We start from the raw sequence: 71,377 nt of genomic DNA, 5'->3' as shown, positions 1-71,377 counted from the left end.
CTTGTGATGCTGTATGTCCAACCTCAGAACAGGTTGAATGCTCATTTTACAGCATTCTGCCCAGCAAAGTAGTATCTATAGGTATTAATGCAGTCTCTAAGGCAAGTGATTTTAGATTATAGACTGTTTTAAACAAAAAGTCCCTCGTGTCTGAGAATAACGTGTCTATTTTGAAGTTACACAAGAGATTGTGAAGCACCCTTCTACCACCACTCCTGTAAGTCTGTTTTACTACTGTGGAGCAAAGAAACTTTAAATCTGTACAGTACACCTGAAAAACAACCCAGAATCTGCTCCTAACTGACAGGTTCTGTGAAAAAAGTCTAACAAAACAAGGATTTCATGTGTTTCTCTTGAAGAACTGACTTTTGACCTTGACAGTCCCCACACCACCTCTAATGCCCACTGGTTTATCCTACACTCACTGTAGACTGTACTTCTGTCAGGATGTGTCAGAAGCCTCAGAGGATGCAGGACAAGACACTAAACACTGCTTATTTTTATGATTCACCTTTTACAGCAGCCTATTTCAGCTCGTTGTTGATCCAGCCTCAGAGGATGTGCCAAAATGTGTACTGAGCCTCTCCGTGGTGTTAGAATGAGGGAGTGTTATTTTCATCCAAGATATTTTTATTTTTACAGGCTTTCACAGAAAGCCACAGTGGCACTTTGGAGAGCCTGGGATGACTGATGGAATAAAAAGCCCCTACATTGCTCTATTTTAGATATCACAGGAATAAAGATAGCTCTTTCTGGGAGCTTACATTTGTTTGTCCCTTGACCAAGGCACAGGAAATATCTGAGGCTGCAGGTCAGCTTCCCAATGGAAGAAAGGAGTGAAGAGGGTCACTTACCTCATTTATAAATAAACATGCCATTTGGGGAACAAAATGGTCACAAAAGCTCAAGGCACATAATCCATTCATGCAGACAAATGAACTCCTACACCACCATCAATTTTGCAGGAAGATCCTCCGATCCCAGAACAGCTTCACGTTCATGGGATAATCCAAGGACCAGAGAGTCTTCCAAAGGGTTTCTGATACAACTCTGTAGAGCACCAAAGAGAAGAAACATGTTTACAAGCAAAAGAAAAGGGATTTTTAAACCTGTAACTCAAAAGATCTATGTCAGAACTGGAGCCAGGAGTTGGACTTGATGATCCTTATTGTTCCCTTCTGATATTCCACGATTCTGTCATTCTAGAACTGCCTTAGCAGGTGCTTTCCCAATTCCACCAAAGTACCAGATTTATCAAGATGCAAATTCAGCTGCAATTTTCTGTTCTCCCACAAGTGACTGATGCAACCAAACAAAAGGAACTTCCACCCCAATCTGGGGAAGAACTTCTTCTCGGTGAGGGTGAGGGAACCCTGGGACAGGCTGCCCAGGGGGTGTGGAGTCTCCTTCTCTGGAGAGATTCCAGCCCCATCTGGACCTGTGTGACGTGTCCTAGGGACCCTGCTTTGGCAGGGGCTTGGACCCCATGGGCTCTGGAGGGCCCTTCCAAGCCCTTCTGTGATTCTGTGAAAACTTCTGCCATGGCAGGCTTCTCTTACAACTACCTGCAGATAACCTCAGTCACCACTCAGACTTCAGTAACTACAGAAAAATGTCAGACCAAGTAAATTTAGATGCCCTCCTTTCCTAAATCACTCGGGGACAACTTTTATTCCAGCTTTCAGAGAATGGACAGGTAATTAACAAGGACTGTTAGTTTAAAATATTAATAAAGAGCAAGTAATAAAAAATATATTTACTATGCCCTTTGAAAACAAGAAGCCAGGTTAACCCTTTGCCTAATTTGCTAAAGTGCTGTGGAAAAAAGGAAGAGTTACTAGATGGCTTTGTGAAGCTTGATGTCACGTGAGAAAGGCTGTTCCAAAACCACTATTTCCAGGATAAGATCTCTCTTCCATTAAAGTCCCAACTTTAACGTTGGAGCACAGGAAGTTCCATCCCAATGTGGGGAAGAACTTCTTCCCAGTGAGGGTGAGGGAGCCCTGGGACAGGCTGCCCAGGGGGTGTGGAGTCTCCTTCTCTGGAGAGATTCCAGCCCCGTCTGGACACTGACCTGTGTGACCTGTCCTAGGGACCCTGCTTTGGCAGGGGGCTGGACCCCATGGGCTCTGGAGGGCCCTTCCAACACCTACAATTCTGTGATTCTGTATTTACAGCCACTTTATACACACTTTTTCCTAACAACCCCACATTTTCATTCAAAACTGGATAGATCCTCCTCTAACTTGCACTGGTAGATCTTGGAGTTCCTCTTCAACACCATGAGAATTGCTTGTGGAGAGAGACTGGAGCTTTCAGATGTGTGTATGTACCTTACTGCAGGGGAGGAGTAATTTCTTTGACAGTCCCTTGCCCATGAGCAAATCAGGCAACTTGAAGCTCTTCCAATATTAATTACTCACATCATATAAAGCTACATTTAAGAGACAACTAAAAAGCTTGTCAGTGCCTGTGGCAGCCCTGTTAACAACAACTTCAATCATTGGTCTCCCTTGAAGTTACAGTCTGGGAAGGGCATTTCACTTCAAACATAAAAACGATGATGATCTCCATCTCCAAATAGAATAACTGTATTACACACAATCATGGAATCATAGAATGTGTTGGGTTGGAAGGGACCTTTAAAGGTCATCTAGTCCAACCCCCTGCAGTGAGCAGGGACATCTTCACTAGATCAGGTCTCTCAGAGCCCCAGCAAGCCTGACCTTGAATGTCTCCAGGGATGGGGTCTCCACCAGCTTTCTAGGCAACCTGGGCCAGTGTCCCACCACCCTCATACTGAAGAATTTTTTTTCCTGAAATACAACCTAAATCTCCCCTTTGGGAGTTTAAAACTGTTACCCCCCTCATACTGCTCATGCCATCATGAACAGTTCTTCCCCAGCTTCCTACAGGCACCTTTCAGGGACTGGAAGGGGTTATAAGGTCCCCCTGGAGCCTTCTCCTCTCCAGGCTGAACCAGCCCAACTCTCCCAGCCTGGCTTCACAGCAGAGCTGCTCCAGCCCTTGGATTATTTCGGTGGCCAAGTTAAACACCAGGTTAAAACAAGCAGGACAGCAGTGTCCAGAGAGGTGAAATTGCAGTAGAGACAAGCTGCTTCATTTACTTGTGTGGCTTCAAAGATAACAGAACACAGTTTGTGCTGTCTGTGATCAGAAGTTACCCAGTGCTTTTCAAACAGCTAGATGTGCTGGGCTCTAGGCCCGTGTTACCACAGTACCATGCAGCTTCTCAGTTTCCCAGTTAGTTTCCCAGAATAGTCCAGCTATCAGCCTACAACCATCACTCCATGCACTTGCACATTGCAAAACCTATTCCAGGGAATTCCAGGGAATGTGTCTCAGCTTTCACTACTTTATGCAGACTGGTACTTATAATCACACTGTCCATCTGTACATCAGCATACACTACTTGAAGCATGTAAAAATGACACTTTACCTTGTGTCATAAGAATCATAGAATTGCCTTGGTTGGAAGGCACCCTTTGGATCATCAAGCCCAACCATGAGCCTGACCTGCCAACCACCATTAAACCACGTGGCTAAGCACCACATCTAACTGCCTTTTAAATACCTCCAGGGATGGAGGTAAGAAGCCACTCCTGGCTTTGTATGGTTTCATCATTTTGTCCAACTGACTTCTCCAAGTAAGTTTTTTTTGATCGGCAAAATGAACATTTAACCAAAAGTTCTGGAAGAAGCCACAGACAAACATCCCATGGCAAGACTACAGCGAAGCTGATGGCTTCGTTATGCTCTTCATTAACATTTTTCATACATAAATGCTGCCTAAAAGAACAGCTTCTTGTCTCAACACCCAACTGCCACTATCAAATGGAAAACGTAGGCATCTGCAAATGAACCAGAGGCCCAGCCACAGAGTCTGGAGCTGTACCTCCCAGGCAGGAGAAGTTACCTCAGCTTGATGTAATCAACCTCTGAAGTTCAAGCCAGCCCCATGGGTTGGTTAGACTGGATGGGGTTTGGGCACTACCTTACCTGATGTGCATTTATCCCAACAGCATTTGTAGCTAACACATGGATTTATTTCACTGCTAATGGCTAACATGCCTGGAAGTAAGGCTTGGGTATGAACGACAGCAGCTTCCATACTCAATTTAATCCTCTCCTCTATTCCCCTGCCTCCTTCTCCTCCATCATGTGATCCTTTCTTCCTCAAAACCCCAGATAGCTTTTTTACATTGTCAGCAGTCAGAAACCAAGTGCAGGACTCCAAAATTTGTAGAGCCTCTGACAGAGGCCAGTCCTGAGTGTTATTACACAGTCACTGTCACCGCACGAGCCACCCTCCTCTCTCAAAACATCCAGTGAAAGCGTCTGGAGAACAGTCCCTTCCCACAAACTCCTCTTGCTGGTGTTCCCTCACTCAGAGCATAAATCTTCCCTCTCAGCAGATGAGCTTTCTCTCCCCATCATTTCCTCTTGGCCCCTCTGAAGAGATAAACCACAAACCCTGCAATGAATGTGTTTCCGCTGCCCGGCGCCAATCACAAAGGCATGGGGATATCCTCCTGTCAGGCTGTCAGCAGGACAAAACGCTGACTGGCACAGCTGAACAAAGAGAGGACAGCTTCTGCAAAATCTGTGTCCTGGGAAGTGGCCAACAGAGCTTGGAAACCTCTCTCAGCTGGGTCTAAAATGTTGGATCTTCCAGTCGATGCTACAGGAGGTAAATGAAGGTAAAGGAGTGAGATCTGTAAGGAAAACAGTGAACATCCTAGTCAGTTACTTCTAAAAAAGGCCTTCAAAAAGCCTTCAAAGCTTTTGACACTGGTTCTCAGAGTGTTCTGCTTGAGAAACTGGCTGCCACTGGCCTGGACAGGCACAGCCTCTGCTGGGTAAAAAACTGGCTGGATGGACGGGCCCAAAGAGTGGTGGTGAATGGAGCCAAATCCAGCTGGGGGCCGGGCACAAGTGGCGTCCCCCAGGGCTGTCCTGGGCTCACTCCTGTTTAATGTCTCCATCAGTGACCTGGATGAAGGGATTGAATGTTCCCTCAGTAAATTTGTGGTTGACACTAAGATGGGAGGAAGTGTTGATCTGCCTGAGGGTAGGGAGGCTCTTCAGAGGGATCTGAACAGACTGGACCGATGGGCTGAGACCAATTGGATGGGGTTCAACAAAGCCAAGTGCAGAGTCCTGCACATGGGACATAACAACCCCATGCAGCACTACAGGTTTGGGGGACACTGGCTGGACAGTTGCCTGGAGGAGAAGGACCTGGGGGTGTTGGTTGAATACAGGATGGGTATGAGCCAGCAGTGTGCCCAAGTGGCCAAGAAGGCCAGTGGCATCCTGGCTTGTATCAGAAACAGCATGGCCAGCAGGTCCAGGGAAGTGGTTGTGCCTCTGGACACGTCACCAGTGAGGCTGCACCTCAAGTGCTGGGTCCAGTTCTGGGCTCCTCACCATGAGAAGGACATGGAGGTCCTGGAGCGTGTCCAGAGAAGGGCAACCAGGCTGGGGAAGGGGCTGGAGGGCAAATCCTCTGAGGAGCAGCTGAGGGAGCTGGGGGTGTTCAGCCTGGAGAAGAGGAGGCTGAGGGGAGACTTTCTCACCACCTCCACCTACAATTGCCTGAAAGGAGGTTGTAAAGATGGGGGTTGATCTCTTCACCCAAGCAACAGGTGATAGGACAAGGGGGAATGGCCTCAAGATGTGTCAGGGCTTGTTTAGATTCGACATTAGGAAAAAATTCTTCATCAAAAGGGTTGTCAGGCATTGGAACAGGCTGCCCAGGGAGGTGGTTGATTCACCAAACCTGGATGTCTTTGACAGGGAGATGAGGTGCTCAGGGATATGGGTTAGAAGAGAACAGGAATGGTTGGACTTGATGATCTCAAAGGTCTTTTCCAACTTTGTGATTCTGTAAATGGAAGTAATGGACTCATGGAAGAAATGGACCCATGCAGACAACACTTCTGCTGCTCCTTCTTCACAACACCTAATGAGAGATCATTCAAGAAGACTTTTCTTCCCCACTTGAAGGAAAGCTTCCAACCACTTTTTTAGGAGAAGGGGACTGCCCTACTTCGCTCTTCTTGTCAAAGCCACAGAGGTAAGAGGTAAATGCTTGTAGAAACAATGACTGTAGTAATCCCATTGTCCAGCATCTTCAAGAGGGGCCAATCATATGGCCATCCAAAGCCTTAATTATCCCTCATCAGAAGGAAGTCTTTGATCTAGCCTGGTTTTATGGCTCATGACACAATATTGAGTTACTACCAGAATGACTCACTTGAAGTCAAAGATAAGGACTGCAGGAGAAAATGTGCTGGACTTCAGCCTCTGTGATACAGACTCACAAATTACAGATGCTTATCTTCTAACCACCCACACCTGGGAAACAAAGCTGGTTCTCAAACAGACCTATTTGAGGATAAAACTCCCAATAAAGTGGGTCTTCAGTCCAGATTCTACCAGAACAACTAGTGCAATGGAAAACAAATTAACAAAATATAAACAAATTTAAACAAATCCCAGGACTAAAGCACAGACCATTCTGAGCTCATAGCACAACTCATGCTAAGAACCAAATCTGTGGTAGACTGGTAGTACTGAATTAATTTAGAGGACTTTTATGAATTACACGACCTGAAACAAGAAGTATTAATTGTAGGGAAAAAAATCAATATAATTTTAAATTACAGGATTTATCTTTTCCTCTGCAACAGTCTAAAGACAGAGGGGAGACAAGACAAAACAACTCAGTATGTTGGCTTACATATCTCCTGATACCTTGAGAAAGGAATCATACCTCTCTGACAACTTTCCAGTAGTAAAATTGCATCTAAATTCAAGTGAGATTGCTTTGTCAGCAGGACTTGATGGTCATAAATCAGAGGGCTGTATTGTCTGAGTTATGAATGCCATGCCGTTCCCATTTCTTTGTAGCATCAACCACCCATCAGATCTACCTAAAACCAAAAGGTGACTCAATCCACATATCCAGAAGTGATTTTTTTTTTCATATGTTTGCAATAATAAATTCCTTCCTGAGACACCCAAGGAAGATCTCTACCACGTAGGAGTTCCCATTGCTGCTTCTAGAGGCTTACTGAGCAATTCACATGCTTCCCACGTCCCACATTTCCACCATCTGCAGCTCTCACGTGGTTTCCAGATGTCCTATCACCACTAGCAGCCTCCAGAGCAGCAATTTATTGCTGTTTCCAGGGCAATGCCAACACGGCCACATCATAGCCCCAGCACTCCATCACACCACCACACCACACCCAGCATCTCAACACCATCACACCACCAGCCAGAAGGCTAAACTCAGGCTGGACTCATCTTGCTTTAAGTGCACAAAGCTGCTCAGTCTCTGATTGACAGTCACACCATGCTTTTCTGCTCATTGAGTCCCCATCCCTGGGTGTGTTTGACATATGGGGAGATGAGGTGCTCAGGGATATGTGTCAGCATAGGACAGGAACAGTTGGACTCGATGATGTCTCCACTCTAAACGTATACTAGACCCAGAGTCTGAGCAAATGTAGCATTATTCACCCAACCATATCCTCAGTCAGGCCATTTGTCTCAACTCAAACAGTAATATCACATCCCTGATAAAGAGCAGCTTAAAGAAACCCCTTTGCATTGTACACAGTCATGTTCCCAAGAGTTCTGCTGTTTGCTCCAGTTAATTATGTTTAAGTTATTTCCTTTGCTGTACTGATGTAAAGATCATCATCCAACCCCTTAGATCAAAAGCAGGGGATTAAAGCTTTCTGCCACTTACAGTGATGCCTGTCTTAAAACTTAACACAGAACTAGATGGTTTAAAAAAACCCCACAAAACAACAACATCCTGACAAAACCCACCCCGTTGTTCTTACCTTCTTATCTCTTAAACATTCTTCCAGGGAAGCTTTCACCTTCATCGAATCCCAGACTGGTCTGAGTTGGAAGGGACCCCAAGGATCACAGAGCTCCAACCCCCTGCCACAGGCAGGGACACCAACCTCCAGGCCTGGAGCTACACAAGGGTGCCCAGGGCCCCATCCAACCTGGCCTTGAACACCCCCAGGGATGGGGCACCCACCCCCTCTCTGGGCAGCCCCTTCCAGCCCCTCACCACTCTCTCTGTAAAAAAATGTTCCTCTAATATCTCATCTAAACCTCCAACTACAACTGAGTGTAAGTACTCCCCCAGTGGCAGTTTTCAAACACAGGAGTAAGCTGGTAGATTGGAAGCCATTTCTGGCTACAGCACAGTTAAAGGCAGATAACCCTGAGCAAGCCAATTGAGGAAAAATCCTTGGATTTCTTGGGGAGCTTTCCTTCTCTTTGTTTTTAACTGAGCCCTTCAGAAAGGGAAGGGGAAGGGCTGGAAGAGAGCTGATACAATCAGTTTTGCAAGCAACTGTTTTTAGCCTAAGAACATTCAAGTCATCAAACAATTCAGACCTTTTCTACATAGCAGGAGCCACAAAACCAAACCAAACAACCATGACCCAGAAGAGTTTGTCTGAAGTTAATGTTATTGAGCCACTGTGAATAAATCATCTTTGTGCTAAAGATGTGCCAAATCTCTGCACAAATTAAAAAGCAACCATGAAGCACACAAAGGGACCTTGTCTGATCCTGGCAGACACTCTCTCTTCTACAGCCTGGAAATATGGGGTTTTTTTAAAAAAACCCTCATTTAAAGCTTTCTTTTAGAGATTTACTGCCAGGTGAGATCACAGAATCACTAGTTAAACACATCCAGGGATGCTGACTCTGCCCCCTCCCTGGGCAGCCTGTGCCACAGCCCCACAACTCTGCCAGGGAAGAACTTTTCCCTCCCAGCTGACCTGACCCTGACCTGGCACAGCTTGAGGCCATTCCCCCTCGTCCCATCTCCTGTCCCCTGGCTGAAGAGACCATCGCCCACCTCTCTGCACCCTCCTGCTACAACCAACCATGGGAGACCAGGAGGGTCTCATTCCTGACATAACCCAGGGGCACTCTCAAAGATAACAAGGAGACCAAACCTTAAGCTGAGCAACTACTCTGCCACTGCAGTGCGCTGCAGCAGGCAAGGAGGGGTGATGGCTGCACCCCCACCCCTCTCCTGGGTATTGGGGGGTAACGATGGTCCTTACTTGGCTCTTAAGAGAGAAGGATTTGTTCCTTCTGTACTCAGACTGAACAAAGTTTCTCCTGTGTCAGACACAAAAGGTGGCCACAAAAGCAGTGGGCTGGAGCAGTTATTTAGGAAACACGAGGTGCCTCCAATGCCATTTGGAACTGGCAATGCATGTTTCAGAGGAGACAAATGGAACATGAGGAGAACTCAAAATGAGCTGGGAAAAGCTGTAGGAGCCATCCCAAAAAAGACTGACAGCTGCAGGAACTTGCATGCCTCCACTGAATACACTGGAGTTACTCCAGTTTACATCACCCAACGATCTCAATTGGGCCAGCATTCTTCTACTCTCAGCTTGTAGCAGCTAGATGGGATCTTACAACAGGAACATACATGGCTCAAGTGATCAAAACCTCCAAACAAACATCCCCTATCCCGTGGTGGAGAAAATATTCCCATCCCTCAGCATTTGGGGTGGCTCAGGAGGGTTGGTGAGGAACCAAAGCCCCTAAGTCCAGACAAGGCAAATAAATCTGCAGCTTGCCAGGGCAGGAAGAAGAAAGAGAAAGTGTCTGTGGGGACAGGACAAGGGGCCATGGCCTCAAGTTGGAGCAGGGGAAGTTCCGCCCCAATGTGGGGAAGAACTTCTTCCCGGTGAGGGTGAGGGAGCCCTGGGACAGGCTGCCCAGGGGGTGTGGAGTCTCCTTCTCTGGAGAGATTCCAGCCCCATCTGGATGCCGACCTGTGTGACCTGTCCTAGGGACCCTGCTTTGGCAGGGGGTTGGACCCCATGGGCTCTGCAGGTCCCTTCCAACCCCTGTGATCCCCTTTAATTGCCACCAGGTCGCTCCTGCACTCGTCAAGGTGCCACAGCAGCACTTGGCTTCTTCAAGCGGTTGTCGCTCCCGTGCAAAGTGACCAGGGCAGCTGCTCCCCACCCTCTTCCCAGCTCAAGAGGACTCAGTTCTGAGCTAACCCCTCACACCAGGTTCACAGCAAGAGGACAGGTCTCCACTTCTGCTCTTTGATCACAGGAAATGAAATACTCAAGCGATCTGGCAGGAACCATACCCACCTCTAAAGAAAACACAGCCAGAGCTCCCATTGCCCAACGGTGCCGCGTATCAGCCGCAGCTGATCCCTGGGGTTTGTACGTACACAGTGGGTGTGGGGCTCTGCGTACTTTGACCTTGCTTCTGGCATGAGGAGCTGTCACACCCACCAAAGGCAGCCTCTCCAGAGGCAGCAGGGAGAAATCTGTGCCAGGCTCTGGGCTGTGCCATGCCCAGCCACACGGATGGAAGCTGCACAGAACCATAGCCCAGGCCTTTCCTTCTCATAGTAACTAAGATGCAGGGAAGCCTCTGGGCAGCTGGATCGTAGCTTTCTCCTTGATGAACTGCCTCCTATGAAGCCAGGCTGAGAGAGTTGGGCTTGTTCAGCCTGGAGAAGAGAAGGCTCCAGGGGGACCTTATAGCACCTTCCAGTACCTGAAAGGTGCCTGTAGGAAGCTGGGGAAGAACTGTTCCCAAGGGCATGGAGCGATAGGATGAGGGGTGATGGGTTCAAACTAGAAAAGGGGAGATTTAGGTTGGATATTAGGAAAAAGTTCTTACCTCTGAAGGTGGTTGATCACTGGAACAGGTTGCCCAGAGAGGTGTCGGAAGCCCCATCCCTGGAGACATTCAAGGTCAGGCTTGATGGGGCTCTGAGCGATCTGATCTAGTGAAGGTGTCCCTGCTCACTGCAGGGTGGGACTAGATGGGCTTTGAAGGTCCCTTCCTGCCTAACACACTCTATGATGCTATGATTCTTCCAGCCTCTCAGCATGTGTTGCAGCACCATGTCCTACCTGGAGGCCAGAGCTCACAGAGAACAGTGAAAGTGCCACTTCCACTTCTGTCAGCCCCAGGGAACTGCTGTGACCAGACCACCTTCCACCACAGTGCACCATTCGTGCAGGAGGGGACACACACCCGATGTCCAAGTGAGCACCTCTTGGAAAAGCTGACAGAATGGCCCATCTTTGAGATGAGGCCCATCACAGAATCACAAGGTTGGAAAAGACTCTTAAGATCATCAAGTCCAACTGTCCCTGTCCTGTGCTAAACCATATCCCTGAGCACCTCATCTCCCCAGCTGTTAAACACACCCAGGGGTGGGGACTCAGCCCCCTCCCTGGGCAGCCTGTGCCACAGCCCCACAACTCTGCCAGGGAAGAACTTTTCCCTCCCAGCTGACCTGACCCTGACCTGGCACAGCTTGAGGCCATTCCCCCTCGTCCCATCTCCTGTCCCCTGGCTGAAGAGACCATCGCCCACCTCTCTGCACCCTCCTGGCAGGGCAGTGGAGGTGGGGAGAAAGTCTCCCCTCAGCCTCCTCTTCTCCAGGCTCAACACCCCCAGCTCCCTCAGCCGCTCCTCAGAGGATTTGCCCTCCAGCCCCTTCCCCAGCCTGGTTGCCCTTCTCTGGACTCGCTCCAGGACCTCCATGTCCTTCTTATGGTGAGGAGCCCAGAACTGGGCACCATTGCCAAAGTTGCTTGCACCAACAGTCCAGGCTGACCTGAAGCACCAAGGGACAAAATATAGGAACTTAACAGTAGGTTTTGCTGTTAGGAATGCAGCTTTAAGGAAAGAGATAAAGGAATATAAACTGTTAAGAAATGTCCAACCCCCCACCCACTGTGGATGCTGTAAGAAGTACCAAGCAGGAGGATTTCTGTTCCACTTTTATTTTTGTTTGAATTTTTTTTGGTTTCTTTTGTTTTTTTACAACACCTGCTCCAAGGAAAGATGGGAGCAGCCAAACCAAACCAGATGTTCTATGCTCACACCATTTACAGTATTTACATCATATACATCTCCTCTGCTTAACGGGTCATCATAGCAACAGGGAACAAAGTGCAAGTGAGAAGAATCTGTGGTGGAATAACTTAAAGCTGGGCTGGTGCTCACATTGGGATTGATGCTGCAACTAAACACAAGTACCAAGGGGAGTAAAACACACTTCCTTGAACGTGGCTGTCACCTCACAGTGACAGGTCCCACTGGGCTGTATTTACACCAAGCCTAAGTCTGGCAGGAAGCTGTTAGTCTATCAGGAAAACTGAGGAGTGAGTTCATAAAGGATCCCATCTTCATTTCAACATTGAGCAGTAGAACCACAGTGGTGAACTTTCTGTTGTGCAAATAGAGGGCAATTCATTTCAAATACTCTGGTTTATTAAATGCTAAAATATATTTTAACTTCCTTATTTTACATGCTATAAAATGAGACTAAAAAGTTCAAGTTTCCAAAGTAGCAATTATTTTTTTATATTTATATATATATATTCTCCATATATAATTTTTAATTCTTTTTCTTTAAATGCCCAGGATAAAGATCTATCAGCTCCAGTGCAGCTTTTGTTTTTATAAACATCTCCCAAAATTCCATACAGAACCAAAAAGCCTCATCCTAAGAAGTTAAGTTTCTACTTCAGTCACCCTCTTGTTTTCCATTCCCTTCTCCTCAAAGTGCCTTTCCACAAGTCCTGCTCCCTGGCTGTGCCACCTTCGAACCCGAGGCAGAAGGGCTGAAATTGGGTCCCCTCTGATGAAAAGCCAAGTTGCACAAACAGACAAGCAGCCAGCAGCATCCTTCACCTTTTGGAGTGTTCACCAGCACTGTGATCACCAGGTTGGACATAATTCAATCCCACCAAACACCCACCATCCACAGGAATTCCTTCAGACCTGGATTTCCTTCCGTAGCCAAGTGCAAGGATGCTTCTCCCTAAGTGCAAAGCAGTGCACAGCGGTCTCAGCCGCACCACGGCCAACAAGCAGCAGGCTGAACGGGACAGACTCACCTTGTCACACACCCTAGTGATTTTCTCCATGGTTTTATCCTCAAGTAGCACCATCCATTTAAAATTTTCCCCTTTAATATATATACACACATACACCTTGGAGTATTTCATATATACACACACACACACACGTGGCATCGGTCCGTCCACTGCAGTTAGCTGGAAGAATAAAGTTCGAGTCTATGGAAACAAAAACCAGTGTTTGTGCTTTCTGTTTGTACAGGAGTCCCTTCTGTAACCTCAAAATAAAAGTTTCTATTTTTTAATTTGCATCAAAGGCATGAAAATAGTTAGAAACCAGCTGGGATTGACAGTTACAGAGCATCGGCTTGCCCCACACGCCCTGTTAAACCTACGGAATAGGTGCTTTCAGGAGAAACCTCTCCATCCAAACCCCTCTGTGGTGACCTGGGCTTGCTTGAGGACCTCAATAAACACCACACCACGGAGCAGAAGGACCAGGCATCCTGTCTTGCACTGTGCACACCCATGAGATAAAAGTTACTGAGCCTTCACTGAGTAACATGTTCATAAAACAGCACTTCAACCTCTCTAACTCAGGACCTCAAAGTGCTTTTAAAAAGAAGGAAATACCCCCAATTGAACACAGTAGTTAAGAGGCACAAGGAATAAGGCTTTGAATTACAGTCTTCAGACACCGGCCAGGCCATGGAAACCAAGGGTTTACAACTCCAGATTCTCCCTAATCCATTTACTGGGTTGCAGAATCCCATTTTCTCAGGTAATCTCTACTCTTGGATGTAGATGCTTAATTCTAATCCGTAACCTCAACAAAGCAAACAGCAGCTCCACAGCCCAAAGGGCCCAGCAAGTATGAAATAGTCTAGCTAGAAAGCTGCTGAATTGAAAACAGAGCTGAGTTTAACCTTCAGAGTGGTTTAGGAGATATATCCTGCTGTATCAGACTACCTGTAAGTCCCTCTCTGACTGGGCTGACAAGTATTTCCAGCACTGGGCTACAGAAAAGCCACCGTCTCTCTCTTCTGTTCACCCTTCAGCAACCACCAGAACATTGTATCACCAAGAGAGACAGTATTAAATAACTCATTAAAAACCTAACAATGGGCTTTAAATTTTTGTTTATAAAGATAAATTCTGCCAGGCTGGGTGCTGAAGGAAGACCTGCTGCCATCCACTTCAGGAACTAAAAACATACAGCAGGTGTACTGCTCCTTTGAAAGCAGGGTTCAGTAGTTCAGGAGTAAGATCTTCAGTGTCCTAATAGGAAGTCACAGCATTCACATTCATTTCAGGAAACATTCCCCTCTTCCAGACCACAGGCTGCCTCTTCCTTTAAGCTATCATCTATGTGCACATCTGCAATGCTTTTTCCACAGGCTGTGGAGGTTTCTTTTAAGTCCTCTGGTTTGACCCACTACCCTCTCAGAGATGGCTGCAGGACCCCTTTTTCCACGAGGTGGGACTTCAAGGTTCTATACACACTGAGTTGTTGCTCAGGCTGAAGTATCAACAGCTGTTTCAGTAATTTGCTGGGATTTGGACCCCTGTCAATGGAGAAAAAAAGAAATAAAATTGTGAGCAGCAGCTCTAACGAAGCTTCTCAACAGCTTTGCATTGTCTGCTTGCTGTACATACAACACCTTCCCTTTTTCTGGGGACCCCAAGGTAGGGATTTCTCCCAGGTCATCTCCTCAGGATGCATGGATGAGCACTCCTTGCAAAGGCTACTCCCTTGCTCAACCTGAACAGGCTCTAAAGAGCACTTCTTGTCTCTGCCATCAAACAGGGATATTAAAAAGGTTTATGACAAATATTGGCTGATTCATCCTTAATCACTGCAATCAACAGGTTTCATCAACAGATCCATTTTAGCTTAGTATCTGTTGCCAGATAAGCTGTGTGCTACCAAACTACATGGAAAGTTGGCCAAGTCAGTAAAGAAAACCCCAAATTAACACAAGCTTTTCAAAATAACAGCCTCATTTTTAACTAGTCACTTGTTTACAGTCTGCTTCTAAGATGGACTGAATGAGGCAAAGAATCTGTTGCTGATTAGGAATCTTAGAATTATTTAGCCATTTGGCCAGGTTGGCTGGGGCCCTGGGCAACCCCTATGTAGCTCCAGGCCTGGAGGTTGGCGGCCCTGCCTGTGGCAGGGGGTTGGAGCTCTGTGCTCCTTGGGGTCCCTCCCAACCCAGACCAGTCTGGGATTCTGTGATTCTGTATTTGGTTGGAGTCACTGGATAAATGTGATTTGGCAACCCACAGCACCTGTGTGAGCCAAAGTAGCTCGTAAGGTAGGAAGCCCATACCTTATGAAACTGGTGATGTACACGTGGACAAAAGTGGCCATCAGGTACTGGCAGTCGAAGCGATCCATTATCCCTCCGTGCCCAGGGATGGTGTCTGCAAAATCCTTTCGGGTGTGAAGGGTGCAGGGAGGGAAACAAAGTGACACCCTGGTCAGCAATGCCGACGGAACACGGTAAGGATGGCAGCAGCACATTAAGGCTGCAACTAAGCCACGATTTCACTGCACCGAGGTGAAGGTTAACAAAGAGCCTCCTTTAGTAAAGGAGTGAGTAACTGCAAAGGGTAAAGAAGAAAAGGAAGAGACGAAGCAACTCGTCCGCAACACCACACGGGCAGCAGTGGGTCGGGCGCAGGTTTTGCCGGCACCGAGTACGACGGGTGCCTACGCACCGGCCTGTCGCAAGCCTCCTAAGCTAACAGCTGACACTTCTTGCCTCTCCAGAATCCAACTCTCCTCTTTAATACTACTACTCTACTCACAGCTGCTTCTGAGGCTCTTGTCACCATGCAATACACGTTTGCTGCAAGAGAAGCAGCAGCCTGAGGACTCTTTGCACTAACACTGGCTTTAGTCACGCTGCCCATTCACCCACTGGGTTTTTTCACTGGGTTCTTGGTACCCACTGTTAAAAAACCATGATGTGTGTAGATAATACAAACACATTTAACAGGATCAAAAAACACTGTAGTGAAGAAGTTCTCTCTTTAAAAAAAAAAAAACCCAAACCTATTTCTGATGCAAACAAAGCTTGATGTGCTACCTTTGTGTTACCTTGTCTGCAGAACAGTCAAACCTAACTGTATGAGTCAAACTACCTGCAATTATCTCTTCTGTCACCCACACGTGATGCTGGGTGAAAACCCTGACCTTAGTTATGTGGGGTGACTGCCAGCAAGTTAAACCAGTCCTGTGCCAGTGCCACTCCAGCACAGGGCAGGCATGGAGTCTCTAACCCAACCAACACACTGCCTTCAGCAACAATTCCCCTGCATCCTTGTTCCCAACAGCCCTTCTGCCACCACCTTATATTTAGAAAAAGCAATTACATTTTTTAAAAATTACTTTTTTTATGTTCTACTTTACAGGTAAGTGCTGGGTTTCAGAAGGACATTTTTTCCTCCCAAAAAGTCCTACTTCACACAAAAGGTCTTCTCCTCCCTGGCCATACAGGTATGACAGCAGGTGAGGCTGTCAGTAGGCAAGTGCTGGACAAGCTGCTGGGACCGGCGGAGGAAAAGAGGGGTAAGTACAAGCACACGTGTGGGGGTTCAGCACAGACAGAGAGGTTTGATGTTTCTGTGCAAAGCACATGCCAAAACTGGTGGACACAGGGGTGGGGAACACCAACAAAGAACAACAACAAGCAACAGGATAAGAATTACAGCAGTCCTACCAAGACATAAAGAAGGTCGGGAGAAAATTTGGGGCTGCCCTCTTCCCATACTCCTGCTTGCCACTTAATACCAGCCAGGGACAACACTGCCCACAAGCGACAGCGCACACCTTGCAACAAACAGAGGTTAGCACGTCACATCGTTTGCCAATACACACTCTTGTCAAAGCAGGGGGCACTGTATTGGCAAAGGCAGCCAAACATCTCATGCTCTGGTGAACCTGGCACGTCAGCACCTGTGTATGACAAATACTCCAGGGAAGACACAGCCAGCGACAGCCTGGAAGGGTCAGCCGGGGTGCATCAAGCACGGCACTGCCAGCACCAGCAGGGCAGGGGATTGCCCTGCTCTATATGGTGCTGGTGAGGCCTCACCTTGAGTTTTGCAGTTTTGGGTGTCACAAGACAAGAAGGACACAAAAATATTGGAGAGTGTCCAGAGGAGGGCAACAAGGATGGCAAAGGGTCTGGAGGGGAGGTCTGAAGGAGAGGCTGAAGTGCCTTGGTTTGTTCAGCCTGGAGAAAAGGAGGCTGAGGGGAGACCTCATTGTGGTCTATGGCTTCCTGATGCTCATCTCTCTTTGATGACCAGCAGTAGAACCCAAGGGAACAGCATGAAGCTGTGACAGGGGAGATTTAGGCTCTGTATTAGAAAGAGGTTCTTCCCTGAGAGCGGGGTCAGGCACTGGCACAGGCTGCCCAGGGAAGTGGTCACAGCACAGAGCTTGACTGAGTTTAAGCAGCACCTGGATGATGCTCTCAGTCCCATGCTCTGACTTGGCTGGCCCTGCATGGAGCCAGGAGTTGGACTTGATGATCCTTATGGGTCCCTCCCAGCTCAGGATAGTCTATGATTTTATGAACTGCTGTCGGTGCTCCTCAGCCATCTACAGAGTGCCTTTCATCTCACACACTTTGAGGAGCACTTTTAAGTCATCAAATTTAACCTCATTAACAGAATTTAATGTATCGTTGGCAACGGGGCATTAAGATGACCCAACAATGGCCAAGATTTGAATTCTTAAATTATTTGAAGTAATCTGAATTTATCTGAATGGGAAGGTGGCCAGATTGGGATCTCACATCTTGTCTACACCACTTCTGCAATGTGAGTTGGAAGAGTAATTGTCAACAAAAACAGGAAACCAAATTGTTCTTAGATCTCCAACAGTGAAGCCACATGGAGATGATGCAAAGTTTTAAGAATAACACAGGCATATATGGGATAAAACTTAAGTGCTGATGCTAAGGAACAGTTCAAACATCATCACACCTTAGCAGAAACACTAAGTAACAGAAGCAATTAAAATATAAACACACCCAACCCACCAATTCCTCTAATCCAAAGAGAAAAGCAAACCAAAGCCAGCTCACAGGAGTCACTACGTACCTTGATTTTGAAAGCTCTCTTAAATCCACTGGCAAAGAAGCCTCCAAATGGCCCAATTAAGGAGGCAAATGTTGACAGGGCAATGCTGTGCATCTGAAATGGGTACATATTCACCGTTTCCTACAAGGAAAATAATTAGCACTACATTTCAATATGATCCATTGGAGGCATTTTTAAGCTTAATTGTTCTTAAATGGGGCTGTTGGAGAGCAGATTTCCACAATGCTCTGGTTTTACTGACACAAAGTAATAATGTAAGCAAAGGAAGAGCAGGGATGCTGCAGAGAGCTGCTGAAAGGTCTGGCCATGTGAGCAGGATGGAGGATCTGGGGTCACTAGAGTAGTTCATTTCAACAAAACATACAACCCCAGACTGGTTTGGGATGGAAGGGACCTCAAAGCCCATCTAATTCCAACCCCCTGCCATGGGTAGCGACACCCTCCACCAGCCCAGGGTGCCCAGGGCCCCATCCAACCTGGCCTTGAGCCCTGCCAGGGATCCAGGGGCAGCCCCAGCTTCTCTGGGTACCCTGTGCCAGGGCCTCTCCACCCCAGAGCAGTTGATGATGAACACTGAGGCAAAAAATGCATTGAGTACCTCAGCCTTCTCCATATCCTAGATAACCAGGTCTCCCATTTCATTCTGGAGGGGGCCCACACTTTCCCTGGTCTTCCATTTATCACTGACACAGCTACAGAAGCTTTTCATGTTGGCCTCAACATCCCTGGCCAGATTTTATTCTACCAGGGCTTTAGCTTTCCTAACCCAGTCCCTGGATGCTCAGAGAGTTTCTCTCTATTCCTCCCAGGAAACCTGGTATGGATTCAGTTCTTACCCCCCCAAGCCCTACCAGCACTCTTATCCCTGTCTAGAAAGGCTGACAAAATCATTCAAGCTGGGAAGCATGGTATCAATTTTAACCAAAGCCTTGGGGTTTTTCCTTACCCATCCCAACACAGCCTGAAGCAAGGGTGGCACAGAGTACTTCTTCATCTGAAAGAGCTCTGAAGGTTCACACTCTGTCACAAATCTGTTGGTTTCGCTGTTATACTCCACGGGGCAGACAAAGTACTGATGTTGAGCCAAAAAATAGGAAAACTGAAAGGCAAAAGGAGGACTGCTGAACTAGGTTGTTACAGTCAAAAACCATACTGCCATGGATGGCTTTGTCACTGCAAGCTGAGGAAACAACAGAGACACCAGAATGGAGTAAAATCAGCCTGTTTAAAGTTGGAGAATGCCTCAGCAAGGCAGACAAACGTGGACATTCAATGCACTCACTGATGACTTCCCAACTCGTTTTCCTTTTTCATATCTCTCAGATTCATATCAACTGGACATTTCTGCACTATAAAACCCCACAATGTTAGCCACTCATCATTTCTTTGCAGTATCACTTCTACCAAGCTTGACAGTTGGAAGTTCTTGACAGTACATTACTTAGCAGAGCAGTTCATGGTGTCCTGTTGTTATCTTCTATCCACATCATCAGTGCAACTACTTCTCAGGAGAAATGTCCTTATAAAGTAGGCAATGTAAAAGTACTACTTTACAAAGCATAAATAATGTTATTGATAAACTTAAATTTCAAAACAGGGATGCAATTACTAGATAATTCCAGATACAGTAACAGTAATGGCAAAAAACAAGGTCAATATGACCTATTTGGGCAAGGTGGAAGCCTTGCCTCACCTTTCCAGCTAGTTACAAACTGATAACAGTCTCTAGCCAACACCTTCCCCAACTCCTAGGCTTTCAGCAGCTTGAGATGACCCAATTTGTCAGCAGTTTTACATCAAGTAAAAATGGGAAGTTGAAGATTGAACCCATACAAGGGAAGTCCTGTGGCTACTCACGATAAATCCAAATATAACTGTGGAAAAGAAGCCTCCAATGAACCCTTCCCAGGTCTTCTTGGGAGACAGCTAGGCACAAAAGAGATAGCATTAGCCTCATTGGTTGCATCACTGAAGGCTTTTTGACTCTATTTCTGGACCTTGTTGGTGAAAGTTAAGCTCCTAGTTGGTTCTTTCAAAAGCATGTGTGAAATACTGAATGTTACTGAAGAGGTTAAAGAGAGGAGCATGCTAGGACATGTCCCAGGCAAGGAGGGAAAGTGCCACAGTTTTGTGGGTGCTACTGGGCAGCTCAAGGGAAGGAGTACTTCCTTCCTTCCCATCTGTGGCTGTGGGCTGGAGCTACCTCCAGCCATAGCTGACCCCAATGAAGCAGCTGAGCTCCTTTAAGCAGAAGGCTTGGAAACTTGTGGCTCTGTTGGAGACATCTACTAGCAAGGGCACGTTTAGACAGCAACAGAAGTCTGGGTGTTGCACAAGGATGCTCCTTAGGAGCAATGCTAGCTTCCTACACACAGACTGGCAAACACACCGAGCGTACAACTGCAGGTCTAGAGACCAGTGTAGCAAGCTATTTCCTCCATAAAACTCCATCAAATTTTCCATTTAGGAGCAGTTTAATATCAGAACCAACTAAATACCCAAAAGTTAACACGACAACATCACAAAGCTAATAATTCATGGCTTGCTGTGGGGTCCTGCATAATCCACCAGAAGCCTGAGCCCTTCTCAGTGCTGTGTCAACAAGACCAGATGAGGAATACACAGGTATGAACTAGTGGCTTATTTCCAATTACAGTTTCTGTACAGTTAGCAAGCAGTTAAACCTGCACATGACATCCAAAAAGGAAGTGATTATAAGTGATGATGCAATAGGCTCGGACTGGTATCACACTGTAAGGTCAGTATTACATTGATATTACTCTTCAGAAGTGGGGCAATCCATTTGTATTTTTAGCAAAGATGTGTCTCATGCACTACAGAGGAAAGCATTTTTTTCCCATTAATATGTTTTTTGAACAAGCACCCAAACTGCTATAAATTGTTAGCACAGAAGCACCTCTAAGTACCTACCTTAATTAATGGAGTTCTGCCAAAGAAGAATCCAAAGATGTAAGCAGTAATATCATTGCAGATAACACTTGAAATTGGAACCAAAAACCTAGAGAAAGATAGTAAAAGTTTCATGGAGAAAAAGAAAAGCTGCCTGAACCTAAACACAGGCCATCAATTGAAAGAGCAGCTGTCTGGGAAATTTTTTCTGGGATTTTTTTTCTGTAGTATTTAGAAGGAACTGAGGATTTCATGACACATTCACTTAGTTGTCCTGTGAGCAGCATGTTTAGCTACAGTGGTTTTAGTCTTCAGACAATCAAGACCAATCACAGGTCTGTGTTAGTTCAAGTTAAAAATGTGAACAGGCTTTTTCCTCTCAGCCTTGAAGACTGGTACCACAGTTAAGAAGAAATCAACAGATATAAACGTGTTAATGTTAATTGGTAACATCAAAGCAAACAAATTCCTTGGAAAGTTTAATGATACCTAAATTTCCCCCCCCTTCTTGTCAGTTTGGGCAGCCTGTGTTAGCTTTCTAAGTGTGCTTTGCATGCAGCCAGCACCTAAAGTTGTCACTCAATCCTTTCAACCTCTTTGTTTTTTCCCTTTTCAAAGCAGGGATGTATTAATAAGTCAGATGTGCCAAACACAAAACAGTAGGCTAGGAAGGCACCTAGATTCAGTTTTTAGCACAGGAACATGATCACTCTGAAAATAATTTGCTTATACAAACTTTGCCAAAGGGTTTTGGTTTTCTTCTTAATTATGAGCACATCTTTTCTGAAATAATGTCCCCAGCTGTACATGTACCAGGGGAAAAAAATGGAGAACGTGCAGTATTACATCCTTGGGTGAACACAAATCATCCTCCATGTGCTTCTTCCTTCTTTCTCAACTTACAACCTACTCTGTCCCTAAAGAAGTGGGGGGTTGGGAAACACACCCTTTCTTTGAGGAGCACTTTTAAGTAATCAAGTTTAACTGCATCAATTGGCAACAGGGCATTAGGGTGACCCAAAGATGGCCAAGATTTGAACTCTTAAAATACTTGAAGGAATCTGAATTTATCTGAATGGGAAAAAGGTGGCCAGACTGGGGATTTCAAATTAAATGGTCCAAATTCAGTAGCTGTGAGCAACCTGAAGCTCCCAAGTAATTGAAAGAGTTGCTGGATATCCATCCATTCAGCAAAATGCTGTGGAAACTATTCCACCAAGCATACAAGTAATCCTGTTCCTTGCAAGTAAATTAAGTGGTTGTTCAAAAATGATCACACTTGTGGCTGCCAATCTACTTAAAGAGGTTCCTGCCTCCTCTCCAGCATCCTTTACCTCATCACTCCCAATTCCTCTGACCCTGATGCTCCCTTAATTCATGCTGCTCCTACTGTTCCCACAAATATTTCCTAACCAGCTCCATGTAACAGAACCAACCTTTCAATGCAATAAGAGTTACAAATCAGTTTCTTACTGTCCCCTTACCAGATCATGCCTTCAAAGAGATTTTGGATGACAAGATGAGATTGAGTTACAGTGATCAGCAAAGTGACATGAGTCCATGCGAACTGTTAACAATGCAACAACACAACAGTTAGTGAAAACACCAATCCATACACCTTGATAAATACTGGTGTGTTCAGCTAGAGGAGCTACTTAGGAGCTGACAGGAAAGACCAGTTCTAGTGATAATGCAAGATGTGCGTGTACAGTATATCACAAGTTAGCTGGCTTTCTGAAGCAAGTCCTGAAACTTCAACAGGTTTCCCCATCACTTACCTCCACCCTGAATTTTTGGGTTTTTAACATGCAGTTTAACATCTGATTGACTAAGACACACAACTTCAGCATGAAAGCAGCAGAGAAACGTAAAGCCATGTGATATTCTGTATATACACACACAACAGACGTGTTAGAACCGTAACAGTAGAATGGCAATGAGCTACTCATGAAAGAGTCGTGTTACACAGATGGGGGTTCTCTCTCCTAACAGAATACCAGTCCTCTTAAGAAACATGGAAATTCTCAGGGTTAGCAACACCAAAGTGTTAATTTTTAAGCATGAGGTCATTCAGAACAGTCATTTCCAGTGTTTATTCTGTCTGATAAATTGGTTTCCAAAGAGTAAAAATTCTCCAATAGCTTCTACTTCTTAAAAACTTTAAAATCAAGAACTGGTAGTTTTTTCCAAGAAACACCAAATTTAATCACTCTAAATGTCTGGGCAATTTAACATTCCTTTAATTTACATAATTAACTTCTTTAATTCTCTTATCCCATGTGTTTCCCTGTGGCAGCCAGCATCTACTTTCCAGTTAATACAACGCAAGGTGGCTGAAAAAGGAGAGGTTGCAAGAACTGATCAAAGTGTTCAGAAAATATTACCCACTGGTTAAAGCACCTCCCCAGGGAAAATTCAGTGGTATTGGAATACCACCTAAACCCAAAGGGTTCCTCTCCCTGCCTGGCAGGACACAGCAGGTATGTGGCCTCTCTCTGTTTTACAGCGATTCTCAGGTCGTCACACCTTCATGTTTCAGTCACATGACTTTTCTTCCTAAGGACCCTGCTTTGGCAGGCATGTTGGACACAATGATCTCTCCTGAGGTCCCTTCCAACCCCTATGATTCTGTGATTCTATGATTTTTTTTCTGCCTTCTTTCCAGAAGGAGAAAAAGGAAAAATATCACGGGAACTTAATATATTTACACTGCATCAATCCAAAGCTGAGGACTTTGGGGTTTTTATCTTTGGATTAGGAAATAAAGTCCACCCCTCATAGAAAAGCTGCATCTCCCTGTCAGGCAAGTTCTCCCAAAAACAGCGTAATTTTTTTTTTTTTTTGAGTAAAATATTTATCTTTACATGTCCATACAGAGCTCAGCTAAGTCCTAGTCTAGAATTAGGGATTCAATGGCAAAGTGCTACCTAAAGCTAACTGCATCCTCAGAGCTCTAGGAAAGCTTTAAGGTTGAACAACACCCTGACTGCTCAAGTTCTTTACAGGACAGTACCTGTACTGTGTTACAGTTTTACTGGTGCTTCAAATCACTCCTATATAGAACTGGGGGGTGTCAATGGGGTTGGGTTTTTTTGTTTTGGTTTGGTTTCAGGTGGGGCATTTTTAGGGATTTTTTTTTTTAACCTGTGATGTTCCAAAATCAGGTTTTGACCTATAAGATAAGTCTTCTATAGAAGGAAAAGGTTCATGCTTTTGATTAGCTACTATTCTGTTTATTAAGTGGACAAATCCAAGAGATGAGAACACTGGTTTCTTTTAATAGATGTTCTTCACTCTGAGGATGGCGAGACACTGCCCCAGGTTGCCCAGAAAGGTGGTGGAGGCCCATCATTGGAAACATTCAAGGTCAGGCTTGATGGGGCTCTGAGCAACCTGCTCTAGTGAGGATGTCTCTGCTCACTGCAGGGGGTTGGACTAGATGGCCTCTAAATGTCCCTTCCCACCTAACACAGCCTGTGATTCCATGATTCATGATCTACTGAGGCACAGCAGAGCAGAAGACCAGAACTGCTGTTAAGTCTCACAGAAAAAAAACCTCAACCATGTAGGGGTTAAGATCAAGTTCCCTTCACAGTACTTCAGTGGGGCTGCTACTCCAACACATGAGTCACAAGAACCACTTCCCGCGCCGTGCCAAACTGTGTGAGGGAGATGCACACCCGTTCTCCAGGAGGAAACTGGACACGCACAAGGCTTATACTGACCGAGAGGCCACATCCCATAATAATAAACTGGAAGGTAAACAGATACCGATCAGCCCAACCCCACTTGACTTCATACTACTGTTGGTCTAGGTTCCACACCCCCCTTCCAAGCTACTTAACGACTGTTGGGACATGACTGGTTGTAGCGACGTTCGTAAGGTGAGCGACCGCGGCGAAGCGGGTAATACACACCATGTAGAACTGCAGGCGGTAATGTTTCTTCACCAAGCTCAACACAAACATGCAGAAGCCTGTAAAGCAAAGCAAGGGTAGTTGATACCAGCTGACATTTAATGATACCAAACCATGATACACCAGTAACTCTCTCTTCCCTTGAAGCAGCGTTTAATCCTTCCGCTGCTAGAAGCGTTCGTGTGTACCCAATTAAGTGTACATATAGAATTGGATTCATTAGAGCACAAGATTTAGTTAAAGAGCAGCCATTTCATTACTTACAAGGTCCCATCACAAACACCAGTTTTTAGAGGAGGAGAACATCACTGTTAAAAACAGCTCAAAAAGCAGGTTGGCAGGCTGGGCTTGGATGATTAACAGGAATACTTGAAAGGAAAAGAACGGCTTGTCCTTTCTCCCCAGACAGGTATATGGCTGCACGTGATACAAGCATGAGGGTGCATCAACAGAAGAGTTGCCAGCAGGCCAAAGGAGGGAATCCTCCTCCTCTACTCTGCCCTGGTCAGGCCCCACCTGGAGTACTGTGTCCAGTGCTGGGCTCCCTGGGACAAAAAAGCCAGGGATCTCCTGGAGAGACTCCAGCGGAGGCTGCGAAGATGATTAAAGAAATGGAGCATTTCCACTACAAGGAAAGGCTGAGTGAGCTGGGGCTAGAGGAAAGCAGCCTGAGAGGGGATCTGATCAATGGTTATCAATAGCTGAAGGGTGGGACACAGGGGGACATGGGCAGCCTCTTCTCAGGGTCTGTGGGGACAGGACAAGGGGCCATGGCCTCAAGTTGGAGCTCAGGAAGTTCACCCCAATGTGGGGAAGAACTTCTTCCCGGTGAGGGTGAGGGAGCCCTGGGACAGGCTGCCCAGGGGGTGTGGAGTCTCCTTCTCTGCAGAGATTCCAGCCCCGTTTGGACACCAACCTGTGTGACCTGTCCTAGGGACCCACCTTTGGCAGGGGGTTGGACCCCATGGGCTCTGGAGGGCCCTTCCAACCCCTACAATTCTGTGATTCTGTGAAGTGCAGGCAATGGAGAACTCAACTGCATGTTCTGAGAGCACCACTTCTCCCCTGGGGCAACTTCCTATGTCAGCAAGGGTCAGAGGCCCTCAAAAGACCCAGAACTCCGGGGACCGCCCCTCAGTAACCCCATCATCCCATTGCGACAGCCACCAAGGGGCTCTGCCTCCAGCTTTGGCACGTGACTGGTTTGCCTCATGTCTCCTCTCACCACCCTTCAGCGATCACCAGGCATTTGTTCAGTTCCCTCAAGCCAAAGCCAGCTGAAAAGGGTCAAGTCTTGCAAAGCTGGTTTCAAGCTCATAATCTAGGCAGCGAGTAGAATTTTTGTCTGTTTCTTACAAAAAAAGCCCAACAGCACCCAAACCAAAACACACCACAAAAAAACAGTTGTCAGACTGACAGTTCATCATGAAGATTAGGTTCCTTAATAGATATTTTTAGAGTATTCTAATTTATCTGCCTCATGTCTCTTAAGCCAATCTGAGCCTTCAACTGATATAATTTTAGGCTCAAGTAATACTAACTGCACTGCTGAAAACACTACAGACTATATTTGCACGTTCACAGAGCAATACCCCATAAGGTTGTCAGCTTACATCTCTTCTTCCTAGAGAAGAGGCTTCTTAAAAGTCTTTCTTTGCATAAGGAGGAAAAAAAATATCTATCCATGAGTACCTTGCAGACAAAATTAAGCCCCAGGCATCTTTGAATAATCATTTTAAAATATATTGGTAAGTCTTATTGCTGTAGAACTAGCAGAACACTTGCACAATAGAGCATCAATCCAGTACCCCAACTACACACAGCCTGCCAAAAGAGCACTCATGTACTGAGTCTCCATTCTTTGGTGATAACATGAACTGATGCCAACTTCTCTTGAGCCCTGTTAGCTCAACTTTCTCAGGATCATCTCCTGCTTAGGCTGCTTTCTTCTCCTCAGTGTATATAAAGTTTATATTCAACTTGTCAGAGAAAACCAATTTCCTCAAATATCAAGAGGGAAAAGAAATTGAAAAGGCAATTGTTTATATTATATATTATATAAAATAATTTCATAGTACATTATACATAATTAAAATATGGGTTTCTTTTTTCCAAAATAAATAAGCAGAGAAACAAAACACAGCCCAAAATTCTTTGGTTTTTGCATTTCCATATGCTTACCTGCTAAATAAAGAGCAAAAGATATAAACCTGTGGTAACGAATTAGGAACTGAAGCTGTTCTCTTCTCTGGACAAACGTAGCGAAGTAATCGGCTACCGTCTCTCCGTAAAAGAAGTAGTTCACACACAGTAAAAAGTACCTGTGACATACAACAGCTGGTAGTTACTTTAACAAGATAAAAAGATAACACAAACTAAAGCATCAGTCTTAAAAAACAAACAAAAAGCCACAAAAACACACCACACAAAAGGAAACCAGAGGGTAGAAAAGAGATGTCATCAAAATAAAATTCAAGTATAAAACCAGTCTTATACTTCTGGGTCTGTGTCTCCTCTGACAAACCAATTTTTGTTGTTCACTTCTAAAGCAACTGCTCTAGAAAAGTAAAGACATTTTTCAGGATACAGTTTGGAAATGCCTTTCATCCTTTATTGATTACTCCATACCTATGCAAGTCCTTTTCAGGTATTCTAAGTATGGAAGTACAAGTAGCTGCTGTCATCTGTATTGACACAAGTGATTCTGCCTGTTTTTTTCCTGTACCATAGAATCACAGAATGGTTTGGGCTGGAAGATCATCAAGTTCCAATCCCCCCACTATGGGCAGGGACACCTCTCACCAGCCCAGGCTGCTCAAGGCCCCATCCAACCCGGCCTTGAACACCTCCAGGGAGGGGGCAGCGACCACCTCTCTGGGCACCCTGTGCCAGGGCCTCACCACCCTCAGAGTGAAGAATTTCTTCCTAATATCCAATCTGAATCTACCCCCTTCCAATTTAAAACTATTCCCCCTCATCCTGTCCCTCTAGGTCCTTCTAAGAAGTGCCTCCCCAGCTTCCTTGTAGGCCCCTTCAGGGACTACAAGTCTGCTATGAGATCTCTCTGGAGCCTTCTCTTCTCCAGGCTGAACAATCCCAACTCTGTCAGCCTGGCTTCATAGGAGAGGTGCTCCAGCCCTCTGATCATCTTCATGGTCCTCCTCTGTACCTGTTCCGACAGTTCCATATCCTTCTTGTTTTGGGGACTCCAGAACTGGACACAACACTCCAGGTGGGGTCTCACAAGAGCAGAGTAGATGGGAAGAATCCCCTCCCTGACCTGCTGGCCACAGTCCTTTTGATGCGGCACAGGATACAATTGGCCTTCTGGGCTGTGAGCACTCACTGTCAGCTCACGTGGAGCTTCTCATCCACCAGCACCCCCAAGCCCTTCTTTGCAGGGCTGCTCTCTAGCACATCATCTCCCAGCCTGTACTGATGATGAGGATCACCACAATGCAGATGCAGGACCTTACACTTGTATCCTAATAAAGGGAACAATTATGTTCTTAAGCGCCTTGGGGGCTATATGTGCCCAACACCTTCCCATAACACTGACTCTGATCAAAACCTTTTGTTTTTCCTCCCAGAACTCGGATGATGACTTGGTTTCCCCAGTTCTATCCAGCCCTATATAATCTGGACATTTTCACAAGTATCCAGGATTTGCCAGAAAAATTAATCTCATCCTTTGGCCTTCAGTAGATCCCCCAACACTGTATTACTGCAGTCCTGTGATTAAATGCACAACTGGAAAAGATTTCAAGCATGTATGGTGTTATTTTCATTCACTCTGTGTGTGTGAAGAGGAGCCTTTATGGTACTTATTCTTTCTTTGGTAAGGTTAACAGCCAAAAAAATAAATCCATCTTCAATCAATCAACTTCAGGTAATGCATAGCAAGTTATTATTTGGCTATGCACATTGTAGACAGTTTAAATGTGGTCAATTCTAGCTTAAAGCATTCATGCATGCATATGGAGTGTGTAAATATACACACAGCAAGAGAAAAAAACAGCAGCAGTAAAAAGCCAACTGACTTGTCCATGTTGACAGGTGGAAGACAGCTACAGAATCTCCTGTATTAGCGACAGACACCAAGTTTTATGTCCATACGTGACACACAACGCTATCGCTCCACCACAAGATAGGAAGGACATGAAGATTTAAGTAACACATCACAACTTATTGTTGCTGTTGCTTGCTACTCACCAGCTGAGGGACCTAAACCACGGTAAATCATATGAGTGGTAGACTCTGTAACCTATAGTAATGATTTCGTGGTAACACTTCACTTGGATGCTTAAAACCTAAAAGAAGAGAAATAAAACCAACATAATTATGCTACAGTTGTTTCCTAATGGCAGCAAGTAGCTCTGCAACCTGCACAGAGGGAAGAGATTATTCTGAACTCAAATTCCACACAGAAAACAGACAGCTTTGAAGCCAGGCCAAGGAAAACTAAAGCTGCATTTAAGATGCCCCATAAAAACTCAAAACCACCAGGCATGCTGAGAAAAAACCCACACTGGTCTAGCTGCAAAAATATGTTTGTGAAACAAGGGAGAGCTCCAGACTTTTCTTCATTAAAACAGTTTGGAAGAGGGAGGTCAAAAGTCCTCCCTGCAAAGACAGCTCTTCTGTTTCTGTTGGCTTTTATCTCCAAATTTAATTTGAGAACTATTTTCTAGGCCTGATGGAAAACAACTAGCCGTGTGATACAACCTGGACACCCAGGTCTTCCACTTGCAAGCGTCTCATTAATGGCAATTAGCATTGATAATTAGAAGCAAAGCTTGTCTAACCCAGGGCCGAACGTCACACCCTCCACAGGCTTCATTTTGTTTTGCTGATCTCACTACTCCAGCGCTTGCCCGTACAAGTCTGGTAGTAGGCCCTGTCAGACATTGGGCTCCAAAGCACTCTGAGGGTTTGGCCTAATCCAGAGTCTCCAAGCAGATTGCCCTGCCCAGATATCAAGTATTGCCAAACACAGGCCACCGGTAATCCCGGGAGGAGGGAGGAGTAAGAACCTAACCGCACTGACTGCGCGTGGCAGCACGCCAGGCCTCACGGTGTTCTCTTACCATCTGCACTCATGAATAAATCTTGCCTTGGTTTAGCACTTGCTTAGTGTAAGCTACTCGATGCCAGTGAAATGAGATAATGAAAGGTTTTTTCCCTCTGTTTTTCTTTTTACAGAGTCTCAAATGTCAACTGTATGAAGAGTTTGTTATGTTAGAAGACAGGAGTTTTTGCTTTCTGGTACAGCATGGGAAGACCTCTATCCCAACTCTATCAATCCTATAATAATCACAGACTTGTAGGGGTTGGAAGGAACCTCCAGAGCCCATGGGGTCCAAGCCCCTGCCAAAGCAGGGTCCCTAGGACAGGTCACACAGGTCGGCGTCCAGACGGGGCTGGAATCTCTCCAGAGAAGGAGACTCCACACCCCCTGGGCAGCCTGTCCCAGGGCTCCCTCACCCTCACCGGGAAGAAGTTCTTCCCCACATTGGAGTGGAACTTCTGGGCTCCACTTTGAGGCCATGGCCCCTTGTCCTGTCCCCACAGACACTGAGAAGAGGCTGCCCATGTCCCCCTGTGTCCCACCCTTCAGCTATTGATCCCCATTGATCAGATCCCCTCTCAGGCTGCTTCTCTCCAGGCTGAACAGCCCCAGGTCCCTCAGCCTTTCCTGGCAGGGGAGATGCTCCAGGCCCTTCATCCCCTTCGCAGCCTCCGCTGGACTCTCTCCAGGAGATCCCTGGCTTTTTTGTCTTGGGGAGCCCAGCACTGGACACAACACTCCAGGTGGGGCCTGACCAGGGCAGAGAGGAAGAATGATTAAGTCAGATTATTTTTTCGGTTCATCTCTTGATACCTTTGCCCATGACAATCCCAAAGCACATCATCTACACACTGAATCACACTACAAATTGAGTAGCTCCTTTCTGTTTGTTCACAACACTTTCAGGTCTAACAGACCAATAAAGGAAGGACTGCAAAAAAGAGTAAGATATCTCTACAATGCCCCACACTTTAAAGGGGCTTTTTGTTGTTCCTTCACACACAAGAAAGAAAATCCTCCACCACTGAAACAATGAATTACTAGTTTGTTGTGTCTTCTACATGAAAACAGGAAATATAAGCCAGAACAATTCAGATGTGGAGGCTGTGATGCAGACAATAACACTGGTGAAACAGCATTCCAGTCTCTCAAGAAAACACCAGGAAGGGGGAAAAGGAGTTTCTGACCTTTGGAAGAAGGAACAGGAAACTCAGGAGGACTCCAAGGATGTTGTGAGGTTTTGCAGGAAGAAAATTAGAAGGTCCAAAGCTCAATTAGAACTTAATCTGGCTACTGCCATAAAAGCCAATAGTTAATGTTTCTATAAATACATCATGAACAAAAGGAGGGCTAAGGAGAATCTCCATCCTTATTAGATGCAAAGGGAAACATAGCAACAATGGTTGAGGCAAAAGCTGAGATACTTAATACCTTCCTTGTCTCAGTCATTAACAGTAAGACCACTTGTTCTTGGGGTACCCATCCCTCAGATCAAAGACAGGGAACAGAATGAAGCCCACATCATCCACAGGAAAATGGTGAGGAACCTGCTACACCACTTAAATACACTAAGCTGTATGGAGCTGGATTAGATCCACCCAAGGGTGCTGAGGGACATGCTCACCAAGCTACTTCCCATCCTTTACCAGCAGCCCAGGCTAACCAGGGAGCTCCCAGTCGCCTGGAAGCCAACAAGTGTGACACCCATCTACAAGAAGGGTCAGAATGAGGATCTGGGGAACTACAGTCTGACCTCAGTGCCAGGGAAGGTTATGGAGCAGATCATCTTGAGTGCCATCATGTGGCACGTGCAGAACAACACGATGGTCAGACCCAGTCAGCACAGGTTTATGAAAGGCAGGTCCTACTTGACTAACCTGATCTCCTTCTGTGACAAGGTGACCCACTTAGTGGATGAGGGAAAGGCTGTTGCTGTTGTGTACCTGGACTGTAGTAAAACCTTTGCCAGCACTTCCCACAGCATTCTCCTGGAGAAACCCGCTGCTCACAGCTTAGACAGGAGTACCCTTCAATGGGTAAAAACCTGGCTGGTCAGGCCCAAGAAGCTGTGATGAATGGAGTTACATCCAGCTGGTGGTCAGTCACAAGTGGTGTCCCCAGGGCTGGCTACTGGGCCCAGTTCTCTTTAATACCTTTACCACTGCTGTGGATGAGGGGGGTCAAATGCACCCTCAGTGAGTTTGCAGATGACACCAAGTTGGGTGGGAGTGTTGATCTGCTTGAGGGCAGGAAGGTCCTACAGAGGGATCTGGACAGGCTGGATCGATGGGCCAAGGCCCAACTGTATGAGGTTCAACAGGGCTCAGTGCTGGGTCCTGCCCTTGGGTCACAGCAACCCCACACAGGGCTAGAGGACTGGGGATGAGTGACTGGAGAGCTGCCAGGTGGAAAAGAACTTGGTCAACAGCTGCTGAACGAGAGCCAAACAGTGTGCCCAGGTGGCCAAGAAGGCCAATGGCATCCTGGCTTGTATCAGCAACAGTGTGGCCAGCAGGACCAGGGCAGTGATCATCCCCCTGTGCTGGGCACTGGTGAGGCTGCATCTCGAGTGCTGGATTCAGTTTTGGGCCCCTCAATACAGGACAGAGACCGAGGCCCTGGAGCGCATCCAGAGAAGGGTCCAGAGCACAAGTTTGATGAGAAGCCACTGAGGGAACTGGGGTTGTTTAGTCTGAAGAGGAGATGACTCAGGGCAGACCTTATCTCCCTCTGCAGCTACCTGGAAGGAGGTTATAGTGAGGTTGGTGTCCTTCTCTTTTCCCAATTAATGAGCAATAGGATGAGAAGAGATGGCCTCAAGTTGTGCCGGGGAGGTTTAGATTGGACATTAGGAAAAATTATTTCACCAAATGGGTTGTCAGGCACTGGAAAAGGCTGCCCAGGGAAGTGGTGGAGTCACCATCCCTGGAAGTATTTAAAAGGTGTGTAGATGTGGCACTTGGGGACATGGTCTAGCACTTGGATTTGGTAGTTAGGTTAATGTTGGATTTGATGATTGTAAATGTTTTCTGCAGTGATTCTATAAATAAACTCCAAAAAGGTGTTTCACAGGAGGCCATGAAAAAAACTAAAAGCACATTTTGACAGTTAAATAAACCTAAAGAAATCAAAGCAGTCACCCAGAGGTACCAAATTCAGGATTTTAGAAGCCACAACCCTGCCTGCTACTTGCCGTGACTGGGAAGACAGTGAAACCCATAGTCTATCATAGCAGCAATAAAAAAAGATAGAAGCAGCAGTAAACTCTGACTGGGTGTGCAGAGTGTATTAATAGTATTATTATGAATTAATTCATTTTTGTGACCTAAAAAAAGCACTTTATCTCTGTACCTTGAGAAAAGGGGATGTAGCTCTATTCTACAGACAAACCCACAGCACATGGCAGCCCCCCATAGAGAAATAGGGAAATCTTAGAATCCCAGACTGGCCTGGGTTGGAAGGGACCCCAAGGGTCACAGAGCTCCAACCCCCTGCCACAGGCAGGGACACCAACCTCCAGGCCTGGAGCTACACAAGGCTGCCCAGGGCCCCATCCAACCTGGCCTTGAACACCCCCAGGGATGGGGCACCCACCCCCTCTCTGGGCAGCCCCTTCTAGCCCCTCACCACTCTCTCTGCAAAGAACTTCCCCCTAAGATCTCCTCTAACCCTTCCCTCCTTCAGCTTCACTCCATCCCCCTTGTCCTGCCAGTCTCTGCCCTTGAACAAGCTGATTCCCCTCTTGTTTCTCTGCTCCCTTCAGGGACGGGAAGGCTGCAATGAGGTCCCTCCACAGCCTTCTCTTCTCCAGGCTGAACCAGCCCAGCTCCCTCAGCCTCTCTCCATAGGAATTAATGGAACATGCCTGAGAAAAGCCTTTCAGTGCTAGTCATGGACAACAGGCCAGAGCTGCCTGCCTTCCTCAGCCTCAGAAATGAAACTCTGAGTCTTTTCTTTTTCTTTTTAATTTTAGTTAATAAAATAAACCTCAAAGAACATGACAGTAGGTGATGGGAACTGGACAAGGAAACAGATGATGGTAGTTCAGTAAACGTCAAGGCAACAATTATTCAACTTATTTGAGTTACTTTCATTCCCACTTTAAAGCAAATTACCATAGGTAAGAAGTCCTTAATCCCACAAGGCCCACTTGTGACTCTGTCCTGAGTTTTTCAAAAGCATTTATACAGAAAATAAGAGACAAATTTCTCTGAACTGTCCATGCATTTTGCTTCCAGCCATCTTAGGCACAACAAACAAAGAGATCAAGGCACATTTGCATGCAGGAATCTAACTAAACAGACTTACCAGAAGCATCAGCATGAAGGATCCCATGTATATGACCAGAAAAAACACAGAAATCATAGCTAGAGTGAGAATTCCACGAATCCACCAATTTTTCCATCTATTAAACAAAAGAATAAAAAGTAAGCAGTTATAAACTAAAATAAAGGTTACTTCATAGAATCCCAGACTGGTCTGGGTTGGAAGAGACCCCAAGGATCACAGAGCTCCAACCTCCTGACAAAGGCAGGGACACCAACCTCCAGGCCTGGAGCTACACAAGGCTGCCCAGGGCCCCATCCAACCTGGCCTCGAACACCCCCAGGGACGGGGCACCCACAACCTCTCTGGGCAGCCCCTTCCAGCCCCTCACCACTCTGCAAAAAAACTTCCCACTGATATCCAATTTAAACCTTCCTTCCTTTAGCTTTAATACATTCCCCCTTGTCCTGCCATTGTCTACTCTTCTAAAAAGTTGATTCCCCTCCTCTCTCTGCTCCCTTCAGGGACGGGAAGGCTGCAATGAGGTCCCCCCACAGCCTTCTCTTCTCCAGGCTGAACCAGCCCAGCTCCCTCAGCCTCTCTCCATAGGGAAGGCTGCTCCAGCCCTCTAACATCCCTTACTAATTAGTAATTAAAGTGTGTTAGAAACAGTGGGAGCTCCAGAAACTTTGGTGCTTAATAAAGCACCTACCAAGAAACGTGGAATCAACCAACTATCCAACTAAACAGGATGCACAGTACAAGGAATTGAAGTTCACCATCTTCCTTCTTCCCCACCGCTCCCCCCCCCCAAACATCATTAAATGGATCAACCCCACGTTGAAGCTTCTGTGAAAATACATCAGGTCCCTCAAAAAAAGCATCACGTAACCAGCAAGATTGATGGGGTTCCAGTCATGTAGAGGTTTAGATGAAAGGCTGCCAGGTAAAATGTGGATGATTCCTTGAGAAGTTAAAGACACACAAAACCCACCCACACAGGTGACCACCAACTTGCTGTAGTGGCAGAGGAGATATATTGCCAGGCAGGAAGGTTATTACTGAATAAAGTCCTGTGCTCTTGTGAACACCAGGACAGGAAAACATGTGACAATGAGGGGTGATGGCTTCAATTAGCTGTATTCTTTGGCCTTTGTAGACATTTGTAGCTCTTTGGGGTTTCTTCCAACCCAGACCAGTCTGTGATTCTATGATCATAGAATCATAGGGGTTGGAAGGGACCTCAAGAGACCATCGGGTCCAACTGATGTCCAACCATGATGACATGCACTATACTGTAGGAACTTGCTCCTAGTGGCATATCTATAGTGAGCAAGACTCCCATAGAACTATTCAACTTCCCTTCCAACCACACAGCATCTTCAGGGTGTTAACAAGCACAACACTGGAAAGAGAGTTTCAGCAGGTAGACCACAAGCTCCAGAATTTAGGAAGCAACCTGACCAGTCTGTTGCATCCTAACTCTCCACTGGAAAGTTAGAGATGCTGTTTCCTCCAAAGAGGAACAGTATTTCTGAGAGGTGCATTGCAACTGGCTCATGGGGAGGAGGGGAGGGCTGCCAGTTACTAAACTGGCAGGTAATTTGGAATCTACCACTCATAAAGCACCAAGAATTTACTTTTGCACTCAAAGCACCTTTGTGCAATCGTTCCAATAAAGAATTTCAAGCACATGAAGCAGGAAAGGTTCTGCCTGTGCCTCTCAGGGTTTGAGGTATCACTGTGCAAGTGCCCTTCAGAACAAGTATGATTCAGAGACTGAAGGCTTGCACAACATTTAACACTGGAAAAGAACTCTGAAAGTGATAGGAACTAGATGGTCTTGCAGTGCTATGGCAGCAGAACTCAAGGAGGGAAGGGTTAGAGGAGATCTTAGGGGGAAGTTCTTTCCAGAGAGAGTGGTGAGGGGCTGGAACAGGCTGCTCAGAGAGGTGGTGGGTGCCCCATCCCTTGGGATGTTCAAGGCCAGGTTGGATGGGGCCCTGGGCAACCTTGTGTAGCTCCAGGCCTGGAGGTTGGTGCCCTGCCTGGGACAGGGGGTTGGAGCTCTGTGATCCTTGGGGTCCCTTCCAACCCAGACCAGTCTGGGATTCTATGACATCCCATTCTGCTCACAGCTGGCACAGTTCAGAAACATGCTTCTGGCAGCCTGAGCACAACACATTCATTTATGGCCCCCAGACATCACAACAGAAACAGACAACAGATTAGAAAAGGAGCAAGTCAACAGACTCTAGTTTCACACTGCTGTTGGAGATACCTACTGGAGACTGGGCTTTTCACAAACACTTGGAAGGTTTTAATGGCAGCCTGGTTTGCAGGTCCCTCTCCTCACTCTTGCAAGACCTAAGCTGCATCTAAAATACACACTGCACATTACTTGGTTATTATGAGTATAATGTGTATATATGATGCACACCTGCGTTTTCCTAGGTGGGGTTTTCTGTATGGGATCATTCCCACACCTAAATGGTCACTCAGTGAGTTAGTAAAAAAAAACTGTAATGCAAATTTCCACCTCCAAAAGGGTTTGACTGATCAAGTGGTGTAAAAGGACGGCATAAAAGATTATACCAGGAACTTTATTTGTTGGCATCCATGAATGAAGATATAACCAGGTGGACAGATGATGGTAGGGCAGTAGATGTGGTCTACCTTGACCTCAGTAAAGTATCTGACACCATCTCCCACACCATCCTCATGACTACACTGAGGAAGTGTGGTCTGGAAGGTCAAGTAGTGAGGTGGGTTGAGAGCTGGTTGAAGGGAAGAAGCCAGCGAGTTTTGATCAGTGGGACAGAGTCTGGTTGGGGACCTGTATCTAGTGGAGTCCCTCAGGGGTCGGCACTGGGACCTGTGCTATTCAATATATTCACTGATGGCCTGATAAGGGAATAGAGTGCACAGTCAGCATGTTTGCTGACATCACCAAACTGGGAGGGGTGGCTGCCACCCCAGAGGGCTGTGCTGCCATTCAGCAGGACTCAGACAGGCTGGAGAGTTGGGCGAGGAGAAGTTTAATGAGATTTAACAAGGGCAAGTGGAGGGTCTGGCATCTGGGGAAGAACCACCCCAGGTACCAGTATAGGTTGGGGACTGGACTGTTGGAGAGCAGCGTAGGTGAGACGGACCTGGGGGTCCTGGGGGACAGCAGGATGACCATGAGCCAGCAATGAGCCCTCATACCCAAAAAGGCCACTGGCATCCTGGGGTGTATGAGAAGGGCTGTGCTTAGTAGGTCAAGAGAGGTCCCTCTCCCCCTCTGCTCTGCCTTGCTGAGACCCCACCTGGAATATTGTGTCCAGTTCTGGGCCCCTCAGTTCCAGAAGGACATAGAACTCCTTGAAAGGGCCCAGCACAGGGACACCAAGGTGATAGAGGGAGTGGAACCCCTTCCTTATGAGGAGAGGCTGAGGGAGCTGGGCCTCTTTAGCCTGGAGAAGAGGAGACTGAGGGGTGACCCCATCACTGTCTATCAATATGCAAAGGGTGAGAGTCAGGAGGCTGGAGCCAGGCTCTGCTCAGGGGTGGCAGCGACAGGACAAGGGGCAGCGGGTGCAGCTGGAGCAGAGGAGGTTCCATGGGAACATAAGGAGGAATTTTCTCCCTGTGTGGGTGAGGGAGCCCTGGGACAGGCTGCCCAGAGAGGTTGGAGAGTTTCCTTCTCTGGAGACATTCAAACCCACCTGTATGTGTTCCTGTGTGATTTAGTCCGTGTAATCCTGCTCTGGCAGGGGGGTTGGACTAAATGATCTATTGAGGTCCCTTCTAACTCCTAAAGTTCTCTGATTTTGTGAATAGGCAGGTCCCCACAATGATCTACCTACACACATACAACCCCTCTGCATTTGCGAGCCCTTGAGCTCCTGAGAACTGGGGCTAGAGGCAGAAACCTACTTTTGAAGAGACACATCAGGAAAAAACACCAACATATTGCTTTAAAGGGTATGAAAAGAAAAGCTATGTTATATTTAACTATAAAGAAAAAACATTCAGAGGTGGAAATGCCGTCACAAAAACCTAGCAAAGCTCACCCAGAGAACTTACACTTCTTCCCTTTTCATTTATACACAACTACTACCTCCCCTTACTCTTGGATGTAATAAACCAGTTTAGTGTAACACCCAGAAATAGTTATTCTGGCTATCAAACCCAATGACTGTTCTTCAACCCATTTTATTGCAATGCTGGGACTGAGCAATGGCAAATATTTACATGAACTGTAGCCAACCACTGCAGAGGTTTACTTAGAAATGTGTGAAGTGGGCAACCTTCAGGTATATGCAACAAAAAGATTACACTGAAGGGAGTATCAAAGCATGAATAAATCAATAATATCCCATAAAAATGTGGTTCAATCAGTAAGAAACAAAACTCCAACGCGACCCTTAAGAATTTCAGCCAGATGCTCTCAAATTGGAGAGCTCTTTGCTTTACCATACCTGGCAGACAAGCCTGACAAAGCCCTTTTGAGGATTTCTGGAGTGCTATCTGTTGGTGGAGGTATATCAGGAAGATCTGAATCGCTTCTAAGATCCAACTCGCAAAGTCTTTCATCCAAATCCACTTCCTGTGAAAGGAAAAGAAGGGGGATAAAAAAGCATGCAAGATTAATAATTATTATGTCAGGAAACAGTATTTAGAGTCATAAAAATTGCTTCAGGAACCAATTATATATACAGACATTATCTTCTGCCCCTGTCCTCGGCATTGGTGATGCTGCACCTCAAGTGCTGGGTCCAGTTCTGGGCTCCTCACCATAAGAAGGACATGGAGGTCCTGGAGCATGTCCAGAGAAGGGCAGCCAGGCTGGGGAAGGGGCTGGAGGGCAAATCCTCTGAGGAGCAGCTGAGGGAGCTGGGGGTGTTCAGCCTGGAGAAGAGGAGGCTGAGGGGAGACCTTCTCCCCACCTCCACTGCCCTGCCAGGACGGTGCAGAGAGGTGGGCGATGGTCTCTTCAGCCAGGGGACAGGAGATGGGACGAGGGGGAATGGCCTCAAGCTGCCCCAGGGCAGGGTCAGCTCAGATGGGAGGGAAAAGTTCTTCCCTGGCAGAGTTGTGGGGCTGTGGCACAGGCTGCCCAGGGAGGGGGCTGAGTCCCCACCCCTGGGTGTGTTTAACAGATGGGGAGATGAGGTGCTCAGGGATATGGTTTAGCACAGGACAGGGACGGTTGGACTTGATGATCTTTAAAGGGCTTTTCCAACCTTGGGATTCTGTGATTCTAAAAAACACGATTGTGTAGCCATGAAACTGTGGACATTACAGGAGACAAGTGTATCCCAGTAAAAGTGCACGAGAAGGCCAGTGCTGAGATGTTGTGACACTACCTGCTGTGCTCAAGAAACTCCACACTCCAGGCACTTTTTCAACCCACATACATAAGCAGAAGGATAAACACGTCCAGAAACACTACACAGAACACAGGAGTTCAATAGAAATCCCTAACCCTCTAATGCATTCCCTCACCTACATCTCAAACTAACCTGTTATGGAATAAAGAGAAGGGTCTTCTGCTGGTTTAATGTCACATTAAGGAAAAAAAAAGGTCCATGGAATGAATGAACAAACAAATGTTCCCTTTGTGCACTGAAAAGAGGTCGCTGGCCCAGTCTCATACATACACTGCGACCCCCCATTATCCATACAGTTAGGAGATGATGTGCTGGAAAGCAGCCCTCAGGAAAAAGAGTTGGGGGAACTTATGGATGAGCCATCAGTGCAGCCCAGAAGGCCAACTGCATCCTGGGCTGCATCAAGAGAAGGCTCCAGGGGCACCTTATAGCACCTTCCAGTCTCTGAAAGGTGCCTGTAAGAAGCTGGGGAAGAACTATTCCCAAGGGCATGGAGCAATAGGATGAGGCATGATGGGTTTAAACTGGAGAAGGGGAGATGTAGGTTGGATATTAGGAAAAAGTTCTTCACTCTGAGGGTGGTGAGACACTGGCCCAGGTTGCCCAGAGAGGTGGTGGAGGCCCCATCCCTGGAGACATTCAAGGTCAGGCTTGATGGGGCTCTGAGCAACCTGCTCTAGTGAAGATGTCCCTGCTCACTGCAGTGGGGCTGGACTGGATGACCTCTAAACATCCCTTCCAATGTCACACATTCTATGATTCTATGACCTGAACCCTCCAACTTGAAAAGAATGATCCAAAAAAATCTGAGAAGTGACCACATGTCCTATAGACAGAGTATTACTCAGAATCATTTATTGTTGTTTCCTCAGGACTTAGTCACTCAGGAAGACATCAGCTAGACAGACTGTGTGTCCAACCCAACCACAAAACAGTCATTACACATTTTGAATGACAAAGTACAAATTATCACCAACAGTCAGGGTAGACTGTCAAGGCTCTTTTTCCTCAGCTAAAGCCAACACTGAAGCTGTTGATGAATTACTTCACTTGTTCTAATGGTACAAACATCCCCAGGGAGTCAGAAGGCTGCACTCACCCTGGCACAGCAGTAAGGCAGAGAGCTGTCTCTATAGTTCACTGTCTGGCTCTCTTGAGATCTGAACTTCTTGACTTGCCTCACCTCTCCAGGATCCCAAAGAGCTTCAAGTCTGCCCCACCACCTCAGGTTCACCAGTTCTTAACAGCTCTGGGGACTGTGATGTAGCTGTGCTTGGACACTTTTTTCCCCACAGCTATACTATTTCTTTCCTCTGGATCTTTCTACCTGAAAGGAGGTTGTAGCAAGGTGGGGATTGGTCTCTTCTCCCAAGTAACTAGCACTAGGAGAAAAGGAAACTGTCTCAAGTTGTGTCAAGGGAAGTTCAGATTGGACATTAGGAAAAGTTTCTTCACTGAAAGAGTGGTCAGGCCTCAGACTGGGCTGCCCAGAGAGGTGGTGGAGGGGTCCAAAACATATGTAGACATGAGGCTCCAGAACATGGTTTAGTTGACATGGTGGTGTTGGACAGATGGTTGGACTTGATGATGTTAGAGATCTTTTCCAACCTTAAAGATTCTGTGATGATTCTCCCTCTCTCTTTCCAACTTTCTCATCTCTGTTCTTTTTCCTTAATTTTTGGCAAGTTGTAAGACAGCAGAGATACACCTCCCCATACCCTGCATAAGCCACCAGAGAACTAAAACAGCCTATGATCCCAACCATCACACAGCTCCTCTGTTTATAGGCTACTGCCTTTTCCTCTCAACCCCTCGGCCTCTACCAGGAGGTTACACCTCTGTGACTGACATCTGGGAGGAAAAGGTAAGACCTTCCCAAGTCAAGGCCTAAGCCCACAGCCAGGAGCTGCACCAAGTGGCTGTGGGAGGGCTGGGGTCAGGCTGGCCCCCAGGCGCTGGCCATGGTGCTGCAAGAGGACTCCCACCTCCCCAGGCCACCCACCACGCTCTCTCCACAGAATCATCAAGGTTAGAAAAGACCTCCAAGATCTAGTCCAGCTGTCCCCCCCCCACACCTCTGTTACCCATGTCCCTCAGGTTCTCATTCAACCTTTCCTCAGACACCCCACGGGACGGTGACTCCACCCCCTCCCTGGGCAGCCCCTTCCACAATGCCCAACTGCTCTTTGGGAGAAGGAATTTCTCCTCATTTCTACCCTGAACCTGCCCTGGCACAACTTGCAGCCATTCCCTCTTGTCCTGTCACTGGTTACCTGTAAAGAGAGGCTGACCCCCAGCTCACCACAACCTCCCTTCAGGTAGTTGTAGAGAGTGGTAAGGTCTCCCCTCAGCCTCCTCTTCTCCAGACTGAACAGCCCCAGTGACACCACTCCAAGGGAAAACTCCATCCTTCTGATTTTTAAATTGCTTTTATCTTTTTAGAATCCAAGATCATGAGGTGGCACAAGGGAAACAGGTAACAGCAGGAAGAGTAATTTTCCTTTAACATGTTAGGCCACACTCAGCTCCAAGGTTAAATTCCTGAATGGCTTTTACATCGTTTACTTATTTGAAAGAACACGATCCATGCTTCTCCTATTCCTTGAAAACCCACACATGAATAATAATTATTTTACACTGTCTATAATTAATAGATGTAAAAAGAGAATGTACTGTGTGTGTGGTCCAAACTTCAGGAAGTCCGTAAAACATCTGGAAAAATCAAACAATATTGATCTATTTTTATATCACCATGATTGAAACCTTGTCACTCAGAGATGTTTATTATAGTGTTGAACCACAGCTTAGGAAAGCAGCTACAGATGTGACTGGGGAGAGGGAAATCACAGGACCCTCCCAAAGCCACATCCCAACTACTCTGCCATGGACTGGAGCGTGACAAGCTACGTGCAGTGCTAGAAGGCACTAGGACTCAGTGTGTGGATGATGGGCAGTAATCCTGGCCCTAAAGCCACAACTCAGCATCTTTAATCTTAATCCCTGTTTGCACAGGACAGAGATGTTCTCTCTCTTAAGCATCCAGAAGTAAGAATACCCCCAATCTTTTTTGTTCCATTTTGGGGCTTTTGGTAACGCAGAAGATGTTTCCACACTCAACTGGTGTTTCAGTGTTAAAAGTAATTTAAAATTCTACTTAGTTTTATCCCTCTGGTATTTAACACACAGTTGTCACACGCCCCAGTGGAAGCAGTGGTTTAGATTTGCTGTCTGAAACACCTGAATTCATGGGTGTGGGGCATCTTCCAGAGTATCTGAACACCTTGAGGAATGAATCTGTGTTCACCTGATGTGTCTTTCAGTAACTTGTGGTTCATATTGCTGCTACTGGAAGCTTGGCTGGTGCAACCTCCAAGTTGTACAGTACTTCATGGAATCAACAGGTTGGAAAAGACCTTTAAGATCATCAAGTCCAACTGTCCCTGTCCTGTGCTAAACCCTGAGCACCTCATCTCCCCATCTGTTAAACACACCCAGGGGTGGGGACTCAGCCCCCTCCCTGGGCAGCCTGTGCCACAGCCCCACAACTCTGCCAGGGAAGAACTTTTCCCTCCCATCTGAGCTGACCCTGCCCTGGGGCAGCTTGAGGCCATTCCCCCTCGTCCCATCTCCTGTCCCCTGGCTGAAGAGACCATCGCCCACCTCTCTGCACCCTCCTGGCAGGGCAGTGGAGGTGGGGAGAAGGTCTCCCCTCAGCCTCCTCTTCTCCAGGCTGAACACCCTCAGCTCCCTCATCTGCTCCTCAGAGGATTTGCCCTCCAGCCCCTTCCCCAGCCTGGTTGCCCTTCTCTGGACAAGCTCCAGGACCTCAATGTCCTTCTTATGGTGAGGAGCCCAGAACCGGACCCAGCACTCGAGGTGCAGCCACTCGGTGTATTTGGTCATCTTTTAGCCTTACATACAATAACCAGTGGGAGCCAAACCCCCAACTACCTTCAAGTCCCCTTTGTAACATAACTCATAAATGACCTCAAGTACTTTATTTTCCAGCTAATTGCCAAAATGACCACAGCCATTTCCTGAATAAGGCAATTAATTTGCAAAGTCAGAAGCCAAAGAGGAAATTCTTTGCTAAAAGCTAGCTAATTGTCTTCTGCATCATGAAGTGCTTAGAGAACCCCATCACTGGGGGAACAAGTCTTCCTTGCCAATTGTTTTCTTAATTATTTTACATGACTGATTGTAAACATCCCTGTTTATAGCCACAAATAACAACAATCTTTACAGAAGGAAACACTAAGGTGATAGTTGTCAAAGCCTGCCAAAAAAAGTCTTACTACTTCAACCTGACCTTGTAGAAGCAGATTTGGAGCTCAGTGTAAAATCAAATAGCCCTTCCTTCTCCTGCTCTTCAGGTCTGGGATTTGATCAAGCTGAAAACACAAGTGACAACAAGGGCCTGTGAGGGGTATTAAGTGAAAATGGCAGAACTCGTACATCCTACAGGATGCCATCCAGAGGGACCTGGACAGGCTGGAGAAGTGGGCCCAGGTGGGCAACAAAGTCAAGTGCAGGGCCCTGCACCTGGGTTGGGACAGCCCCTATTATCCATACAGGTCAGGAGATGATGTGCTGGAAAGCAGCCCTGAAGAAAAGGACTTGGGGGGACTCGTGGGTGAGAAGTTGCACATGAGCCACCAATGTGCATCTGCAGCCCAGAAAGCCAAATGTATCCTGGGCTGCATCCCCAGGAGTGTGGCCAGCAGACCAAGAGAGGGGATTCTGACCCTCTGCTCTGCTCTGGGGAGGCCTCACCTGCAGTGCTGGGTCCAGCTCTGGAGCCCTCAGCACAAGAGGAGGCCACAAAAATGATCCAAGGGCTGGAGCAGCTCTGCTGTGAAGCCAGGCTGGGAGAGTTGGGCTGGTTCAGCCTGGAGAAGAGCCTTTCGGGGCGGGGGGGGAGGGGGAACAACTTTATAGCACCTTCCAGTCGCTGAAAGGTGCCTGTAGGAAGCTGGGGAAGAACTGTTCCCAAGGGCATGGAGCGATAGGATGAGGGGTGATGGGTTTAAACTGGGAAAGGGGAGATTTAGGTTGTGAATTAGGAAAAAGTTCTTCACTCTGAGGGTGGTGAGACACTGGCCCAGGGTGCCCAGAGAGGTGGTGGACGCCCCATCCCTGGAGACATTCAAGGTCAGGCTGGATGGGGCTCTGAGCAACCTGCTCTAGTGAAGATGTCCCTGCTCACTGCAGGGAGTTGGACTAGATGGGCATGGAAGGTCCCTTCTAACCTAAAACATTCTAGGGCTCTAAGTGACTAAGACACCTTTCAAGTCCAACTCCAAATAAAATGTTTTATCCGAGGTGTTCTCATTTTTTTTTTCTAGAGTTCTCAAACTGCAGGTAACAAAGCCTTTTACACACAGAACACATGCCACTCATATTGATTCACAACCCAAATCTCTGTAACAGATAAATGTTGCAATGAGGTCATTGCCTTGCTTCTCTTCAGTTGAACACACATGTTCCTTCAAGTGAACCTATCTGATCAGCTCACAGAATACAAGGCCAACAAGCCTGAGATGATGCAGGCTTAACAAGTACAGGGAAGAAGGCAAACAGGATGGGGTCTTTACACACTACAAACATCTCTGTGTGTAATAAACACGCCTGACACACTACCATGCTCGTTGGTTTTCATAATTTCCCAAGTACACAAAGATTGGCTTAGTTGTAAGGTTTTGTTCTAATTTTAATGTTCAGAATCACAGACTCACAGGGGTCAGAAGGGCCCTCCAGAGCCCATGGGGTCCAAGCCCCTGCCAAAGCAGGGTCCCTAGGACAGGGCACACAGGTCGGCGTCCAGATGGGGCTGGAATCTCTCCAGAGAAGGAGACTCCACACCCCCTGGGCAGCCTGTCCCAGGGCTCCCTCACCCTCACCGGGAAGAAGTTCTTCCCCACATTGGGGTGGAACTTCCCCTGCTCCAACTTGAGGCCATCGGCCCCTTGTCCTGTCCCCACAGACCCTGAGAAGAGGCTGCCCATGTCCCCCTGTGTCCCACCCTTCAGCTATTGATCCCCATTGATCAGATCCCCTCTCAGGCTGCTTCTCTCCAGGCTGAACAGCCCCAGCTCACTCAGCTTTTCCTGGCAGGGGAGATGCTCCAGGCCCTTCACCCCCTTCGCAGCCTCCGCTGGACTCTCTCCAGGAGATCCCTGGCTTTTTTGTCCCAGGGAGCCCAGCACTGGACACAACACTCCAGGTGGGGCCTGACCAGGGCAGAATAGAGGGGGAGGATCACCTTCTTTGACTACTTGTCTTGCAATTTTTTTTTTCCAGGACACAATAAGGAACTTGGAAGTACACCACAAATATGTTTTTCTTGGAGAAGACAGCAACTGAGAGTATGATGACAGCTTATACGAAAAAAGTTCGCACACAAAAGAATTTAAGGATGTCATTTTACCTGTACAGGTTTTACTTAAAGTAAGTTTTCTCCTCCTGACCTTTCTGCAGTCTCTCTCACAAGTTTCACAAAGAAGTCAAGAGTTTGGTTACTCCACACTGTAGCACTGTTCTCGTTTCAGCTGGGATTGAGTTAATTTTCTTCCTAGTAGTGGGTACAGTGCTGTGTGTTGGATTTAGGATGAGAATCATGTTGGTAACGTACTGAGGGTTTGGTTGTTGCTAGGCTGCATTTACAACAAGTCAAGGACCTCTCAGCTCCTCACGCTGCCCTGCCAGCGAGGAGGCTGGGAGGGGACACAGCCAGGGATATTCCATACCATATGACATCATACTCAGCATCTAACTGGGGGAGTTGGACAGGGGTTTAGACTGCAGCTTGGGAACTGGCTGTGCATGGGTGGTAAGCAATTGTTCTGTGCATCACTTGTTTGTATATTCTGTTATCATCTTCCTTGTCTATCATATTAAACTGTCTTTATCTCAACCCACAAGTTTTACCTCCAGCACCCCCCCTCCCAATTCTCTCCCTGGGGTGGGGGAGCGAGCGAACAGCTGTGTGGTTGCTTGAGCTGGGTTAAACCACAACGAGCGTATTCAATTAGATGTACCTTGATACCTTCCTCTGACGTCAAGATATCAAAGTGCTGGGACATCCTGAATAATGAAGCCTTTTCTTTCCAAGCTCTTAAAGCCCAACATATGCAGACACACAAGCAAGGGAACGACACACACCGACTGGGAGCCTGCAACCCACAGATGTGTCCGCATTGCTGCCTGCGCCTGGACTAACTCACCACCACTTCCAAGAAAACAGAGGTTTGGAAACAGTCAGCCCTTATTATTATCACACAGCAGAGAAGTCAGGCTTCTCTGTGGAAAATACAGATCCATTTTCTGGATAATCCTACAGAAGTCAGTCAAATGGAGTAACTAAGTGACCCATGACAAACTCCATTGTTCCACTATAACCCACACTGCCACCCAGAGATTTATTTATCTCCAAGCACGTTCAGGTATCAAACCCAGGTCCACAGGTCTCAACAACTTACCTAGCAATTGATTCCCTGGAAAGGCTCTCTAGTGGAACAGAAACAGCTTTTTCAATAGGAGAAACAGCAGGCAGTGATTCTGAGCTTGTTTTAGTTACAAATAATTAACAATGACCCTAGGCAAACAAGCACTTGTTCCCACGGACCAGCAACGCAACATGATTCCACTACTCACCCCCCCACACCCCAGTCCTACTCCCAACAACCCTGCACAGTACAAAAAGGAATCATTGGGATTGCATTCTTTACTAAGCAGTGACCATACTAATACTTTTTAAGCATTTGAAAGCAAATGACTGGAGTTTTTAAAGCGTGAACACACACACACAAACCGACCTGTAAAACTTTAACTGACTTATACATATTAAATATTTCAATGCCAAACCCTTCCTCTTGCTCCCCAGGGCTGCAGAGTATTTGTGAAGGAGCTTTGACAAGATATTGTTGGAAAAAGAGTGTCCAGGGCAAGCAGCAGCAAATAAGAAAGGGAGAACTGAAAAAACTTGCCATAGGACAAGACAAAGAAGAAGCTGTAAAGTCCTACAGGGAAAAGGCATGGGGACTCTGTAAAAACTCATCAGCTCACCAATGGAAATCACCAAGCCTTGCAGAGCTTGGGAGCTTCAGGAAGAAGCTCCAGGAAGCAAGTTCACAAAGGACACACCATCCCTTCACACAAAACCAAGGAAGTTAACCTGTATTTGAAATGATACAGACGTAGAAACGGCTACCAGGTGTTTCCAGGTGGTGATGGGGGGGGAGGGGAGGGAACCACCACCCAACATGCAAATGAGAAGAAAAAACCCACCAGTTTCAATTAAATTCAGTAGAAAATGAGCAGCTGTGGGCATAGTAAGCATAACATGAAAACTATCAGCTTACATAGTGAAAACAGGACTGGAAGTACAGAAGGTAAAACCCTCCAGACACATTTAGTGCCTGTGGAGCTCCCCAGCAAACACAGAGCGTGTCCCTGGCAAACAAGGTGATTTAAAGCATGTCACCTGTACTTATCTGGAAGTCTGAATTAATTGGGTCAGCAAGAGCAGCAGCAGCACAAAGGGTTACCCTGTGAAAGGAGGCAACCAGGTTCTCTGTTCATTACAAGCCAGGATGAGGGTGATGTTCTGGTACTGTGTGCTAGGAAGCAGCGGAAACCCGCTGCACGGTGGCCATCCTATGGGGTGGGTTGGAAAGGACATTAAAGATCATCTAGCAATATTAAGTAGTTATGAACAATAGAACAAGTTTTTGGGTCAAAATACACAATTACCACACCAAATAGGTTATCTCAGAATAACTAAAGGACAACAAGCTGTCCCTTGCTGTGAAGGTCAGGCAAGAGGCAGAGCAGAGAGATAACCATCTAAAAGGGTATAGTGTGGCACCTGTGAATCCAGGTGATCAGGTGGAAAGCCACCCCATCACCTACAGCAGACACCACTGTGTACTCACATGCAAAACAGAGACCCAAACCGTGACCTGCTGACAGAACTCAGCACAAAACACTGGTTTATCTTTGTAATAACCAACAGCCTGATAAGCAAAATCAATCCTTAACGTCGCCTGTGAGCCATGGCAAGGGTCACCAGTGCTGTGCACATCACAGATGGGTTGAAAAACGGGAACAAGGGGTTAAATAATCCACCAGAAAGTCTTCTGTGGGGCAGAAAAGGCCTTCTGCATCTAACAGTTCAAGCAATTGCCACAAATGTATGCATACAGAGATTCATGCTGTGCAACCAACATCCCTGCTGCATCAAGGGCCCTGCCAGCCCCTACAATTCTGTGATCCCACAAGAGTCCTTCCTGTTCAGCACCATCTGAAACCGGATGAAATGCTAAAATGTCGAGTGGCTAAAGTAAAAGTGCACGAAGCCTATAAGCAAAAGTGTTTCTCTCTCTAGAAATCACGCAAACAAACCAATATTAGCAAGCTTTAGGTACATCCTTTTGAGGTCCAGAGGCTTTGAATGGGAAGAATTCTTTGAAGGCGGCTCACTCTGCACCTCAGAAATAAACTTGGGCTGTAAAAATAAAGCAGAGCTGAACAACTCCACAGTAAAACAGCTGTCTGACCACACTGCTACCATCAACCCTATTTAAAAGTTAATTCCCACCTACATCTCTGCACAAGCATAGCTTAAACGTTACCTTAACTGGTCACTGCCCTCAACACGGTGCAGTACTGGGACTTTTTGAGTTCCTCAGCTGCCAGTTCAGGCAACCGAAGCCCGGAATAAAAACCGACTATTGGAGTTTCGCTTTCCAATTCCTTGCCACAACACCTAAGGCAGGCTGCCCGTCGTGCAGCTTCCAGCATCCATCCACACAGGTCCAGCCACTGATTCAGAAGCCCTCCACCACGCCTCGCAAACTCCACCTGGCAATCACAAAGCTCTGTAGGGGTTTTTTTGGGGGTGGGTTTTTTTTTTCTCCTCCTTTTTCAATTCCAGCTACCAAAAGCAGAACACGTTTCATCCGGACGACTCGACTGCCTCGACGTGCTGAGCTTTTGCGGGGCTAAGCCCGAGCAGCACAGCAAACAAAAGAACAGCACTGTGGCTGGTTTTGCCACTATGATGAACCTGACGCACAGACCTCCCAGCTCCAAAACCTCCTGCCTTAGCAGAAATGCCCTACTGTAAGTCCTTCCCGGGCCAGAGGTGAATGCCTATCGCTTCAAAAGCCATAAAGCAGGAACAGTTTGCTAGGGAAGTGCTGACACGGCCTTTAACCGGGGTAGATTCACCCCCCCGCCCCCTCACTCCCCAGCCCGCCGTCGCCTCCGCGCCCCACGGCGCTGCAGCCCGCTCTTTGCCCGGCCGCTTCGGCAAGGGGCGAACGGCGACGCGCAGCCTGACAGGGTGCGGGCCCGGAGAGATGAGGGCGGCGGGGCTGGACGCGGGCGGGCCCCGCACTTCCCCTCACGCTGCGGGCACTGAGGCCGCTCGGCAAGCCGCCCTCTCCCCGCTCCCGCCGCGGAGAGCGGCCGCGGGGGGTTTCTGCCTCAGGCCGGGGGAGCAGCCCGGGCCCGGCGATCCCTGAGAGGAAGGAGAGCGGCTTCCCGCCACCCCGCCCCCCGGCCCGCATACCTGCTCCCGCGGCCGCACACCCTCACCTTGTCGCTACCCGCCTCCGCTGTCTCTTCCTCCTCCTTCTCCTCCTCCTCTTCGGCGGCCGCCCTCCGCCGCCGTGCAGACATCGCGCCGCGGGAGCTCAACTCCCAGTCAGCGGCGAGCGGGCGCATGCGGGGCCGGCCCGATCGGGGCGAGGAGGGCGCGGAGGCCGCGCCGCGGAGCCCGGCCGCCGCCGCCGCCGCCGCCGCCTCCTCCTCCTCCTTCACCTCCTCCCCTGAGTAGCCTAGCGCCGTACCCCCCCGGGGAAGGGGGAGCTCTGGCTGCGGGCACCGCCACGGCTCGGGGGCGCGGCCGGACCCCACCGCCCCGGGAGCACAGAAGCGCCCGCGTCCCCACGGCGGCTGGGGCAGAGCGGGCAGGGCGGTGTGGCCCAGGTGCGCCCGGCGCTCCGCCCCCGGCCCTGTCCCCGCCTCCGGCCGGCGCAGCGGGGCGGAGCGGGGCCGGGCCCGGCGGCCGGTAGCGGGCGGGGGCGGCGACCGGCCCGACTTGGCCCTGCCCAGTGCCAGCCCGCGGCGGTGCCTCCCGTCGGGCCGCGGCCGCTGGCTGGTGCGGCGAGGTGGAGTGAGGCGGGCGCGCCTTGTGCCTCCCCGCACCCTCCCCGCCACCCGGGCGTGGGCATCAAGGAGGTTGTTTTCTCCCGGGGGTCAGGAGTGCTGCGTGCCCGCAGTCCTCCGGTGAGAGCCCTGGTGAGACGAGGGCGTCACCACGCAAAGCCGTGGGACCTCTTCGTGTCAACACCGGCGGGGACTGGGGCAGGCATGGCTGGGTGTGTGAGGAGTGCTGTGCTGAGCTGAGCTGAGCTGAGCTCCACTCAAACCCACCTGCCCTGCGTCCGTTTAAAGAGGCAAGATTGGTGCCTGCCCCAGTCCTGCCCCACCATGCTGCATGCCCTGCTGCCATGGTGCCACTGGCCTGTACAGGAGTGTAACACACCTGCCTCAGAGCTCATAGTGGAAAAAGAACTCTCTGCGAGGGCAGTTACACACGCTCTGTAACACATTTACACCAGCAGCTCAATCTTCCTCTCCAAAGAGCCACTATTTTACTAGATGGGCTATCCCAGGAGGTGTGCAGAGGGTGGGTGTGAGCGATGGGCCCTCTCCACCCAAGCTGCGCCTATGCTGGAGATGCTGGGGACAGGCCTGGGTATGTGACAAAGCAGGACAAGCAGACCCTTAGGAACATCATGACCATGAGCTGCCTGGAGATCACATATGTCTGCCAAGTCTTGCCATGATTTGGTGTTGTCCTGGCCCTCTCATCCAGTTCAGAAGATCGTATCGGAGTGCCTCTCAGCTCTGACACACTGCTGACGGGTGACCAGGAGAGCAGGCACTACCTTCACTTCCCAGAGCCTGCTGAATTCCTTTGGCTTCCCTGTTACAGCACCCATCCCAGTGTACTGTGTTTGTCTGGCTACTGACAGTCTGGCCGTGGCAACAGCCAGCTGCTCCGGGGCATTCCCATGCAGTCTAAATGCCACCTTGGTGTCCACCTTAGGTGTCTGCAAGCAGGGCCAGCACCTCTTTGCATGGCAGCATCAGGCCTCGTCTGCTGTCCTTTACATTATCCCTATGGTGACTAGTCTCACTGAGCTTGACTGGTTTTATTTCTATTATGTAAACACTACTATTATCTTCCTCCAAAGGTATGCTTGGCATGTTTTTAATGACAACACCACAGTTGAGGAAGTTGCAAGCGGCTGCGAGCAGAGATGGATGATGGCATTGATAAACCTACTCCAACACTGCTGCCAAGAAGTGACGACCCTCCGGTGCTTGGGAAAACAAGACATTCCTGTGAAGGGTTTTCTGAGCACCACTGACAGCATCAGGAGGTAGCGTGTCTGCAGCATCCCCAAGCACGTGTGAAAGCCTGGTGCACTAAGAGAAGGGCTGCTCCAGGAGAAGGCAAACCAGAAACCCGACTGCACATCAGCGATATGGCCATGCAGCCACTCTTACTAAGCGTAATTTTCAATCATTTTCTCCATCAGTGAAATGTCATGGGGAGAAAAGGAGTTAAACCTCAGCTCTCCTCTGTCAGAATACACAAGCATGGGAAATAGTTCCATGGCAGGGAAGAAACCCAAACCATACCGGGTGAGCTGGGTGCAGAGTGGGTCCCCATGCGTAACAAGGTGTCCTTTCCACTCTCTGCTCCCTCAGTATCTACTATGGAGTTTTCCCTCAAGAACATTCCTCCAGCAAAGCTTTGAGAAGAATCACAGAATCACAAGGTTGGAAAAGACCTTCAAGATCAAGTCCAACCGTTCCCATCCTAAGATAAACCATATCCCTGAGTACCTCATCTACCCTTTTCTAAAACATATCCAGGGATGGTGACTCAACCGCCTCCCTGGGCAGACTGTTCCAGGCCCTGACAACTCTTTCAGTAAAAAATTTTTCCCTAACATCTAATCTGAACCTGAAGAAACCACGGTGTCCCTTACCTTGAGGGTAAGAAAGACATACATTTACCCTCTTGGCCCTTCAGTAGCACTAGATGTCCAGAGGAAAGCCTATCAAATAAGTGGTTTGTCTGGTCTCCCCAGCTTTCCCACCTGAGGCAGCTGCAGCTGACATCCAGGCTTGCAGGTCCCACCTGTGGGATCTTGACATCTCATCCAGGAAAGGTGTAGGATCCTCCATTTCTCCTACATCCTTGTTCCATCCTTAATCTAACCAGCGAAGGGCAGAAGAATTCACCTAGGAAAGCTCAGAGGGAAAACACTTGGTGAGGAAATAGTGTGATGGAAGAAAAGTAACAGTCGTGGTGAAGGAGGAAAAGGTGAAGTACTTGAAACATTTTAATGGGCTGAGGCAAGGCAATGCAAGAAGGTGAGTCACTGCATTTTGGGAATGAGAAAGAGAGCAAGCAATGAATGACTGGTGATAGTGGAGTGAGGGAATAAGCAATCTTCTGGGCAGGGCCACCAGGAGAGAGAGAATTAAAAACAAGAACCAGGCTCTGGCAGGATCAGGAGGGAACCCAGCCCTTCTCTCTCCCAGCTCCTGCTGCTGCCATGGACCTTTTCACCCATGGAGTGCTCAGAAATGTGAGGAGGGATGGTAAAGTATTCCTGCAAAGCTTTTCAAGGTCTTCAGCCCAGAGGAAAAAGCAAGGGGCTCTCAGGAGATCTGTGGGGCAAAGGGCTTAGGGAGCAAGCAGAGCATGGAAGTGTGTTTGTCCCGCTTCTTGGTCGCAGTCTTTTGCAGCCCAGTGAGTCTCTGAAGCTGCAGCTGGTTAGACTGGTTGGATGGGAATTTTCCAAGTAGACACCCTGTTACTCAGGTTCCTTTGGGGCAGGTAACTACACTGGCTGGAATGCAACATCCCTTCTCCAAACGTGGTGACCCTGCCTGGTTACACAGCGTGAAACCACCATGTTTTCTGCACACCAAGGTATCAGTGTGTGAGCTGCTGACTCTTCTGACATGCAAATGTTATCACCCCTCTTGCAGGGAAGCACAGTGTCTTGATGTGTGAGGACTTGGAGGCTTTGGCCTGCCTTTCCCTTCTTCTTGTATCCCCATGTGAATTTAGCCAGCAAACAACCCAAACCTCAGCAACCTGGCGCAACATTTCCTGCAGCACAGGGAAGCCACTAAAAATCACATCACAGCACTTCCCCCAGGTACCCAAAATTAAGACCCATCACCTGCCTTGGCCGTGTTCCCTCCCTACCTCACGCCCCAGTTCCCCCCAGCAGACAGCCTTGCCTGCTCAGCCAGGAGCTGCCTCTCTCCTGCGTGCCTCGATTTATGTTGGGAAGGGAGAGTTCTCCTCGTACAGATGCAAAACTAAAGCCCTGACATTAAAACAGTTATATAAGCCCTGCATTAAAGCACTTACGTAAGCCCCATCCAGCCTCCCAAAAGGCAGCCAGCTCGGGGCTGGCCAACAAAAAGCCCCTTGGCTCGGGACAGAAGCAGACTGGAGCAGCTTCACCGCTGCACATGGAAGGAACTGGTCCCCATCTCTGCTCAGGAGGGGGTGAGGGACAGAAGGTACCGATCTCAAAACACACAGATGTGATGCTGAGGAGCCCAGTTGCAGGCAGTCGTGGAAACAGAAGTTATTTGCAGCTTTGGGGGGTGGGTTTAAAGGGATTCCTACTACTGTGTAGAACAAGGCAGACAAGTGGAAAACATCCGTACCCACCAATCAGCATGGACAGCAATGTCGAGTGATGTCAAGAGCAGCTTGATAATATTACCTAATGTTATCAAGATAATATAACCCTCAGAGAATATTATTTATGAACATCATAATGTGCTGCCTATAACCAATTTATAGTTGGTTTTGCCCCCCCTAGATCATTCTAAAGAGGATAACCCCCAGCCAGAAGGAAGCAGAGAGAACAGAGATCCAACAGTCTCAGCTCCCGCTGTTTGTTCTCCAAAGCACAAGGCGAGCTATTAATACCCTGTGCTCCCCTGACAAAACCAGGAGCTGCAAAACACTGCCTGGCGCCGCGTTGAGACAGCGCGTGGGAGCAGGGCACCCCAGCCCAGGGGCTTGGGATACGCTTGAAGCCGAAATTCCAGGTCAAAAGCTCATTGTTACACAACCGGCGCGCTCGGAGATGAATCCTCCTCCAACTCTAAGACTCAGGTGCTGGTGGGGGGGGAAGGAAAGGCATGCTGGAATATAAGACCATATGAGTGAATTGGGACGCTGCTTTTCCCCCTCTACATGAGCTCTAACACTGCCTTGCTGGGTTTAACACAGGTTGAAAGTCAACGATGCTTTGCTGAGGCATCCTGAGTAGAGCATACATGTCTATAGCTCAGTAACTTAAACCCACTGACAGCACTGAGGTCTTCTTTTGTGTTTAGTTAACACGTCACATAATCTGTTTACATTTCCTAGTTTGGCATAAAAACATCGTAGTCCATGATGGTATTTGTGGCCCAGAATTATTTGCACATCTGAACTTTACAAAGCAGGCTGCTCGTATGCCAGAAAAAACAAAACAACAAAACAAGCTGACCTCATTATTTCCAAATTAAGCACTGAAGCCTGAGAAACGTAATCTAAGTGACCACTGTGAAAGGTCTGGCTTCAGAAACCTCTGCCCCAGGCAGCTGTCACCTTCTGTTTGGTCCAAGCGGCTGAGTTTTGAACAGCTACAGAGCTGTTCCTGATCCTTCCACCTACCATAATCCCTGGGATGCTCTTGCTTTTTACCCCCCCCAAAAAATAAAGGGCTCATATGTGGTGGGTGTTTGGCAAGCTGCTGCTGTTTTCATATAAGATGTGAGATTAATTCCTGAATTTACTTGTTTCGGCTGTCTGAGCATGCCATGAATCTGCAACACACCCTTCCCGAGTGACTTCACGTGCTGCACTCTATGTTATGTTATCCATGCAGATCCTTTCTTTTAATACAAACCTTGGTTTGGAATACTGTAATTTATCAGCTTGCAGCTCTTCACTGCTGGCAAGGAGTGTGTGGGCATGGAAAAAGGTGGGGAGAAAGCCTGATGAGGAAACAGGCTGGATGATGAAGGGGTAGAGACTATACCTTTGCAAGTCCAGCTGGGTAAGGCTGAAGGGGCAGTCACTGGGGTGTTTGAAGGCACTGACAGCACCATTCTGTCCCAGTGCAAGTGACTGACAGGGAGAAAAGAGGGGTCGGCTGCGTTCTAGACGAGTCCCACAAAACGTAGCATCGACAGCATCAGCTGTTCCCCACCAAATTCAGTCTCCAGCCTTTAGAGAAATCAGCTTACTCCCTGAGTGTTTGGGGCAGGACTGAAGAGCGAACTAGTCTTCAGGAAGTTTTATAAGATGCTTTTAAAAAGGCCTCAGCAGACACACAACAGTTCCTTCAGCTGGGGCTGCCACACAGCAGCTCACCAGCACTGTCAGAGCGGTACCAGCCTGGCAGAGACTCATGGGGTGGTGGGACACCTGGTTCCTCACAGGACAAGGAACCCACAGCCTGCAGCAGGCAGGACGGGTGACAGGAAGAGGAGACCTACTGCCACATACACAGCTCCCACCACTTTATTTGGCAAAGCTTCCTTGACAGGAGAAACTTGGCCAAGCAAACTCATTGTGTCCAGTGCACTTCCCAGTGGTTTCAGTGGCACAGAGCCCAGGCATGAGAATATATCTGTTTATCTCTCTCTCTCTCTCTATATATATATATATATATATACACACACACGGCTGGCACCAGGCTAAACACCACAGGTGCCTGCATCTAACAGCCTTCATCTGCAAGCGGTAATCCCATGAGCTCAGGGGGACTTTGCTTGTGCCCAAACCTTGCTTTCCCCCTTCAGCCTCAGGTCATTCTGGTGTGACTGAGCAGACCACCGAGCTCTCTGACAGCTGTGCTCTTGGGGAAGGGGCTTTCCCACCATATTACCAGTAATCCCCATTTCATCCTGTTGATGCTTACCCCACATGTCAGCTACGAGGCCGAGCCCCAGTCCCATCAATGGGTATTCTGTCATCTTCTTATACCAAGACAAAAGCTGTTCTGCAGTTTCAGCAACATCTTCTCCCAGTTTCAGGTCAGAGGAACACTTCCACGTGAAGTATTTACTGTTTACTTGATTGGTGATGCATGGAGCACTGCTCACACTTGTCCCTGATCGCTGTCACTGCTTTGCTCCCCTCCTTCTCATACCGCTTTCAAGAAGTTTTATGTCATTTAATTTAATCAAACTCTAGTATTCCCCACCCTATTACTTTCCAGTTCATAAGAAAAGTTCATCTAAGGTATGAGCAAGCAAGTCACCATTGATTTTTAGCAGTTTATGAAATATCACTCTGTTTTGCCAGCAAGACCATCTTACTATCGTGCCTCAAGGGACAGGCGGAGCTTTATGGCACACTCAGAGTGTATTTTATAAGTGGCAAACAGTCAGCAGGATGCAATTAAGCCAAGTATTACAGTCACGATCTGGAAAGGTTGTCCTGTAAAGTCCTGCTTTGCTGCCATTTGGTTGCAGTAGTCTTCAGGCTGAAGTACATCTTGTGCTTTACAAAGGTCCTACATGTTCACTCAGGTGAATTCTGGGAGAGTTATCTTCCAGAGGTATGGTGACAAAAATACAGTAGGAATTACTAACTGGTGCTACCTGTGGCATCCTTCTTGTCTTTCCCCAAATCCTGTGAATTGGAACTGTGTTACATGAGACCCTGATCTCTTCCCTTGGGGGGCACAGGTTGAGAGAAGTGTCATCTCCTCAGCTAAAAAGAGCCAAGAAAACACGAGCTACAAAAGACAGAGACTCGAGGCCCTTTCTCATTTTTAAGGTTTTGGGATTGTGGTCAGAAGATCTTGACTAGTGACTTCTGGATGTATGCCACGGCCCTCTGGATCCTGATCTCACTTCTCCCAAAGCTGCCAGCACACACAGGGGCAGCAAGTTCAGCAAGTTCTTCTTACACCTCCTTTTTCTTACCTGGAGGTGCCAGATTTGTTAGAAAAGCACTTGATCCTGAACAGGCTTTTTCTAGGGATGTGCTCCATGTGCTAAACGGGCCAAGGAAGCTGGGGTCAATCCCCCAAATCCTTCAGCCAGCTGCCTGCCTCATGCTAAGATCACAGGGAAGGAGGGATCACAGAATCATAGAACTGCAGGGGTTGGAAGGGGCCTCAAGAGATCGAGTCCAACCCCCCCTGCCAAAGCAGGGTCCCTAGGACAGGTCACACAGGTCAGCATCCAGATGGGGCTGGAATCTCTCCAGATCTACAACACCAGGAGGATTGGGTGCTGGTCACCCAAAAGAGGCACAAGTTCTGCCTCTGAGCATTTTTGGCTCCTTCTGGGGCTCTGGCCAAAGGGGCCGGTCCTCAGTCAGGTATTGCTGGAAGAGCAAAGCTGAAACGGGAACAGGGAGCAACCACAGCAAGCAGCTTTCTACTGCTTCTGCTGCAGTGCCAGATGGCTCCCGGCTTACCCGGCACCTGCAGCACGAAGCCAACGCGAGAGGAGGAAACCCACAAACAAGCCTTATCTTCAGACTGCCTCTTTGATCCAGGATGGCAAACTAATGCAGCTGCAAATTAAAGACATCCCCAGCATGCCAACCCAGGAAGACCCACTTTATCCAGGCGCTGTACCGCCGTGCTCAGAAGGTAACGGCATCCTCCACGTCTCCACGAGAGATGACCGCAGCCTGAATCATTTCGGAAGAGCAAAGGCGTTAGGAACACGCCCGGAGGTAGGTAGAAGGGAGAAACCCCCTCGGATTCTCTTACTTCAGCTGCGGGGTCCTGCGCAGGGCCGGCCGGGCAGAGCGCTCCTCGCTAGGTGGAGCTGCCGGAGCGGGCACGGCGGCAGCGCCGGGAACCCGCCGGCTGCGGGGGCACCGCCCGGGGCTTCCCGAGCCCCGCCGGGTCCGGCTGCCCGAGCGCTCCCTGCGCCGGCTGAGGCCGCTCGGCGCGTGGTTACAGCGAAGCTGAAGCGAAGCAACGAGATCTTCCCTTAAACGTCGCGTTACGAAGTGTGTGCGGCTCTGGGTAACCGTGTCTGAATGGACCGATGCGGTCCCGTCAGAACCACAGGATCACAGACCCTGAGGGGTTGGAAGGAGCCTCCAAAGATCAGCTAGTCCAACCCCCCTGCCAGAGCAGGATCACCCAGACTAAATCCCACAGGAACACATCCAGGTGGGTTTGAATGTCTCCAGAGAAGGAGACTCCCCAGCTTCTCTGGGCAGCCAGTGACAAAATTCCTCTTTATGTTCCCATGGAACCTCCTCTGCTCCAGCTGCACCCACTGCCCCTTGTCCTGTCGCTGCCATCCCTGAGCGGAGTCTGGCTCCAGCCTCCTGACTCTCACCCTTTACATATTGATAGACATTGATGGGGTCACCCCTCAGTCTCCTCTTCTCCAGGCTAAAGAGGCCCAGCTCCCTCAGCCTCTCCTCATGAGGAAGGGGTTCCACTCCCTGCATCACCTTGGTGGCCCTGGCTGGGCTCTTTCCAGGAGTTCTATGTCCTTCTGGAACTGAGGGGCCCAGAACTGGACACAATATTCCAGGTGGGGTCTCACCAGGGCAGAGCAGAGGGGGGGAGGGACCTCTCTTAACCTACTAAGCACAGCCCTTCTCATACACCCCAGGATGCCACTGGCCTTCATGGCCACGAGGACACATTGCTGGCTCATGGTCATCCTGCTGTTCCCCAGGACCCCCAGGTCCCTCTCACTTGGCCTGTCAGCATTTGATGTGATGGAAAATGCTGAAATATGATTTTCTAAAAAAAAAAAAAAAAAAAAAAAAAAAATCATAAAAACATGCGCATAATGTGAGGGCAGAGCCTGGGGTGGAAAAGGGGCTCAGGATCAGGACTGCGCCGGGAATGGTCTCTGATAAAGCCGTGGATCCCAGACAGACAGACAGACAGACACTCTGCACTTGTAATCCTCTCCTCCTGGCTTTCCCCCAGCAGGGGTCAGGCTGGACCAACGTTCACAAATCAAAAGTAAAAATAACAACTACTTTGCTCCAGCATCAAATGCTTCCGATGCTCCAAAAAGGAGCGAGATATTTTGCCTTACTGAGGATACGGACATCACTCGGGCATCCCATTTACAGAAAGCCCAAGAGTTATTGAAATGGCAACAGAGGTGGCTGTAAGCAGCAGTCTGCAGCATGTTCCTTGCCCCTGAAGCTGTTTTAAAAAGGCAATGGCTGGGTCCTGTTTCTGCTCGTCTCACTGCGGTCTCAGGCTCCTTTCCCAGTTATTCTGGGTATGCTTCGGTGTAAACAGAAACAGAAATTCAGCCAGGATGTGGGGACCACAGCAAAGTGACAGTGTGCCACCAGAAGTGACTGGAAGCCCCCAGGGAAGGCAGAGCTCGCAGCATCTGCCCCTGACTGGGAAGTGGAAAGTTACCCACAAGAAACCAGTCCTGCACAGTCTGACCCAAAAAGTAAGGTAAAGATACCCAAAAGTGGTATCAACCCTACGTCGATGTCTCAAGCGCACTCCCCGGCTAGAGCTGGCAGCATGTCATAGCCCCACTCTGAAGGGCAAACCCTGGGGGGGTCCACAAGTGGGGCTGCCCGCGAAGCAATGCCTCTGTCTTTGGCTGTCACCAGAGCTCTGCAGGCAGACACTTTGGGGACAAGAATGCTAAAATAGCAAGCGAGATGTATCTAAAAGCCTGGCTGCTGAAAAATTTCCTGGCCAGCTTCTCCCAGTTTATCGCCTAGCAAGAGAGGACACAGAGGATGGCATTTCATGTGTGGAATTTTAATGATAACTTTATTATATTTTAGTGTATTATTGGCTTGAGATTTTGTAGCCTTACAAGAAATTTCCGTTTCCACATCTCCATTAAACGTCTGATTCATCTTCTTGGCTCGTGGTAATGCCTCAGAGCTACATCACTAAAGAATCAGTGCTCGGCATTAGATAAATATAAGACCGAATCTGATTAACCTATTAACTATTTTTAATTAGCTTTTACTGTTCTTCAGATATCCCGTGGTTTGGGTTTTTTTTTGAGGAAGCAGAAAGAGAATGAGAGCACGCTTGGTACTACAGAGCTGTATAGAGCTAGCATATGGACCAAGATTATTCATCATCATTGGCAGGAGCTCTGCTGTAGGGAATCTTGCAACAACATCACAATTTCCCTGCTAAAACGAATGCCATAATGGACACATTTGTGTGGTGAATTATGGACAAGATAGAAAGAAAAAAAATTAAAATCTTTATAGCATTTTTATGCTCTGTCTTCCTTTTGGTAATCAGATCTTGATTAAGAGTTGGAATTAGCACCCAGAAGAACATTAGGCTTTCCTGGCTCAGTTCCTTTCTACCATGTAGGGCAAGCAACAAATGATTCAGTAGCTTTACAGTGCTGCTACAACAAAAAAGGTGTCTAAATACCTATCCATCACTCTGAGAAAGTAACCGGCTGCTTCCTTCCGAGGAAAAAACGTACGGTAACGGCAAAGCATTTCATTTGTTAAATAAAGCCAATGCTCGATGTAGTTCAGACAGACCCCTTTCCCCCCCACGGTGACTTCCCGAGGCAAAAACTGGGCGAGGTGGGGGATCCCTGGCACCTGTACCTGCTGCTGGAGAGCCAACCCTCCCTTGGAGGGCAGCCGGACACCCTTCCCGGGTGACACGGTGTCGCAAGCTGCAGTTCAGGTCCGAATCCCCTCGGTTTGAAGAATATCAGACCCTGCTGTGCCAAAGCACTTCAGATCTTTCAATTTTTGGGGGGGGTTTCATGTTTGTTTGTTTGCTTTTCTTTGCAGAGTTACCGGGACCGTTCCAACCAAGGGGAATTTCGGAGGAGCAGCTGCTCCAGCACTCGCACTTCCTACGCCTCAAACGAGCAACCAACCAACCAACCAACCACGGCTCTTTCCTGCCAACGCTCCCTCTGTGTAGCTCTTAATCCGCAGCTCTTCTTCGCTTCCTCTCTGTTTGACCGGGGTCTCCATCACAACTCCAGCCCTTCCCCACCGCCACCTCCTTCAGCCCTCGGTCCCTCTCTGTCCGGGACCCCTTCGCATCCGCTGCCCCTGCCGCCCTTCGGGTTTCCCCCCCGAGGCCCAGCGGGTTTCCCGCGGGAGCTGCTCTTCTCCCGCGGCTTCGCCTCCTTCGGGCGGCCGCTCGGCCGCTGCCCCGTCCCGCCGGCTCGCTCCTCCTCTCCGCCTGCATCCCCCCGGCTCGCTCGGCGGCCGCTCTCTCTTTTATTAATTAACTTGGGGCTTCCTTTATCTACAACAAAGCAGCGAAGCGCTTACGGCGAGACCTAACGAAACGCAGCCGGTATCAACGAGCAGCCCCCGGCCGCGGCGTCCCCGTTCGGTACCTTCCTTATGCCTAACCTGGCTCCGGCGTTTTTCAGGCTGCGGTTTGTTCACCCCGTTAGTGAAGTTGGGGGGGCGGGGGATTTTCTTTTTACCCCCCTCCCCGTTGCCGGGGGTGCTCACGGAGCCGAGAGGCACAGCGCATTCCCTCCCCCCCCCACCCCCCAGTCTCCCCCTCCCCCGGCTGAGGCAGTTCGCCTTAGGCAAGGCAAAAACTGGGTATGGCAAAGCAGCTAAATCTCAATGTTTTCAAAAATTTCTGGGTGGCAGCTGTTAGAGACACAGAAAGGAGGTGATGGATTTGAATCCCAGCTTGTTCCCCAAGCGCGGGTCGGCCCTGTTGGCGTCACCTCACCTGTGACGCTATTTTTAAAGACAGAAGTTAGGCGAGGCGGCCGCCAAACCAACGCTCTTCTCCAAGATGCTATCGGGTTCGTTCCGAAAGCAAGGGAGGAGAAGCTTTTTCTTCTGTGGGTATTGTTGGGGGGGTTGCTTTCCCTACAAAACAAACCCCAGAGGTGCTGGGTGGCGAAGTCCCCGTTTTGCCGGGAAGGCGGCGAGGAGCGAGCGGAGCAGCCGGGACCGCCGCTTCCCAGCTGCCGGCCGGGCAAGGCTGGGCACCGCCAGCAGCCCCGGGCCGGTGCGGGGGCCGAGCAGGACCGCACTGCAGAAGGGGACCAGTCCCTGCGTGTTCAGGCCCCGGTTCCCTCCGCTGCCGGTGCGGATCTGCGGCTGAAGCTGCCGCCGCCACGGGTAAAAATCCCTCGGGAAGCTCCGAGGAGGAAGGCAGCGGGGCTGGGGCGGCGGGGGGAACCCTCTGTCCTCCTCCGCCCGAGTCACACCGGTGCAGACACCCCGGTTCCCCGCACCGTCTCCTCCGCAGGCTCCCCTGCGTGCTGGCCACACAGTCTTACGCTTCCAAGCCCGGTTTAATTTTTGTCGTGTTCCCCGTTCCCCTCAAAATGCAAATCGGTCACTTGGAGAAGCAGGATCCCTCCCTCCCATCCCCACATCCTCTGCCCGAGCCGAGCCCCGGCCAACCCGGGGGCTGCGGAGCCGGCGGTGCGGGGCTGCCGTGGCCGAGCGCTCGGCTGAAATCTGTAGGAAAGAACGGTTGTTTGGGGGTTTTTTTGTTTATTTTACTCTTAAAGTATTTGAGAAGTGACCCAAAAGAGGAAAAAAAAATAAAAAATCAAACCCAGAAATTGTAAATGTGAGCTCTGCGCAGGCACAGTGGCTGCGCGAAAGTTACGCGGCGAGGCAAACCCCTGCTCCGCGCAGGGTCATTTTTTTCCGCGGCTCTTGTAAATGGAACTAAAACCATTCGGAGCGGCCAAAGGATATTTAGAACTAGAGGGAAACACGGCGGCAGGTCGAGGATCGACATGTTTCTACCTCATCTAAAATCCGCAATTTAATAATAATAATAATAATAATAATAATAATAATAATAATAATAATAATAATAATAATAATAATAATAATAATAATAATAATGGATGTTGTTGTTGTTATAGTTATTTTAATTCCCTTTCCCACGCTCGAGGAAACCGAGTTCCCCGCAAGCACAGGCACTCGGGCACAGACAGCACAGGGAGAAAGTTGTTGAAGTGCTTGTGCACCGCGCTTGTCTCCGTGGGACGGACACATGGCGTGTGTTCCCTTCCAGCCCCAGGAGACGGGAAGAACGGCGAGCAGTCGGGGCGCTGGGGACAAATGTCGAGGGGGCTCGTTAGCGGGGGCTTTGGCTGCACAATACCGGCCTGGCCGGGCAGGAGGGGCAGGGGCCCCGGGGCTAGAAACGTACGGGGGGGTCGCGCAGTGATGCCCGTCAGCGGCTCGGCCGGGACTCGAGTTTCTCCGCTCCCCCGAGTCGGTCCCGGGGCGGAAGGAAAGGAAGGAAAGGAAGGAAAGGAAGGAAAGGAAGGAAAGGAAGGAAGGATTAGAGGAGGATGTGACTACAGAGAAAGAATAGAGAGGGTTAAAAAAATGAGGAAAAGTCTGAAAAATAAATTGAGAGAGAGATGAAAGGAAAAGTAAAATGAAAGAAGAAAAAAAGAAGAAAGAAAAAAGCGAAGAAAAAAAGAAGAAAGAAAAAAACGAAGAAAAGCCTGAAAGGAGCACGCAAAGGAAAAGGCAAAGCAGTGGAAAAGGGAGAGGAAAAGGGGAGAGGAAAAAGGAAATGAAAAAGAACAAGGGAAGGAAACGGGGGAGGCAAAAGGAGAGGAAAACCGAAAGGAACAAGGAGAGGAGAGCAAGACGAGACCGAAGTTGGCGGCAAGGCGGGCGCGGCGCGGGTGGGCAGGGCCGGCCGCCGCCCCGCCCCCGCCCGCCGCCGCCGCCGCCGCGCCCGCTGCCGGCCGTGCCCCCGCTAAAGGAGGCAGGGAGCGGGGCGGCGCGGCAGTGCGCCCCGAGCCTCGCCCGCGCCTTCAGCCCCGACAGCCGCGCCGGCAGCCAGCCAGCGGGACCAGCGCCGGGAGGGATGCGGGGCGCCGGGGAGGAGGCAGGGGCGGCGAGCGCGGCCCCGGCGCCGCTGTGAGCTCCCGGCTTCGCCGGCACAGACGGAGGAGATTATATCTACGTGTATACGCACGGATCTTGCGCATATACACGTACATATACGCCCGCCGGCAGCAGCACCGCTTTTCTGTCCGGGAGCGGCCGCCGAGGCGCAGCCCTGATGCCCGGCGGGGTGGCGGAGCCGCCGCTCGGGCGCTCAGCTCCCCGTTAGAGGCGGCCGCCCCCGCGGGCTGGATGCGCGGAGCCGGTGCGGGCCGTACCCCCGGGCCGGCCGCCGGGGCCCCGCGGCATTAGGGGTCGGCCAGGCCCCCTGCCCCGGCCCGGCGGCAGCGGCGGCGCGGGGATGCTGGCGCTGGGGCAGATGGACGGCGCGCCCCGGCAGGGCGCCTTCTTGCTGGGCAGCCCGCCGCTGGCCGCCCTGCACAGCATGGCCGAGATGAAAGCGCCGCTGTACCCCGCGTACCCCCTGCCCGCCGGGCCCGCCTCCTCCTCCTCCGCCTCCGCCTCGCCCGCCTCCGCTTCGCCCTCGCCGCCGCTCGGTTCCCCCGGCCTCAAGGCACCCGCCGCCTCCGCCGCCGCGGGCGGGCTCTCGGCGCTGGGCTCGGCTCCGCCGCAGCTCTCGGCCGCCACCCCGCACGGCATCAACGACATCCTCAGCCGGCCCTCCATGCCCTTGCCTGGGGCCGCGCTCGCTTCCGCCTCGCCCTCCGCTTCCTCGGCGGCGCCCGCCGGGCTGCTGGCCGGGCTGCCCCGCTTCGGCAGCCTCAGCCCTCCGCCGCCTCCGCCTCCTGCCCTCTACTTCAGCCCCGGTGCCGCCGCCGCTGCCGCCGCCGTGGCCGCCGGGCGCTACCCCAAGCCGCTGGCCGAATTGCCCGGCCGGACGCCCATCTTCTGGCCGGGGGTGATGCAGAGCCCGCCTTGGAGGGACGCCCGCCTCGCCTGCGCCCCCCGTGAGTACCGAGCATCGCGGGGCAGCGCGGGGTGTGTGGGGGGGGAAGGAGCGCGCCCGGCGAGCCCCGCCGGGAGTCGGGCAGATCCTCCCGGGGCCCGCCACCGCCGGGCCGGGGCCGAGGGAGGCTGCCTTGTCCTCGCTTTCTTTTGTTTCTTAACTTTGCTTTGCTTTTCTCCCCCTCTCCTCTGCCGGCGCAAAACCCCGTAAAGTGTCGGTTATCGCGGGCGAAAGGAGTTGCCCTTTCGGGTTGGGGGACGGGGCGGGGAAGCGGCAGCGCTGCCTCCTGGACTTTCGGGGCCGGGGCAGGTTTTGGGGGGGGTGCGCACAAACTTTCCCCGAGCAGGACTTTCCGTTACCGGCCGCTCGCACCGGCTGCATCTTTTCTAGACAACAATATCGTTTGCCCGCTCAGATTTTTTTTCCATCCTTAAAGGAAAAGTCATCAGGGGCAGTCGGGAGGTTGGCGCCGCCGCCTTGTTCAGACAGCAGTTTTGTTACGGACACCACCCCCCCAACACACCCCATCTCCCTAGGGAAAGAACCCCCCCTCCCTCCGTCCCTCCCTCAGGGCCACTCGAGAGCGAAGCGCTTTCCCAAATCCGCAGATTAACGTGTCTGTCCGTGCCTTCCCTTTTTCTCCCCCCCTGCCAGATCAAGGCTCAATTTTGCTGGATAAGGACGGAAAGAGAAAACATACCAGACCCACTTTTTCTGGCCAGCAGATTTTCGCCTTGGAAAAGACTTTCGAGCAGACGAAATACCTGGCGGGCCCGGAGCGAGCCCGGCTGGCCTATTCGCTGGGGATGACGGAGAGCCAAGTCAAGGTGAGAGCAGCGGCTCACGCACGGAGCGGTGCGGGGCCGGGGGGAGCGCAAAGCCCGGGGAACTAAAGGGCCCCGCCGTGGAAACCGGCTCCGTGTAGGGGAGATGCTGCGGGCCGGGGCACCCGGAGAGGGCTTCCCCGGCAGCCACCAGCAATTCGGCCTTCATCACCTTACTGAGTAAGGCTAATTTAGAGCGTTGTCTTAATTACGACAAAACAAACTCACAACCAAAAAAAAACCCCAAACCCAAGAGAAACTGAGAACCTCGATGTGTTCAGCCTGAACGCCACGGGGGTGGCCGCCGCGCTGGGAGAAGGCGGGGGAGGCTTGAAGGGGTGTAAGCTCGTACCCCACTGTCCCGTCCCGAACGCTCCGGTTTAGTTCATCTCGGAGGCACGAGGAGTTGGGAGAGGCCGGGCTGAGCCCTCCGGGGACATGGGGGGCAGGAGTTTGGGACAGTGTCAGGGGGGCACAAGGCAGGCTCGGCCAGAGGGGCCGCTGGGCGGTTCTCACGCTTTCAGGCTGACGGAGAGACCCTCCTTTGTCACTGCAAAGATGTCCCGATGGCTGCGAATAAATTATTGCGGCCTCTACAATGAAAATAATCCCCTCCTCTGGCAGCGCCCTGCCGAGGAATAAATACATCTGGCGGGACAGGGGCGGCTGGGGAAGGATTCAGCCCAAAACGCGTGTTTTCTGCACATATTTTCCTGGGCAGAAGGGCAGGGAACGCCCGGGCTCGCCCCGGATCTCGGCAGACCGGGGACGGCTGTTTGTCCGCGCCGGGACCGGCGGCTCCGGCCGCGGAGAGCGCGGTGCTGCGGGGCTCGGCTGCGGGTCGTTGACCGGGAAGTTGGTTGTTCGCTGGCGAAGCGGGAGTCGCTGCCGCAGGCTTAGCGACGGGGCAACGGGGCGGGATGGGAGGGGGGGATCGGCCCGGCTCCACCGCGCCGGCGGGGCGGGCGAGCGGCCGCGGGTGTCGGTGACGGTGACGGTAACGGTGTCGGCGGGGACAGGTCTGGTTCCAGAACCGTCGGACCAAGTGGCGGAAGAAGCACGCGGCGGAGATGGCGACGGCGAAGAAGAAGCAGGACTCTGAGACCGAGCGGCTGAAGGGAGCCTCGGAGAACGAGGAAGAAGACGACGACTACAACAAACCCCTGGACCCCAACTCGGACGACGAGAAGATCACGCAGCTGCTGAAGAAACACAAGCCCGGGGGCGGGGGGCTGCTGCTGCATCCCCCCGAAGGGGAGGCCTCCGCCTAGCCCCCCTCCGCCGAGCCCCCCTCCGCCCGCCGCCGCTTTCGGAGATGTACAGATCTATTTTTCTAGACTCTACGGAGGAGCAGAAACCGGAGGAGGGGGTGGGGGGGGGGAAGCAGAGAGGACTTGCGGCGGAGCGAGCCCCGAACGGGCACTCCCGTCGCCCGGCACCGCGTGTTGTTGTAGGGTCGCGGGGGGCGGCGGGGGCTGCTCCGGCCCCGGCTCCCGGCGGGGGCGGCGGCCGCCGGCTCTTTGTAAATAAAACCGTGAGTCACCGCGACCATAGGAGTTCCTTACTGTGAATATTTAAAATGTAAAATACCTTCTTTTTTTGTACAGCGGGGGGACGGGGGGCGCCGCCTTTCACCCCCCCTCCCATCCTTCCCCCCCCCCCCCCCCTCCCTCCCACCGTCCGGCCCGGCGCCGGGTCGGCGGCACCGGGGGCATCACCGGAGCCCCAAGACGGGCGGCAACGGGGCCGCCGAGGAAAAAAAGCCACCGTGGCTGCCACCGGCTCCTCCCTCGGGCTGAAACTGCAGCGGCCCCGAGTGCTATTTATTAGTATTTTAAATTTTGGGGTTGTTTTTTGTTTTGTTTTGTTTTTTTAAACACTTTTTGTTGCGGTCGTCGGGGGGTGGGGGTGGGGGCGGGAGGGGGGAAGAGGGCGAAGGGACAGCGTTTGCTTTCACCTAACACCGTTTCCAATCAACCGCGTGTGGAACAAAAAGTAGCTGGTGGGAATTGTCACAACCACTTTCAGTCAAAATATAAAATTCATTTAGTTGCTGTAATTGAATTTAAAGCGTGTTTTCTTTTGTATCATACGGAATACTATAGAATGTAAATTGTTCTTTTTCTTCTTTTTTTTTTAAAGCTAATAACGATGATATATCGTGATATAGCATCTTAACATTTATTAATTTATATTAAAAAAAATAATTCGGTTTGTAAAGAGAAGAAAAGCCCTTTGCAAGACCAGTTAAATGTAATGCACTTTCTGTTTAAAAAAAAAAAGAAACAAAAAACCCGATAAATCAATTAAACCAGTTTAAAGACGTCTGCTGCCTTCACTAAAGGGTACAGATAACCTGATCTCATCAGAGATTAAATAATGAAACCACGGTACAAGAGCAGAGGGGGGGGGAAAGAGAGATAATTTTCAGGATCTTTTATTCAATCTCAGCGCTTGAGTTTTTTTGGTGTTTGTTTAGTTTTTGGTTCGGTTGGTGGGGTTCTTTTGTTGTTGTTGTTTTAGTTGGGTTTTTTGGGGGAGGGGGGGTGTGTGGTGTTTTAAACGATGGAAGCTGTCCGTATCTGTGCGCTACACACAAAACAAGCTGCGGCGTGTTTGGGGACAGGGCTGGCGGCTCCTGCCCGCCCCAGACCTTGGGGTGGACAAGAACTCCTCCCGGCCCCCGGAGCGGTTCGTCTCAGCCTAAATTAGGCTGTGTTAACTTTCTAAGCGGCGGGCTAGGCAAGCTGTTACCCAGGGCAGGGTGTTACCGTTATTACGGGGGAAGAAACCGATTTGGCCAGAAGGAAACAGCGAGTAAAATAAGAGCCCGGCTAAAGGTCTAGAGTAAATAGTTAAGAGCCAATACCGAAACAACGGGTTTAAACTGAAACTCATTATCTAGGCGCGATCATTTCCATATCTAAACAGGCCAGAAACAATCGCGTTTGCTTTTTTTTCCCCCTTTTTTTTTCTCTTTTTCCACGGCTGCAGCAGAGCAAACAGAAGCGCTGGCGTGAGGGGGGAAAAATTAATGAATTAACGTTCCGCCGTAAATTTCAGAATCGTTTTCTACGCGGGGAAAGAAAACAACCAAGCAAATTAAAAACATCAACCCAGCGAAGGTGGAGGAGGGTATTATTCTGCTTTCGGCTTAGACAATGCCGGGGCCGGGAGGAGGGAGCGAGCTCCGGAGCTGTGCCGCTGCCTCGGCGCGGCTGTCCGGGCTCTCCCGGGCCGGGATGCTGGGGACTGCCCATCGATACACCCACACCCCCCTTCCCAAATCTTTCCCCACGCGTTGTAAAGGCAGGAAGGGAAAGGCCGGGCGGTTTCCACAGTGTCTGTTCGATCCTGCCGGCTTTCGTCCACAGGATTTCCCCGCGGGTTTTGCGGGGCCACGGGAAAGGAATGAAAGCACCGCGGGGCTCGGATCGCCGGGACCGGCGGTTGCCGGCTTGAGCCCGGGCCGGTGGCAGCGGAACCCAACCGGGTCGCGGCAGCCGGGGGGGGCTTCGCCGCCGGGCTGGGGCCTCAAGCAATCCCCGCAACCCCGTACTCCGGCGGCCGCTGCGCCGCCACGGCTCCCGGCTCGGAGCACAGCCGTTCCCCCGCCGCACGGCCGGTACCGGCTGCCTCCCGGTCCCGACGGGGAGAGCCCGGCCCCAGCCCGCACCTCCCGTGTGCTCCCGGGCTGCCGCCAGTACCGCCCGCCCCGGCGCACCCCCGTCGTCCCCTTTTCCAGTTGAATGCGGCACCGACTGAGGTTTTCCAGTTAATTTACTCCTGCACAGAGACCCAGCTGGCCACCAGTTGAAGTTGGCACCGTCAAAGTGGAATCGTGGGGCGGGGGGGGGGGGGGGGGGGGGAAGAAAAGCCCGGCTCTGATCGCTTGGTTAGGCTGGTTTTGTCTGGGATGCTGGAGAAAAGAGCAGGTTGTTCACATGAGCTCACCGCCCCCACCCCCCCTCTTTTTTTTGGGGGGCAGGTTTTGGAAACTAAGCCCTGCTCACAGCCTCCCTTTCCTCCAGGACAGGACTTTTTTTTAGGAGGAGATCCAATGCCGAACCTCGGGATCGCTGCCACGGACATCGCGGCGAACAATTGGGAGATAAAATGTCAGCGGGCTTCACGGGGAGTGAACCTTCCCCCCACCTCCCCCCACCCCGGTGCGTGGGGCCCCGGCCGAGATGAGCCGCAGCTGCGGTTCAATCCTTCACACACAGGCGGGAGTTTGTTGCGTGACGGTATAAACTCAGGGATAACGACACTACCGAAGTCCCGCACACCCGTATCCGCGGGGACCGGCGGGCCAGCAGAGCCGTTCCCCAGCAGCCGCCCGGCACTCGGGCCCCGGCGGAAACCTCTGCGGGGATTCAGCGGCCACTCACACGCGTGGGGAGCGTCGGGCGCTGGCTGCGCGGCCGCGTAGAGAGGCGGGCGGTCCTTAGCTTAAGCGGTGAGACATCGCCGCGGGCTAGTCCCGACAACTCCCTTCGCAAGTAGTTTTTTGGTTTTCCTTTCTGTAATGGAGTCCTTTGGGATGAAATCCCGCTCCCGTGGGAGCGAGTGCGGGATTTCACGGCTCAGGGGAAATAAAGGCGGCTGGTTTGGGGTTCACCCTTCCCTGCTCCCTGCCATGCGCCTTCTCCAAAAAATTCCTGGCTCTGCAATCCCAAAGTGAGGAAAGCATCCTCCCTGCTTTTCCAACGCCTCTGCTGCGGAACGGGAACCCGCCGCGGCTGCTCTCTAGCCCCGGGCCAACATCACCGCAGCCGGGGGAAACTTTTTTCCCGCGGAAAAGGCACCAGGAGCGGATCTCCGCTCCGCGCCCTCAAACAGCCGTCGGCACCGGGGGACTTCGGAGAAGGATGGAGGGAAAGAGAGAGAGAGGGGCAGCCCCGCTGCCCGTACCCCGAGGCATATGGGGAGACATACATATGGATGCGGGACATATGGACTCGGGCGGGTTCCGCACCCCGTGCTCCAGGTCCCCGGGGCCGGCAGCTCGGGCTTAGCCCCCGAGGACGCGCGTTTCAATGGGAAGCCCGCGGCGGGGGCGGAAGGAAGGGCTC

General features: G+C 49.7%; 2 protein-coding genes across 2 annotated transcripts; one reads left to right on the top strand and one right to left on the bottom strand.

The window, feature by feature from the left end:
- Positions 1-14,364: 14,364 nt before the first annotated feature.
- CDS1 (CDP-diacylglycerol synthase 1) lies at positions 14,365-50,311 on the bottom strand (the record flags this gene model as incomplete). Its single annotated transcript, XM_084266813.1, has 13 exons — positions 14,365-14,494; positions 15,263-15,366; positions 18,048-18,167; positions 18,994-19,146; positions 19,905-19,973; positions 20,979-21,066; positions 22,442-22,524; positions 24,875-24,933; positions 27,056-27,195; positions 29,087-29,184; positions 34,251-34,347; positions 38,672-38,799; positions 50,183-50,311. The coding sequence occupies 13 exons, from the start codon at positions 50,309-50,311 to the stop codon at positions 14,365-14,367; spliced, it is 1,398 nt and encodes a 465-aa protein (XP_084122939.1).
- A 14,561-nt stretch (positions 50,312-64,872) lies between these two features.
- NKX6-1 (NK6 homeobox 1) lies at positions 64,873-67,573 on the top strand (the record flags this gene model as incomplete). Its single annotated transcript, XM_084266716.1, has 3 exons — positions 64,873-65,479; positions 66,133-66,305; positions 67,322-67,573. 3 exons carry the CDS (start codon positions 64,873-64,875, stop codon positions 67,571-67,573), a joined length of 1,032 nt encoding a protein of 343 aa, XP_084122842.1.
- Positions 67,574-71,377: the final 3,804 nt, after the last annotated feature.

This window comes from Gallinula chloropus, assembly GCF_964237585.1.
Source record: "Gallinula chloropus genome assembly, chromosome: 7".
Lineage (NCBI taxonomy): Eukaryota > Metazoa > Chordata > Aves > Gruiformes > Rallidae > Gallinula > Gallinula chloropus.
Note: the sequence above shows the minus strand (reverse complement) of the source record. Positions and strands in the feature narration are given on the sequence as shown.